This window comes from Cryptomeria japonica, chromosome 5 (genome assembly GCF_030272615.1).
Source record: "Cryptomeria japonica chromosome 5, Sugi_1.0, whole genome shotgun sequence".
Lineage (NCBI taxonomy): Eukaryota > Viridiplantae > Streptophyta > Pinopsida > Cupressales > Cupressaceae > Cryptomeria > Cryptomeria japonica.
Genome location: NC_081409.1, coordinates 735,756,661 through 735,828,749, shown reverse-complemented (window position 1 = coordinate 735,828,749; position 72,089 = coordinate 735,756,661).

Below are 72,089 nucleotides of genomic sequence, written 5' to 3'. Positions count from 1 at the left end.
ATTAGCCTAATCCATCCCCTAATTATTGTCACATTCCTAAGCAAAATAGAGTCACTTCTCAAAGACCCCAAAGTCTTTGATAACCATTAAAGGCTTCCAACTTTCAACCACTAAATGGCTCAAAGTCTTGGATAACCTTTGAAAGCTTCCAACCTTCAACCACTTAATCCCCAAAGTCTTCAAAAACCATTAATGGTTAATTCAACCCTCCCACATGGTTAAAACATTTGTTTTGACTCAACCTCTTTTCTCAACCCAACCCTATGTGGACACTTGTCACCATTTCATTGGTGCAAATTGTGCACATGGATCCCCAACTTTCAAGCTTGACCCTTGATTAAACCTTTCAATTCTGGCCATCCATTGCTCCATTTTTCCTATAAATAGAGCCCATTCCTTCATAATCCAGATCCTGAAAACTTGTATGCATTTAGACTATAGCCATTTTAGAGAGCATTTAGCATAAGCAATCTAACATCTTATCATTTTTGGTTAAAATATATCATTTTAGCATCAATAGCATAGTATTTAGCTTTTCATTTCATATTTGAAGCTTAATATTAAATCTCAATCCTCCATAAGCATCCATAGTGCAAAAAGCTGCTGAGAGCTACACTCATTTGGGACTTGGAGAGGAGAGGAACAAGGGAGAAGAAGCTAAGGCCATGCTAAGAGGCAGTTGGAGATGTCTCATGATCTTTGTTTTACTTATTAGATATATTAGCATGTCTCTTTGTGTCTCTTTTGGAATGCCTTCATATGTTTAGTTTTAGATTGACTAACGCTAATACTTTGTGTGTTTTTGTGTTCTTTGATCTTAGACTAACCTTGTGCCATTTAGTAGCAACAAAAGATTATCCTAAACAGGCATATCAAGAGAGATATTAAGCATGAAATAGAAAGCATATAAACATAGAATGAAATAGCTAATCAAGATGCTCATAGTTGCTCCTCATTTAGGCAATCATCAGAAAATATCAAAAACATTCAAAAATGACTCTCAAAATACCAAAAACATTCAAAATTGTTTCACAAAATCCAAAAAACATCGGAAAACCCATCAAAAATCACACAAAAACATGGCAACACCTTGTACATATTTATCCGATCAGATACAAGATAAACATTGATACAACTACTCACACACTGACCATTTACCAATCAATCGACCACATAATCCACATCCAACAAATCAGAAACTGTCTTTAAAAAACAAGGATGCATCCTTCCTTATCCAAAACAAAGACAAGATGACGTTTTCTTTGACAAGAAAATTATGTTAAGCTATCAAATACTTGGTTGATTTGTGAGTACAATCGTTCGTTTATCTGTATCAGGATCTTTCAGCATGGTTTTGTATCGTTTGCGCATTATTTCCGATGAAGTTCTCGGGCATGTACTAATGGTGTCTACGTGGGAAGTTCACTAAGCTACGTGATCTTATGCAAAATGCAATCATAGATCACTACGGCTTGCTGACTACAGCGTATATCTCGACCATATGAGCATGAACCATTACCAAGGATCCATATTCTTTATTCTTTATGTATATACTGTTTGTTTGCAGGTACAATGCTCTTCCTTTAGGTTCCTCCTACCTCATCCAAACTGGATAAAGGTTTTTATCTCTTAGTACGGTATGCACTTGTCTCAGGATCTGATCAGCCTAAGGTCAAGGAGGACGATCCAAGTCATGCACAAAAGGAGATAATCCTTGTCTGTTCCGCAAGCAATACTCTGGTCGACTTGACCCTTATATCAAGTCGTTTGTATTAACTTGCTATATTAAAATCCATGAAAGGAATACTCTGGTCATCTTGAATCATTATGTCAAGATGCTTGTATTCTCTTCCAACATTTTAAAGCTCAATGATGAAAATAGAGCACTATGGATCGTCATTTCACCTCATCTGTTTATATCTTGCATTCCATTGCATATCACCCATCCACTCATTCATTCATATGTAGGCTTTTACATGCAAAAATGACTAATAAAAACTGGTCTTGGATACAATCACGACCGAGTACTCTGATACATCATCAATGCATCATGCAAAGTCTTAAAAACCTTGCATTCCTCATGATCATATCATCCTTGCATTTAGGTGCATCTTGCATTAAGTCCATTCATGTCATTTTTCAAAAACATTGCATATAGTTCATTATTGACATTACTTTTCATTTAAAAATCATTTTCATCAATCATAAATAATTAGATTCATTCATGGGATCAAATTGTCTTTGGTTGTAATGCATCATTTAATAAGCATTCATTTCATATCAATTATCCATTATCATTTTATTAAACTTTTCATCATTTATTATTTGCATTCATTTCTTTATAGTAAAAAGATGCATTCATTCATTACTACAGTATTTTATAATGCTCATTTTAGGATTCATTTCACATTACATTTATTATCATCACATTAAGGTGCAGTTATTATCCCCATTAGTTATCATATTATCATTTGTCATTACCAACATATTTAAAACGTATTTAGAATCATAAAACACAAATTTGTTTACACAACATTGTTTCATTCTTACGTATCCATTCATTTACAAAACACATCAAACATTTGTACTTTACATTTGTTTATCCATCTGCATTCATTTTAATATCATCATATAAACATTTGTACTTTCCATTTGTTTATCCATCTGCATTCATTTTAATATCATCATATAAACATTTGTACTTTCCATTTGTTTATCCATCAAACATTCATTTTAAAAATCATCATATAAACACTTGTACTTTACATTTGTTTATCTATCTACATTCATTTTAATATCATTTTATAAACATTTGTCCTTTACATTTGTTTATCCATCAACATTCATATCATCATATAAACATTTGCACTTAAACATTTTGTTTATCCATATTACATTTATCTAAAAACACATCTAGATGCATATTTATACATATACATCATTCATTCTAAACCATTGCATTGACATCATCACATAAATCATCTTATCATTGCATCACAATAGGAAACACCATCCAAATCCTGTTCATGCATCAAGCATAAGCATATATCATCATCATGGCATTCCATACATAAAGCATTACATCACAAATCAAATACATCATATATATATAAACCTGCATTCATATGTCAGTATCCAAAGAAACATCTCATCAAATGCATACATGTACACATATACATCTAAGCAATAAATCATCATCATGCATAAACATCCATACATCATCACATGCATAATCATCACAATATGGGATCTCCTCATATATATCATCTCATATATCAGAGTACAATGAAGTCTACAAAATCGGCTACCAAAGAGCCATCCAAGATACAGTCCAAAAAATAGACAATGATACAATACATGTATGCAAAAATGCTCTCTCAAATGCCACTTTGGCCAGATGCTATACCACCACCACCCCTACCTACTCCACCACTGGTACCTGCACCACCTGATGCATCTCTCAGTGGAGGCCTCATCGAACCCCCACTCCCTCCTGCATCCCCTGATCTCTCCTGTCGTAGAGGACCCATCACACCCCCACTGCTTTGCATCCTCTGGGATCGCTCGGATCTGAGCTGCCGCATCTGTGAATAGCTGAGAGCTCGCTGGCTAATCGGTACCACCTGCTCATATAACCCCCGCCAGTACTCTATCTCCGCCTGTGCTTGCCGCATCTCCCTCATAATCTCCCCTGAAGGCCCTTGTGCACCAGTCCGCACTCTCTCCTGCAGCTCCGCCAATCTCTCCACCGCAGTATCTCTCTCCCGCACACCACTGTCAGCTCTGACTCACGTGCAAATAGCTGCACATCTCTAGCTGCTACCTCCGCCTCTAATCTCTCTACCCGGGTCTGCAAATAACCTATCATGTGCTCCCGCAGATCCCCAGTAGCTCCCTCCCCCATGTCCATGGCTGCCGCACCTGTATCACCCCCTCCACTAGGTCCCTCCCCTGCACCACCCTCCCCTGCACCTGTAGCCATCGGGATCTCTCTCTCCATCCCCCTCCCACTTAGCTGCACTCCTCCCTGCATCAAAGGTCCCTGTGATATCTGAAGAGGTAGTCCACCTCTCCCTCTCCGCTGCCTCGGCATCCCCAATCACGTCGGGTTCACCAAATGATGCCCTCCTAAATGGCACAATGGTTATCAAAGACTTTGGGGTCTTTGAGAAGTGACTCCATTTTGCTTAGGAATGTGACAATAATTAGGGGATGGATTAGGCTAATTAGGAAGGGGTTAGAAGAATCTAGAAGGGGATTAGATTTTGCAAGTGGATTTGGTGGGTGAGGGAAAATAAGATTTTATTTAAAATAAAAATTCTTTTATTTCAAAATGTGTGCAAGTTGCATTTGTAGGAAAATGCAAGTGGGGTGGGGATAATGATTTAAATAAATGTTTTATTTAATTTATTTAAAAGAAGAAAAGGGGATTTTAATTAAATAAATAGATTTTATTTATTTAATTGAATGAATTAATTAAAATAAATTGAATAATTTATTTAATTAATAGAAGAATGTTTGGAGATGAATTAATTAAATATTTATTTAATTAACTGATGGCTAGTGGATTTTTAATCAAATAAATACGAAATATTCATTTAATTAAAATGGACAGATTTGTGTGACTACATTTGCCCCTCTTTGAGACGGTGCGGTTTATCGCATCATTTCAAAGAAAGAAAAACTTGTGTGAAGAAATGCCCCATAAAATGTAAATTTAATGGGTGGTATGCCCCCTCGAGAGATGGGTCGAAAAATTTCGAAAAATCGGGCGATCTCTCGAAAAAGAATGAAAAGTGGAGGGGAGGTAGAATAGAATAAATTAGAACTAATGATGAAAGAATGGGAGAAAATGGAGTGAATATGAAGAAACAACAAGCCAGCGAGTACCCTGAGGTCATGCAAGAGATACATAGTAGATGTAGTGTGGGGTTTGGATTGATGCTATACAATTGATCAAAATTGGTTGAACAATCTGGTGCAATCGGTTTAATTGCCCCGGTCAAGTCAAAGCGTGACAGTTGATGCCAGTTGTTTGCTTGGACAAGATAAAGTCTGAGTAAGTGAATCAAAGTGACCTGATGTGACTTAGACAATTGATGTAATTGCCCGATGAAGTCAAGGTATATGAAACAAAAATACTCGTTGAGACGTAGACAATTGATGTAATTGTCCGATGTGATTGTGTTTGATTGGTTGATCAATTGATAGTGTGTGCGTGGGATGGATGGTTGTGGAAAATCATGGCAGCCCCGTTGAGACTAGGTCATTGTGATAAATGCCTGATGTAGTCTAGGATTACCATAATCGATTACCTGTTGAGACCCGAAGATACTTGATCAGAGTATCTGTTGATAGTCTAGGTGTGTGGGAGTCGATGTATCTGTGTAGACAGAGTAACTTGCTTGATTGTGTGGATGAATGAGGATGGGAAACACAATCCCTCCTATTTAGAGATGGATAGTGATGAACGTGGCTTGATTGGGTTGATTGAGAAACGATGTAGGGTATGTGATGCTGATTATCGAGATGGGGAGGGTGAGGGGGGGGGTTCAATGTTAGATAGAAGAAATGGAAAACCTATGACTCATTCCTATGGAAGAAGAGGAAAATAGAGTATGCATTATTATGACTATGTATGCATGATATGCAGCTATTATGAATGTATGGATGGGTGGAATGCAACGAAATGCAATATACACAGATGAGATGAGATGATGATCCATAGTGCTCTATTTTCATCATTGAGCTTTAAAATGTTGGAAGAGAATACAAGCATCTTGACTTAATGATTCAAGATGACCAGAGTATTCCTTTCATGGATTTTATATAGCAAGTTAATACAAGCAACTTGATATAATGGATCAAGTTGACCTAAGTATTGCTTGCGGAATAGACAAGGATTATCTCCGTTCATGCATGACTTGGATCGTCCTCCTTGATCTTAGGCTGATCATATCCTGAGACAAGTGCATACCGTACTAAGAAATAAAAACCTTTATCCAAATTGGATGAGGAGGAACCAAAGGATGAGCATTGTTTCTGCAAACAAACAGTATATATACATAAAGAATAAAGAATAAGGATCCTTGGTAATGGTTCATGCTCATATGGTCGAGGTATACGCTGTAGTCAGCAAGCCGTAATGATCTATGACTGTATTTGGCATAAGATTACGTAGCTTAGTGAACTTCCCACGTAGACACCATTAGTACATGCCCCAGAACTTCATCGGAAATAATGCACAAATGATACAAAACAATGCTGAAAGATCCCGATACAGATAAACAAATGAATTACTCACGAATCAACCAAGCATTTGATAGCTTAACATAATTTCCTTGTCAAAGAAAACATCACTTTGTCTTTGTTTTAGACAAGGAAGGATGCATCCTTGTTTTTTAAAGACAGTTTCTGATTTGTTGGATGTGGATTGTGTGGTCGATTGATTGGTAAATGGTCAGTGTGTGAGTAGTTGTATCAATGTTTATCTTGTATCTGATCGGATAAATATGTACAAGGTGTTGCCATGTTTTTGTGTGATTTTTGATGGGTTTTCCGATGTTTTTTGGATTTTGTGAAACAATTTTGAATGTTTTTGGTATTTTGAGAGTCATTTTTGAATGTTTTTGATATTTTCTGATGATTGCCTAAATGAAGAGCGTAATGATATATAAGACAATGTAGAATCCACTTCCATCACTAGGGTAAGTGTATTGCCCCCAGTTTGTAGACCTGACTATGAAAAGGTGGGATGCTAGACGCATGGAGTACTATCTTAATTGCAGATCAAATAACAAGCCATGGTTGGGATGGATGGATGTATGTGTGCATGAATGTGATCGCAACGAGCCTGAAAGATAATGGAGCCATAGCCTTTACGAGTGGCGCCTGTTTGCCAGGTTTTCACCATCGTACTTACCCAAGGTTCCACCAGAGTGGTTGTTCACCGTTTGGATGCATGATTTTTCTTTACTTTTTTGAATGTTTTTGTATTTTCTTCAGGACATTTTTCTGAATGTTTTTGGTATTTTCTGCTATGCAGGGGAGCCTGATGCTTTGTACAGCTTTATGTGTAAAACCGTTTGAGGTGCATGCTATTGATTGGATCTGCAAGCGGTTCTCCTTCTGATGTAGCCAGCTGATATGCCCCGGACCCGAATACAACAGTGACAACATATGGGCCCAGCCAGTTTGATTCAAACTTGCCTTGATGTTCTCTATTTGGTTGGTTGCGAGGATTTTCTCGAAGAACAAGATCACCTACCTCAAATGTATGAGATCTAACTCGGTGATTGTAACTTCTACTCATGCGCTGCTGATAGGCTTTGAGGTGATTGTATGCAGCTTGTCGCTTCTCATCAAGTAACTCTAAGTCCTGAAGGCGTGAGACTCTGTATGCTTCATCATCGATGAGATTATGCAAGGAAACCCGTAGTGATGGTATCTCGACCTCAATAGGTAAGATAGCTTCTGCACCATAGACCAATGAATAAGGAGTTGCACCTGTAGGGGTTCGAATGCTAGTTCGATATGCCCATAATGCTGGATTCAATTGAACATGCCAATCATGGCCGGCATCATTGACTGTCTTCTTTAGGATCCTCAATATGTTTTTATTAGATGCTTCGGCCTGACCATTGCCTTGTGGGTAATAGGGGGTGGAAAAGCGGTGTTGGATATGAAATTTCTCACAAAGTTCACGGACATCCTGATTTTTGAAAGGAAGACCGTTATCTGTGACGATGGACATGGGTACACCATACCGACAGATGATGTAGTTGAGGATGAATGAGGCGATCTGCTTGCCGGTGACTTGGGTAAGTGGAACAGCTTCGATCCACTTTGTGAAATATTCGGTGGCGGTAATAATGAATTTATGGCCGTTAGATGAAGATGGATGAATTTTACCCACAAGGTCAAGGCCCCATTGACAGAAAGGCCATGGTGTTGTGATTGGTTGCAGTTCTTGAGCTGGTGCATGTATTAGGTTGCCATGAACTTGACATTTCTTGCATTTTCTGACAAAGTAGTAGGAATCCTTTTCCATAGATGGCCAATAGTATCCAGCTCGCATGATCTTCTTGGCTAGTGATGGACCACTTGAGTGAGTCCTGCAAATTACTTCATGTACCTCTTCCAAAGCCTTTGTTATCTCACCTTGTTCCAGACATCGAAGGAGAGTACCATCAAGACTGCGTCGGTATAGGGTTTCGGCAATAATGGTATATCGAGCAGTTTGGTGAATGAAGGTTTTACGTTGGTTATTTGATTGGTTGGGAGGAAGGGTATGATCGCGGAGATAGGTGTAGAACTCACCGTACCATGGGGATTCAGAACCAACAAGGCGACATATCATCTCGGATTCGGGGATATCATAAGCGGGGATCCAAAGCTGTTCTACCAAGAACTCATAGCGTGTTGAATTCTGCGGAAGATCTAAGAGAGATGCGATGGTAGCCATGGCGTCAGCAGCTCGATTCTGATCTCTTGGTATCTGCTCAAAAGTGATAGTAGTAAATGATGTCTTTAGAGTGTCCACCATTTGCTTGTATGGCATGAGTTTATCATCTTTTGTCTGATATTCATCTGTTGCTTGTCGAATGACCAGTTGTGAATCGCCATATACTTGCAGTTTTTGTAATTGCCATTGTACGGCTAGCTTGAGTCCTGTGATCAAGGCCTCATACTCTGCTATGTTGTTTGTGCATGGAAATGTGAGCCTGTAAGACTTCGGGATGCTATCACCTTGAGGTGTGATAAATAGAATGCCTGCCCCCGAGCCATGCCTAGTGTATGAACCATCAAAATATAGTTTCCATGGCTGTGCTTCTGTGATCATGAATATCTCTTCATCTGGAAAATGGGAAATAAGAGGATGATCGCCTATGAGTGGTGCATCGGCCAACTGATCTGCAATAACTTGACCTTTGATAGCATTACGGTCCACATACTCAATGTCAAATTCACTTAGAATCATCACCCATTTGGCCAAGCGGCCTGTCAATGCTACTTTGCTGAGTAAATACTTGAGTGGATCAATTTTTGCGATGAGTTGTACCTTGTGTGTTAACAGATAGTGCCTCAGTTTAGTGGCTGCTAAGATTACTGCTAGGCAAGCTCGCTCAATAGGTGTGTAATTGAGTTCATAGCCAACCAGTGTGCGAGAGATGTAGTATACAACACACTCTTTGCCTTCTGCATTATGTTGTGCCAGTAGTACACCCAGTGCTGTACTTGTTGCTGAGATATAAAGTAACAACGGTCTACTTGGATCTGGTGGCATCAACAATGGTGGATTCATGAGATAGTCTTTAAGTGCCTGAAATGCTTGCTGGCATCTGTCATCCCATTGAAAGCATATGTTCTTGTGTAGCAGGTGTGTGAATGGGTGACACTTATCAGCCAATTGTGCAATGAATCTTCGGATGGATTGAAGCGGCCCTTGTAATGTCCTTAGCTGACTGATATTCTTTGGAGGTGGCATGTCCATTATTGCCTTAACCTTTGCTGGATCAACCTCAATGCCTTTTCTTGAGACAATGTATCCTAGAAGCTTCCCGGAGGTCACTCCAAAGACACATTTCTTTGGGTTGAGTCGAACATGATATTGTTCCAGTCTATCAAAGATTTTATCTAAGATGTGGAGATGTCCTTCTCTGGTGAGTGATTTTGCTAGTAAGTCATCAACATAATCTTCCATCATAGTATGCATCATGTCATGGAAGATGGTGGTCATTGCTCTTTGATAGGTCGCTCCTGCATTCTTTAGACCAAAAGGTATTACATTCCAGCAATATGTGCCCCATGGACATGTGAAGGCTGTCTTATGTTGGTCCTCTGGTGCGATCTTTATTTGATTGTATCCTGAAAAGCCATCCATGAGTGAAAGCATCGCATGTCCTGCTGTTAGATCCACTATGATGTCGATATTTGGTAGGGGGAAGTCATCCTTAGGACATGCCTTATTTAGATCTCTAAAGTCAGTACAAATGCGGATGCCCCCTTTTGGTTTGCCAACTGGCACAATGTTGGAGATCCATTCTGCATAATCAATTGGTCTAATGAAACCAACATCCAGGAGTTTCTTGAGTTCTGTTTTGACTAGCACTGCAATCTGGGGATGCATTTTACGAAGCTTCTGCTTGACAGGTTTGGCTCCTTCTACTACGGTGAGGTGATGCATGACTAAATCAGGATCAAGCCCAGGCATGTCTGCATATGACCATGCAAAGTCGATTTGACGCTTCTGGAAGAACTCTATAAATTTAGGCTGTTCCTCTGGAGTGAGAAGGGATGCCAGATGGATGATATGAGGGTTTTCAGGAGTCCCCACATTGTATTCTTTGGTTTCCTTGATAAGAATTGTTGATCATTCCTGTTGTGTACTAGCAGGGAGGATGTCAAACCCTTCATCCTCAGGCGCCTCAGAGAGGTTTTCACCATTGGATACGCTCTTTCTTTTTACTTTTGTCGGATCAAACAGTGCCACAGTGTGGTTTTCACTGGAAGATCCATGTTTTATTGTTATATTTTTGCAGCTGAAGGGTTTGGCATCCGCCCTGAAGTATGCTGCGCTATTAAGTTCAATGGCGAATCCAGCTTTGTGATCCCCGCTTGGTAGATTATCCCTTAATTCTAAAAAGTCAATGATAGCCTTATCATTTTGGAAGAGGTCAAGACATGGGGGATTTGGTTGGTTCCATTCGATGAGTTCAGGGTGGATAATGGGCATTACTTCATCGATTAGATTAAGTTCGTTAGAGGTATCAGTGAGGGTTAAGACAGTGTGGTGAAGGTCGTTGATGGTACTCTCCCTGTCAAAATCAGGCATAGGATGAGACGTAGGGTCTGTGGAAGATGTTTCCAGCTCAGGTACCCAAGTGGTCTTTATCTGTGCTTCTCCGTAAACAGGGATGTCTTTGCATGGTGGAGGTGGTGATGTGTCTTCCTCATCTGAAGTGTTAAGCTATACAGAATCAAATTCCCACTCATGTGAGTCGGTCTCTGAATCACTTTCCAGCATCTGATTGCTATACCATACTGGGATGTCTTTGGAGTTAAACACGGCAGGTGTGATTGGTTTATGTATCTTTGTAGTGATCGGTGCTGCAGGAACCGTGATGGGGTTTAAAGGATTTGTTACTGGAAGTATTGGTAATGGTGACTCAGTGGTTTCTGCTGGAACTACTGGTGCCATAGATGTTGCTGCGGGTTCTGATACAGTTGCTGCTGCTATTGGTGTTATTGACGGGATTACTGGTTCGTTTGGTGGGATGATTGGCATTGTAGATGGTTGTGGTGGGTTTGTGAGCCTCGATGGGGTAGTGGGGATAGTGTTTGATGGTGCTTTGATTATGAAAGGTGTCCTCTTTGCAGTAGGCGGGCAAAATGGTTTGCTAGGTTTTCCTTTGAATCTGAGTTTAGGAAGGATCTCTTTTTCAAAACCTAGGCCTGTATTACTTTTGGGCTTGAATTCTGGTAGCAGAGGTTCATGTCATCCTTGTTTGCATTATCCCAAAGCACTCTGACCATCATATCCCATTCTTTGCATAATGAGGAGGCCTTTGCCATACTGTTCCGTAGGAAGTGTAACTCGCGGTTTATCAGTGGTGATGGGATCTTTATAGATCCATTCCGCTAGGTCCTCATCTTGTGTCTCTTCCTCTTGACTCTTTCCAAGGATGAAAGGCGTTAAGGCACATGCAGGCGTGATTAGTGGTTGCTGGAGTAACTGCTGTGGTTTACCATGTGTTCTAGGAGAAGTGGGCATTTGTCCCACACAAAAGAGCTGACTCAAGTTGTATTCTCCAGGACCTTCCTCTGCGACTTTCATCTTAAGCTTTTCTTGCTTGGGTATAGGAGTGTTTGAACTGGCAAGAGAGGCAGGACTTACATATGATGTGGAGGAAATGGCTTCCCTATTATTAGGAATAGTAATCTCTGGTTGATGGCTGATATTATGGCAAAAAGCAAAGGGATTTGCATTGCCCAAGATTGTGATCTCTACACCGTTATGTGGGAACTTGATACATTGATGGTAGGTAGATGGAACAGCTTGCATGGCATGTATCCAAGGTCTCCCTAATAATAGATTATATGGCAGAGGAAGGTCCAGAACCTGACAAATTATGTGCTTTACCATAGGACCTACTCGGATTGGTAGTACCACAGCTCCTTTGGATGAACGCTCTGCATCATCATAGGCCTTGATGGTGATCTTCTTGCGAGGATCCACTGATTCTATTGCATATCCCAACTGTGACCAACTGTAGTGTGCAAATGTTTAGGCCTGCTCCATTATCGATCAAGACTCGCTTGATCCTGTGTTGGTTGATAAAGCCTTCAATGTGTAGCGAAGCATTATGAGGTTGTTGGAAAGAAGAGTTGTCACTTTCAGAAAAAGTGAGACAAGGTGATGACTTTAGATTTCCAACCATGGCTTGAAATTGGTCCGTATTCAAGTTTGCAGGGACTGACGCCTCTTGGAGTGCTTGATCCAAGATAGTTTTATGAGATGGTGATAGGCGCAATAGCTCTAAAATGGATATAAGCGCAGGCGTTTTGTCTAATTGTTCCACAAGATTGTACTACTTTGGGATGGAGGTGGTGCCTTGTGGAGCTGCCTTTATGGTGACCTTGCCACGACGTGTAACAACATTGCAATTTGAGATGGGATTTTTGAAGGTTATGGTTGCAATTTGCTCACTGGCATCATACAGGTGATTGACAGTGTAATTATACGCAGCTTGCGTATAATCAGTGGTATCAGGACCTCGTCTGGACGTGGAAGGACCCCTTTGATCTTGCGATGGAAGTGGATTCTTGAACATCTGATGGTCATTATTGGTTGTTTTTGGGTCATGCCCTTCAATTTCAATTTCTCCTCGGTCAATAAGATCCTGAATGAGATCTTTCAATCGGTGACAATTACTTGTCTTGTGTCCTCTTCCTTGATGGAACTCACAATGTTCAGTATCCTTCCACCATGCTGGTTTGACTTGGGGCTCATAATTTGATAACTTAGGTAGAGTGATCAAATTCTGAGAAATGAGTTGTCGCATCACTGTTTCAATGGGTTCCCCTAAGGGAGTGTATGTGCATTTTTGTTTTTGTGGATGGGGTCTTGGTTCATAATGAGATGTGATGCGACCTTGATTAGGAAGAACATTTGTGTTATTTTGAGGTGGAGGATTTTGTCCTGCAAAGCGAACCGTAGGTTGTGCATTTTGGACAGTCCGAGCATCCACAACTCCATCGTTGACGATATTCTTATTCTTGTTCTAGAAGTTCGGTTTATCGCTATTGAAGCGCGGGCGAGGACCATCTTTTAGTTCATTAAAGATTTTGATGAGTCCTTTCTTGATGAGTGCCCATTCACACTTTAAACCCTTGGTGATCATATCATTAAAAGAGTCTGTGTCTTTGACGTCCAAGTGAAATTCCATTTCTTCGTTTAAGTTGGAAATGAATATTTCCACTAGTTCTCGTTCAGGTAACTGAAGAGAACGTCTGCTAGACATTTGGCGCCATCGTTGCAGGAATACTGAGAATAATTCACCTGGTTTTTGTTTGGTGTTGCACAGATCAGCCATGGTGATGTCGCGTTCAATATTATAAGAGTAATGAGATAGGAACTTTTGGATGAGTTCCTCAAATGTTCGTATGCCACCTGGTAGTCGGGAAAACCATGATGTGGTTGTTCCTCCCAAGCTTTGGGGAAAAAGGCGCATTAGGTATGTGTCCTCATAAGCTACTTCAAGACAAGCAGAATGAAATTCTCAGACATGATCACGGGGATCCCCCTTTCCTCTATATTTTTCAAATTTGGGTGTTTCAAACCCGCGTGGAAAGGGTGGCATATAAAGATTCCTATCAAACGGATAGGGACAGATGTCGTTAAGTGAAAATTGATTGGTCTTAACACCACTATGAAGTTGTTGGGCGAGATTCTCGACTTGTTGCCGTAACATTTCCATTTCATTTGGAGGAGGAGGTGGTGGGTTACCTCGAGGAATGTTATATTTGATTTGATTTCTACCCCTTTCCTCCTCATGGCGACTTTGTCTTTCGGATGCTTGTCTTAATTGGGCAAGATCAAAGTCAGAGGGGAGTTTGGCTCCTTCTTGAGCGAGTTTTAAGAAGTGAGCATCCGCATTGCTCCTTAGTATTTCATCAAATAATCTGTTAAAATGAGGGTTATGCTGAACCCTTTCGATTGTTGAAGGAGTGGGACTACTTGGGTTTTCATCATTTACATTTCCTCCAAGGGCTTCTTGAAATTCATTGAGGTTGTCCTCTTCTTCCTCAATTTCTATTTCTCGTTGCCTTGATCGCGATCGGGTTTGAGCCATTTTGTTTGCAAGTTTGTGTTGAAGTTGATTGAAGATGATGATGAGTTGTTCAATGAAAGATGGATGATTAGTGGATTGTAGATCTCTAGCACTCTAAAGGTAAATGTAACCAGAATTCTTTCTTTGAATTGCTTGTTTGTTTTGATGATTTTGGATGTGATAAGGTGTAGAGAAATCTGAGATGTGTTACAGATTTTGACTACCTAGTAATGAGAGGATTCACTCATGAACTAGTTTTACCCTGCGTAGATGTGTCTCTTAGGATGAGCTTATCCTAGATGTAGAAACAATCTAAAAAGTGATGTGATGTGTTTGATTTCAAGCAATATCTAAAAAGAGAATTTGGGACAAGAACCTCTTTAATGCTTTGAGAATTTTTGGGATGGATTGATGATGAAGTGATGATGTATGATTGAGATGATGGATGTTTTTGCTTTCAACTTCAATCTTTCAATAAAAACTTTGTGTCACAAATGGGACAAACTCATCTTCCTCTCTTTCAGGCGTTGGTGGCACTTCTCGAGCTGTGTTGTAGGTGATATAGATGTTGGGGAAAAAGTTGGGATTAATATTTCCTCCTTGATTTTTGTGATAACTCAGAGCTCTATATTGCATAAAAGCTCTGCGGTTCAATGATTCGGAATCAAACTCGTTTGTTTTACCTTGAAGGTATAGACGCATGCGATGTAGAAAGACTCTATGGTCTTCTTTTCAAGGTGATATTCTGATGACACTTCTTCTTTCACAAGATGTGAAGAATGGTCATAAAATTTGACTCTTTGTTGTTTGCACTTTGTTTTTGGTATTTCTGGTTGTGTTGACAGATGTTGGATGAATACTTTGTTTTGGGGATTGATTTTCTGATTTTTCTTTGACAAGAAAACAAAGCAAGCACACAAACACAAGATTGTAGCCTCAAAGGCATAAATGAGTATGGGTCTAGATCAACCCAATCCTTGGACTTGTTTTTGACCCTTCTTTTAGATGTATTTTAAGATGTATTTCCAAAGCCTGAAGTCGGCTCAATTTGCACTAGGTCTGTAAAACGAACACACTTCAAACACTCTTTATCCCTAAGGTCAAATGGCCAGTTGTGATAAATTTAGCCCACATCTTGATATTTCTTCGACTTTGGTACTACATACCTTATGAATCCCGCCGTGGCAGGTAAGGATGTGATATACTAAGTCTTGCATGAGCATAACAAATAGATGATCCCTATGATGGGGGAGTCACCACTTTTATCAAGCCACAAGTGACCTTTCAAAAAGCTATGTTTCTACTCAAGGAAATATGTATGGTGAGTATCTTGGGAGCAAAACCATCTATGCTCTTGCACTAAATTATACCTCAAATATCCTCAATCAATAGAACAGGTGGGCTACTACTTAAAGGTGTTTAGTCATGTTCGATGTTTTTGGACATAAGTTCATTCTGCAGTGACTCACTTAAGAGCCTTGTAACTGGTGGTGGGGCCCATTTGTCCTTTCGGCCAGTTACACTGTAGGAGCAGCTATACCCAAGGCTACAGCTTTCACTCTCACCTGATTTCTATAGCGGCTCGAAGGATTTACCGCTCGAGGTCGTTCCCAAGAGTATCGATCCCTTGGCAGGCCTCTCTTAAAAAGATAAAATGTGAGCATTACTAACACTTTTCTCTTGCACCTAGGACCACGAGAGCCAAGGGAGAGGATAGTGTGTGTTAGAAGTAGGTCCACTCGACTGACTTTTTATGCACAAGCGTGCCAAACACAAAATTCACTTGTTCCTTTTAATCCAACATTTGCAAAGATGATCTAACTATTTGGAGATGTTGCTCCAACAGCCATGGTGTTCTTTTTAACTTCAAAGACAATGTGTTTTGTAATCTAGAATTTTGAAAATCCTGGTCAACTTAATGAAAAACACGTTTTGCTTTGAAGGAAAATTTGTTTGTCAAAAATAAATCAAGACAAGTGGATTGTTCTTTTTACTGCACCAAAAATTGAAGTGTGGATTGTGCTTTTTAAGTCCCAATTGATGCAAATGAAATTAAAGTTGCGTTGTTAATTTTAAGCACCAAAGAAAATGAGGCCTAACTAGAAAACAAGAAAAAAACTGTTTTTTTGTGTTTTTAAGTTCTTTTTAAGCACTTAAATGAAATTTTTTTTATTTTTTTATTTTTTTTTGTGATTTTTGTTGGGTTGTTAACCTGCACAAAGAAAAGAAACAAGTTAATAAAATCAATGCTCAAAGGGGGGGCTTCCACAAGCCTAAATTTTGATTTTTTTGGTTACAAGTCAATTTGGGCGACACTCTGTCGCAATAGCGCTATTCTGTGTTTTTGCAGAAGCGCTGATTCATACAATAGCGCTAGTCTGCGTGAGCAGAAGCGCTAATTTAAACGGTAGCACTGAAATAAGAGAAAAATCCGAGAAGACAAAAGCGCTGGAAGTGTGTCAATAGCGCTGAAATTATGACAATAGCGCTGGAATGTTGTCAATAGCGCTGAAACCTTTTCAATAGCGCTATCTTAGGGTCAATAGCGCTAAAAGAAATTTTGCAATAGCGCTAAAACGCGTTCAATAGCGCCGAAGCGCGACCTGTGTGGCAATTTCAACAAGCAAAATGTTAATTTCAAAAAAAATGATCAGAAGGTTGCGTGTTCGATTCACGTCGGGTTCACCAAATGATGCCCTCCTAAATGGCACAATGTTAGCAAATGATCAAACAACACAAAACACACAAGACGTTAGAGTTAATCAATCAAAAACTAAACACAAATGAAGGCATTCCAAGAGAGATACTAAAAACACATGCTAATGAATCTAACTAAAGAAGTAAGACAATGAGACATCTCCAACTGTCTCTTAGCATGAGATTAGCTCCTTCTCCCTTGTTCCTCTCCTCTCCAAGTTCCAAAATAGTGTAGCTCTCAGCAGCTTTTTGCACTATGGATGCTTATGGAGGATTGAGATTGTAGTATAGCTCCTAAACATGAAATGAAAAGCTAATAGTAATGCTAAAATGAGGTATTTTAACCAAAAAGACAAGATTTAGTTATGCTATGCTAAATGCTCTCTAAAATGGCTATAGTCTAAATGCATACAAGTTTTCAAGATCTGGATTATGAAAGAATGGGCTCTATTTATAGGAAAAAAGGAGCAATGGATGGCCAGGATTGAATGGTTTAATCAAGGGTCAAGCTTGAAAGTTGGGGATCCATGTGCACAATTTGCACCAATGAAATGGTGACAAGTGTCAACATAGGGTTGGGTTGAAAGAAGAGGTTGGAGGCATTAAAGGCCTGAGAAGACCTCATGGTTATCTAAAGGCTAAGGGTCAAGTCTAAATTAGGATTACCCACTGGATTAGGAGTTAATGCAAGGATAAACCTTTGTGCAAATGATTAAGAGATAATCATGGTCAAAGCATTGAAGGCTTGATGAGACCCTTGGGTTGGGTAGAGGTTGAGTCAAAACAAATGTTTTAACCATGTGGGAGGGTTGAATTAACCATTAATGGTTATTGGAGACTTTGGGGGATTAAGTGGTTGAAAGTTGGAAGCCTTTAATGGTTATCAAAGACTTTGAGGAATTAAGTGGTTGAAGGTTGAAAGCCTTTAATGGTTATCAAAGACTTTGAGGCTTTGAGAAGTGACTCCATTTTGCTTAGGAATGTGACAATATTTAGGGGATGGATTAGGCTAATTAGGAAGGGGTTAGAAGAATCTAGAAGGGGATTAGATTTTTGCAAGTGGATTTGGTGGGTGAGGGAAAATAGGATTTTATTAAAATAAAAATTCATTTATTTCAATAAATGTGTGCAAGTTGCATTTGTAGGAAAATGCAAGTGGGGGGGGTTTTAAAATGATTTAAATAAATGTTAATTTATTTAAAAGAGGAAAAGGGGGATTTTAATTAAATAAATTGATTTATTTATTTAATTGATTGGAATTGGATTTAATTAAAATAAATTGAATAATTTATTTAATTAATAGAAGAATGTTTGGGGATGAATTAATTAAATATTAATTTAATTAATTGATGGTTAGTGGATTTTTAATCAAATAAATACGAAATATTCATTTAATTAAAATGGACAGATTTATGTGACTACAGTATCCTATACATTATCAAACTTTTCACTCTCTGTATTAGCTAGTATCTCAACATTTGTCTATACATTTGTATCTACTAGGGGCTTAATTTTCACTATCTTAATGTTTTTCAAAATTGAGGGTGAAGTACCCATAATACCCTTTCGTTTTTCTTCAACTTGGGTGTCTTAAGTGTCTATCTTAGATTTTGGTGAAGTAAAGAAACATCGGTTCTCTCCAAAGAACTTAGCCCATGCCTTGTGGGTCTCCTTTATTATCTCATTTACCCTTCCTAGCATCAGACTGGTTATTCTATGTTTGTTGTTAAAGAATTTTCTATCTGACACCTCAAGTGTCCTATCCATTTCTTCTGGAGTAATAGAAACACAAACAAATAACAACTCTTGAATTTTTATGTGTTTGTCTTCTTGCATTGCTGATAGTCTCCTAGCATCTAACATATCATACAATTATGTTGGTATTTGATCTTAAATTTCTATCAAGGCTTTTTTATAGATATCCAAATATAACAATATTGCTTCCATGATTAAAGATAAGTACCTGTTAATTTTTTCTGATAAAACCCTAACAAACTCTTTCAGTCAATGGTGAAATTGTTCAAGAAGAAATCTGATCACTTTGAATTGCCTTTGATCACTTTGAATCGCTCTGAATGCAAGTTGATCTAAAATGAAGTGAATTCTACCATTTATCCTCTAACAAAAACCCCAATCTTTCATTGACATTAATGAATTATGGTAAGATAACGAATCTTGAACAAAACATTTCCATGTCGAATAAGCATCTCCAATGTCTGGAACATCTTTCAGAACCTCTTCTTGGAGCATATGCAACATCTTCATGAATTTTTCCTACCCCTAAGGCATCTGCCTCAGTTACCAGATGAGCTACCTGCCGGTGTAGAAGCAACCTCCTCTACCAAATAAGTAACTAGTGCATTCCCATCTATAGATTGTTCTTCAGTCTTCCTGACCCATATCTGGGTATGATCTTGTCAAATTTCATTAACCTTCTCTTTCCCTTTCTCATTTGGTCCTCCATTAGCAATAAGTGGATTTCTACTTCTACAAAATTTAGCAATATGTGCGACCTCATTACATGCATAACATCTAACATTGTTCCTTTGATTTATGTTGCAAGTGTTTTAATGGAGCTATTGGTTCTATTGACAATCTTTCTCTTCTTTTTTATTTTATCAGAGTTGCACCTCTCTCCATATCATATCTCAACCTCTTCAAGGTCTTGGAGAAGAGGACTAATGCATTCCATGTCAATCATAATTTCATTTTATTCATTATTTGATATAGCCCCATCTGAATCCACTAAATAACTAGTATTAGTTAGGGCTAATGGTAAGGTATTACTGTTATAAATATCGTTGCTAATAATGATAAGAGTTATATCTTACTCATTCTCCACTTACAGAGGTTCCTTAATTATATTCTTTAGTGCTGCCACTTTAATATTTAGTGTGTTAGTAGTATTAGTTAGGGCTAAGGGTAAGGTATTACTATTATAAATATCCTCACTAATAATGACAGGGGTTTTATCTTACTCATTCTCCACTTGCAGAGGTTCCTTAATTCTATTCTTTAGTGCTACCACTTTAATATTTAGTGTGTTAGTAGTATTGAGAGGGTCTCAAAAAAGAGTTTTTAATTCTCTATTTGACTTTATCTAATTATTTCAACTTGTCAAGATCAAGTTCCTGATCTTTTCTCTTATGAAGAATAGAATGGTTAGAGCTCTTCCCTTTATTCTCATCATATTTTTCCTTTGTTTCAGTATCTTTTATTTCCTTCAATTTTTCTTTCTCAACACTATTCTTATTCTCATCACCCTCAAGAGATGATCCCATGGTGTCCAAGTTTTCCTTACCTGAAACCCTTGTTGGAGAGGGCTTCTTAAAGCTTGTAGGCCTTTCTAAAATGTATGGCATAATAGTAGATTGTCCATGGGCATCATCTTTGGAGGGTTTTGGAGTTTCCATTTTGTTAAAGGTTACATTAGGAAGGTTATTTTTTAGGTTCCTCCTATTATTTAAAATCCTTAGATAGTATTTTATGTGGTGACCATATTTTATACACAAGAAGAATAAGTTGAGGCCCCCCTAGGGCTTCAATCTCATAGCTATGAATTGGTCTTCAATTAAGAATTCTAGGATCTCAAGAAATTTCACTCCATCATTAAAGGAGATCAATATTCTTTCATTCAAGTGAATTGGGGTTGACCAGGTGTTCTCTAGCTTACCTAAGTGAGGAAGAAATTTCTAGACTTGTACCAACACATTTTTATAATTTATTCATCTCGGGTTGGAATAAAACCAAATTTCATTTTGAGAAATATTCGGAGAAAAAGCAATGGATTTAAATAGATATTTATTCACATTCCAATATACCTTCTTAAGGATCCTTTAAAAAGATAGCAATGAAACCTTTTTGTATCATTTAGTAGAATGAAATGTATATACTAGTCTTTTTCACCTTACACAATGTTTAGCCAGTCATCAAAAAACTTACTAGTAGGGAGGGTATTGCTATCACTTGAAAGCCAAAAAGAATAGCCAGATTGTTGAGTCTATTCTCTTCTTTCCTAAGAGAAATAATCATTTCCTCATTAGGATTTACTCTCGATATCCTAGGTATGAAAGGGTCCTCACCTCTTTTGGATTGCAGACTATCATCTCCTCCTTGACTTGCGATGGTCCCTAGATCGTCTCCTTTGAATACCATATTGAACATAGCTTTATCTAATGGTTTTTTTTTATCTTATACTTGTGGGGCTTCTTTGAATGTTTTTTTGGCTTTGAACCCTTCATTATTTCCAATATGTAACGTATCCTTAGGGCCAACTTCCCCCTTCCATTCAACCAAAGGCCTACAATCCATGTTTATTACACTTCTTGCTACACTCCTATGATTTCTACTAAAAACTTGAATAAATATAAAAGAATTTTTAATGGACTTCTTTCAAGCAAGGAAAAGGCTTCCACAAAATGACATGGAAATAATATTACCTTCCTTTTGACTTTGGAGGGCTTGGTCTTAGCAGTATCTATTATGAACGGTCTTTCCTATGTGTTAAATGGATTATTAGAGGACTTGTAGGCTCAAAATATATTATTATTACATTGTTGTTATGTTTGGATTGTGAAAGAAAATAAACTTGAAAATGGCTTGGTTTCATTCTATTCTCTATAAGAAGTTTCTTGTAAAAATTTAGGGCACTCTTGTAGCCAAAAGCATATGGAAATATTTGTAGCATCATAAATTGTTGCCACTTATAATTTCATATTAGGTCTAGCATCCATTATGGTGGTTTTCCTTGATCTTATGTAAATGGGCTTGTCTTGGGTCCAACTTGACAACAATGATCACATCTTACAATATTTGATCATTTGCACTACTAAATATGGTAGAACTCTAACACCTAGCATTGATGTCCATCAAATTTAACCCTAAATTTTAAAGCTAGTGTATCCTTTTGAAAAATCCAATTACAAATATTAAATTTGAATACTTCACAAATTTTAAAACCTTTAAAAAAAATTAAATTCAATAGTAACTCTTATTTTGAAAACGTTTGCTTATAGAAATTTTCTGTAACATAATAATTTAGAATAATAGAATATTGACACCCGAGCAACTAAACCAGACAGCCTTCCATACCCCACCATTTGAGAAAAAACTAGAATGTGAACAGTACACCACGGTGTGAGTATACTTTCTTCATTGTACGACGAACAAGTAACGCGCATTTTAATGTTGTACTGTAGGATGTGTTCGCTCAGAAAGCGTGTCTCAGAGGGTTACTTTTCGCGGCGCAAGGCAATTAACTTCTAGAGGATTACTGTTCACTGGGGAAGACAATAAATTTGAGAGGGTTACATTACTTGATGTAAGAGCAGGGAAAATTCAGAGAAGTTTCACGTACAGAAGTTTCTTTCATAAAATTTTAGATTTGACGAAAAAATGTTGTTTATGACATTAGAGAAACTTCAGACAAATTTCTCATTATGGGAGACATTTCTCTAGTGGAAACTTTAAAGAATCTTCTGAGAAGCTTCTCTGAAATTTCGCAGCTGAAATTTCTCTAATATCATAAATAACGCTCTTACATGTAAGCTTCTCAAATCTTTTTTCCTCAAGGGCGGACGGATGCCATCTGAAATTCATTCCCTTTTCAGTTTCTCTATGCTTTTTTTTTTTCAAAGAGCATCTAATGTCGAGCGAACATTAGCTCTCTATTCCCCTGTAAAGATTTTCGCCTTTCATGGGGAATAGTAACCTTGTAACTTAGGCACGCTTCTGTTTAATTGTGCTCCTTAACAAGCAGAGGAGCACAGTAAACAGACCGCAGAGATGATGCAGGTAACGGAGTTACACTAACAATTTCTCCTACTTTTTCAATATATTCCGTTTTTTGCGCACTGGAAGTTTTTTTAGATTATTTTTCAAAGGACACCATGGAATTGCAACATAAAACTATATATATTGTATTAAGACCAACACACCAAAGTATTATTAAAAGGTCTATATACATAAAGAAATCAACATACCCAAATCCTTCTTCACTCGGAAATCAAGTATCGCACATTTATAACTTTTGGTAATCCATTTTATATGATTGATTTGATCAAAATGGTTATAAATGGATGATAGCACTTTTTTAAAATTCTTTTCATTATAACAAATCAATATTAAAGAGTTTTGTAGATAATATATTCTAACCTTTTCAGATATAAAATTTATTTATAATTTTAATTTTTTATAAAATAATTTAATTTGATGGAGGAGCCGAGCTAACAGAGATTGCGAAAAGACAACAGAGACTTCTAAGAGCCAAGACTGCGAATAGACGGACCAACAAATTTTGTTCCCCGTGTGCATACAAAGATCAATAGCAAAAGTTAAAAAGGAGGACCTAACATTCAGATAGTAGAACGGAGGGAGCGGTTGAGGGAGCCAATATGAAGGAATTTTCAAACTGCTTGATTTAATTGTGTATAATTCATATCTTTTGAAGCTGGCAATTTTTGGGGAAGTTAAGGCTTTTTGATTCAATTTGACACAAACTCCTTCGCCTGTACATTCCACGGCCAGTTTTCCAGCAGCCGCCTCTCTTAGCCTTCCATCAAAAGGGGCGAAAACCTGGCGTGAAGGGCGAAAAATGCAAATTGCTGAAAGCAAATCGTCAAATTTGGATTGAGGCGAGTGAACACTCGGTGGTTTTGGAGGAGGACTCCCTCCTCCATGCGATTTGTGGACAATTCTTCCTTATACTTTTCATTTAATATTCTCCTTTACTCATATATTAATATGCATTTACTTTGATTTAATTTTGTCTGGTATTCGAATGTTCTCGATCTGCATGTCAACCTAACCATTAATCGCACCTCGCTGGTCACTTGTGCGACCCATCTTTGGCCTCCAACGGAACTAGAGTTGGATGGTGGCACCTTTAATTCCCCTAGCCCTGTCGATCAGGTCCATTCCAACTGAAAAAAAACCTTTGCCAAGACTGTTGCTCCGTCTACTCATGGAGTCCACCCTAGTGCGAGATTTCTTAAGACTCCTAGAGGCGAACAGCCTAGTGAGGAAGGTAAGAGCCCTACCATGCCCTCGAATTCTTTCTCCATTTCACCAAACGATGAGATGTTGAAAGAAATTGTTTCCAAAAAAACAAGGTTAAGCGATACTGCCATTTTCTTTCCTTGTGTTAATATTGAGAAATTGTTTCCAAAAAATCTAGGTTAAGCGATACTATGAAATTATCTCCAAAAAATCTCTCTCTCTCACTCCCCATTGTTTCTCTCTTAAGTCTCTCTCTCTCTGCCTCTATCTCTCTATCTCACTCTTCTCTGTCAAGTGTATCTCTTTCCCACTCTCTCCCTACCTCCCCCCTCCCTTTCTCTTTTTCACTTAAGTCTCTCTCTCTCTCTCTCTCTCTCTCTCTCTCTCTCTCTCTCTCTCTCACTCACTCACATCCTCTATCTCTCTATCTCACTCTCCCCTTCTCTCAGGTGTGTCTCTCTCTCATTCTCTCCCTCTCTCCTCCTCCTCTCTCTCTCCCTTTCTCATTACCTCTCTTTCTCACTCTCTCCCTCTCTCCATCTCTTTGCACCTCTCTCTCTCTAGTCTCTTGTACTCTCCTTCCATCCCTTCCTCCCTCTTACTCGGACTCTCTCTATCTCTCACCCTCTCTTTCTCTCTCTCACCTTCCCTCCCTCCACCTCTTAGGTCGCTCTTTCTCTCCCAATCCCTCTATCCACCTCTAAGATCTCTCTATATCTCCCCCACTCCCTATCTCTCTCTCTCTCTCCTCCTCTCTTAGGTATCTCTATCTAATTATCTCTCTCCGTCTCTCTCTCTATTTCCCTCTATTTCCCTCTCTCTCATTTGTCTCTTGTCTCTCCCTCTCTATCTCACTCTCCTCCTCTCTTATGTGTATCTCTCTCCCTTTCCCTCCCTCTCCTCCCCTCTCTCCCTCTCTAGGGTCATACAGTATTCTTAGGGTCATATGGTATCCTAGGGATCCATGCATGTGTCCTAAGGGGTCAAAGGACACCATATGACCCATAACGACACATAACGGGTCACATAGAGTCCTAAGGGGTCATAGGACAACATATGACTTATAACGACACATAGGAGGTTATATGGAGTCCTAAGGGGTCATAGGAAACCATATGACCCCTTAGAACACCGTGCAACCTATAATGATACCAAATGGTGTTCTAAGGGGTCATAGAACACTATATGACCTCTTAGGACACCAAACGACCCATAACCATACAATATGGAGTCTTAAGGGGTTAAATGGTGTCCTAAGGGGTTGCAGGAGACCATATGACCCCTTAGGACACCATATGGCCCCTAACGACAACATATGGTGTCCTAAGGGGTCATAGGGTCTCCTAGGGATCATAGGACACCATATGGCCCCTTAAGACACCATACAACCTATAAGGACACCATATAATGACACCAAATGGTGTCCTAAGGGGTCATAGAACATCATATGACCCTTTAGGACACCATAGGACCCCTAACAGCACCACATGGTGTCCTAAGGAGTCATATGGTGTCCTAAGGGGTCATAGGACACTATATGAACCCTTAGAACACCATATGATACATAACAAAACCATTTGGTGTCCTAAGGGGTCATAGGACCCCATCTGACCCCTTAGGACACAATATGACCCCTAACAACACTTAAGGGGTTATATGGTGTATTAAGAGATCATAGAATACCATATGACCCCTTAGGACACAATACAACCAATAATGACATCATATAGTGTCCTAAGGAGTCATATGGTATCCTCAGTGGTCGTAAAACACCATATGACCCCTTAGGATACCATATGGTCTCTATCTCTTTCCCTATAACTCTTTTTACCTCTCTCCCTCCCAACCCCCTTCTCCCTCTCACCCTCTATCTATCTCTCTCACTCCCCCTCCCTTAGGTGTCTCTCTCTTTCTCTCATTATCTCCCTCTTTGTCTCTCTCTATCTCTCTCTCCATCTCTCCCTACCCCTCCCTTTCCCTTTCTCTATCTCTCTCTCCCTCTCTCTTAGGTGTCTCTCTCCCATTCTTTCCATTCTCTCCATTCTTTCCCTCTTTCCCTCCCTCCCCATTCGTCTCTCTCTCCCCTATCTCCCTTCCTTTCCTCTCTCACTCTCACTCCTCTCTCTCTCTCTTAGGTGTCTCTCTCCCATTATTTCCTCTCTCTCTCTCTCTTAGATGTCTGTCTCATCCATTCTCTCCCTGCCCTTCTCTCTCTATTTTCTCAGCTATCTCTCTCTTTCCCTCTCTCCCTCCAACTTACTTTCTCTTTCTCTCTATCTCTCTCTCTCCCCCTTTTTCCCTCTTTCCCTCTCTCCCTCCTCCATCCTCCATCCTCTATCTCCCCTCTCCCTCTCTTCCTCCCATTCTTTCACTCTCTACCCTTCTCTCCCTCTCTCTCTCTCCCTCTATCACTCTACCAGTTATCTCTCCCCTCCCTCTCCCTTAGGTGTCTCTCTTTCCTATTCAATTTCAACTTTCCCTCTCTCCCTCCCCATCCTCTCTCTTCCCTCTCACTCTATCCTTCCCATTATTTCCCTCCCTGTCTCTCAAGTGTCTCTTTCTCATATTATTTCCCTCTCTCCCTTTCTCCCTTTCTCTTTCTGTCTCAAGTCTCTCTCTTTCCCTCTAACACTCTTTCTTTCTCTCCTATTCCCTTTCTCTTTCTCTATCAAGTATCTCTCCCTCTCACCCTCTCTTTCCCTCTCTTCCTCCATCCTCTCTCTTCTCTCTCCCTCTCTCCCTACTAAGCCTAAACTAAGAGAGAGAGACCTAAGAGAGATAGATAGATACTAAGTGAGAGGGAGGAAGGGATAGAAAATGAGTATGAGACTAGAGAAAGATCCCAGGTGAGAGAGGGGTGGAGGAAGGGAAGGGTTGAGAGAGAGAGAGAGGTTGATGGAAAGAGAAGAATAGACTAGAGATAGAGAGATTCAATGTGAGATAAATGTAGGGAGGAAGGGAGGGGTTCAGAGAGAGTTGAAGTGAGAGAGATGGAGGAAAGAAGGGGTTGAGCGGAGAGGGGGAGAGAAAGAGGGAGGGAGTAAAATATGTCTCTCTACTTTTGTCTTTCTCACTTCGTCCCTCCTTCCTTCCCTATCTATTTTTCTTTATCTCACACTCTTAAAAAACCCTCTCCTTTCTACCTACCACTCTTTTCATCCCTCACTACTTTTAACTCCCCTAACTCTCTACACCCTTCTCTCTCTCTCTCTCTCTCTCTCTCCCTCTCTCTGTATATATATATATATAGGTATTCAGATAAATATTTTAAGGGGGGAGTGTTAAAAGGTAGGTAGATTATGTAGATAATAAGAGATTAGTGATTATTAAAATTTGATTATGTTTGAGAAATTATAATATCTAAATCTTGGGGAGAGAGGAGAGAGTGAGATAGAGAGAGGTGAAGAGAGGATGAGAGAGATAGGAAAATAGATAGTTCTAAATCTTAGGGGAGACAAATAGCGTGAAATTGAGAGACAACTAGTGAATGATGATACGAGCCTATTGATTACTAAAATTTGACGAAGTCTGAAAAATTATAGGATCTCCTAAAATCTAGAATCTGCATTATGACTCTTAGAGATGTGAAACCACTCTCAAACATCTTGATAATATATACATAAAATATAACTTAAAGTATAAGTGGCATTTCTCTTTTTCTATATGTTATATTTTATGTATATATCCTACTGAAAAACCTAATAAAATGCTAAATGAATTGCATACAAGTTCATATTACTAATCTAATTTTATTAATTTGAACCTCGTATGCGGTTTGTCTTCTTAAAACCCCGTACATGGTTTTGTTTATTAAAACCCCATACACAATTCATATTCAAAATACCCTGTACACAATTTTGTTTATTCGAACTGCATATGTGCTTCATATTCTAGTAAATACCCCATACGCGCTTTAGTTTATTTAAGCTCGTGAATAGGTTTGGATGACAAAATTGTGGGTTGGAAGTTTGATTTCCCTCCATTTCCCTCATTTTTGACATGTTTTGTTTTATCAACTTGGTTTCTCGACTTTGTCATCATCAGGTTTACACTTCATCAGGAGGATATTTCTAAAATTGCCACCATATTTTCACCCATCTTCTAAGCTTTCTAACCATAATTTTTTTTTTAAATTTAAAAAACAATAACATATTATTATTGAATTTGTTTTACTAGTGTCTTCATAGTTCTCACAAACATTCGTATACCTTTTTTTTAATAACTTTTGATCTACTTATCCAAATTTAAAAAAATTTATATATTATTGTAGTTCACTTGATTCTTTACAATTTTAAAATAAAAAATTTATATTTTCGATTATTTTAGTGCAAGTTATGCTTCATGCACGAACAAGTACCTAATTTTCAGGATGTACTCAATTGAAAAAATCATTAAAAAAAAAAAAAAAACTCAACAAAAACTACAAAAAAATACACAACTTCTAGTGCTCACTTTTAACTATCTTTCTACCAAAGTATTTGTCAAAATACTAAATCTAACTATGACTTTTGTTATGCGTACGTCAAACACTATGTTATGTTTTTCAGAAAAAGGGTCTTTTTTTTGTGCACGAAAGATTTGACCCCCTTAATCTTATCCAATTTTTATAATGTTTAGTATTTTTGAAACTAGATCCATAATACTACAATATTGTTCTTTTATTATCTTCATATGTTGAGTGAATGACTTTCAAATTTTGCCTCCAAGTTCAAGTTCACCTAATTTAAGAAAAAATGTGTCCACTTATATCCTTTTTGACCACCATCTTTGTGCACTTACCCATATATTCCTGTTATATTCTTTATATATATATATATATATCATTATCTCCACCTCTAATTCACTCCATCTCTCTTATACAACATCTCTCGCTTTGCTTTTGCAACAGTGACAGCAGTTCCTTAACAGCTCGCTTTGCTTTTGCAACAGTGACAACGCACAAGGAATAGCCCTCATTCTTCCCCTCGTCTTCCATTTCTTGCATTGCCACCTTTCAAAAACATCATTCTCTTCTAAATTTTCCAAAGAACGCCTCCTTCATGCATCACCACCCCAACAGACGCAATACCAAAAGAGATTGCCCTTCAATCTGGCCGTCTCTTCCTCTTTTTTCAAAAGCATTTTCTTCCTATTCCAAAAAGATTCAGTTACTTGCTCCCTCATTTCTCATACAGTAGTATGACTCCAAAAACGCCTTCGTTAATGACCTTATTTACTAGCTTTGTCTTTTAGCCTCTCACCTTACGCGGTTCATGTCTTTGCCAGCCTCTCTAAATTTACCTCTATTTAATTATCAAATCTTTAATAAGACTCCCTTTCTAGTATTGATTTTCAAATGATTACAGTGGAGTCTTGCACAAGAGAATACTTGAACTGTGGCATAATATGAAACATAAAGCCTTGGAATGCACCCATTTGTGACTCCTCAAGTTGAGTCCTTGAATCTCTCCTTCCGTTTTCTCAAGCTTTCCACTGCAATAAGACCTTCCCCGAGCCCCCGGTCGTATGGACAGAAATTTTATCCAGGGCCCTTTGCCGGCTATAGCGAGACGGAGCAGAAGTGTTTCTCAAAGGTTTCAGCATTATCTTGATGAATTGACTTCTCATTACAAAGGCAGATGGCTGGCGCTACTATGTTGTGAGGGTGTGTTATTTGCAGAGATTTTACGTCGTCAGCTTTTACCTTGCGGTTTATGCCTTGTATTTATTTATAGATTTTCTAAGGCCGGTGGTCCTGCTCTTCCAACCAAGGCATTTGATGAGTTCAAGCCCTTCATTTGTGCCTCTCCGAGTTTAAATTTTGGTATGTTCAGAAGATTTTGCAATTCATACTAATTTTTCCAAATTATTTTCAGGTTTGGAAAATGCATGGACAAGAGAATGTGCATATAGTAAAATTGCAAACAGATTTATTTTTATTTTTATTTTTTTATTAAAATAAATATATTATGATAAAGATTATCATCTCTAAGCATGGGATATTATGCTTCAGACCTGTGGATCGGAGAGCTAGAAAATTATACATGGTTGCAATATTCATGACTGCATAGACACCCTTAAAAAACACCATAAGGGTCTTAAAAAAACACCAGAAGAGTCAAGCCCTTATTTACACGACAGCGTAAGCTCTTGTTTTTGGCATGAATACTTATATGCAAATGTATGCTAACCTATGTAAATGCATTATACTTATCCTAGCTTGTTAATTTTCATGATCTGGAGTTAACTTTTTTTTTGAGGTTTGTCTTGCAAATGTCTATCTGCGGTCTGAACTACAAGAGTCAGAAGAATATGCAATCTTACAATCTGTTTAAATTTTGAGAGAATCTGCCTGTGTGCAAGCAATTTTTGCGTTTAAAAAACTCTTGAAAGATTACTTGTCATTGCCTTGTGATTCAAATTCCTTGATGATTGAAGATCAAGACTATTGACTACAGGTGGCTGAGTAATTGTAGGCAGCATAATTTGTTATTTTGGTGTTTTTGTTAAATTCATATTATACAAGGGTGGTGCTATTTTCATTGGACCAGATTAGGAATAGCAAATACTTATGTATTTGTGGTAAATTTTTGAAGATTATGCATTTCACTTTGGGTGTTTATAGCATGAAAAATGGCCTTGGGGATGTTTTAGACAAATTTCAAGTTCTAAAAGTTAATTCATTGTGTTATCAAATTTGCAAACTGGGTAGCAAATGCCACCAATGCTGTTATCTGAGGGTTCCAAGGAGTAACGGTGAACATGGAAGCAAGAATCTGTATTTATGGATTTATTTTTTTATTACTAGGAGAATAAAGAAAATATGTTTCAGTGTTGAATATTTTTGCATATTGTCAATATTTTATCAAGTAGGACAATGGCTACTAAGGCTAATAGTTTTGGTGAGATGCTTGAGCCATAGAAGTTCGGACTTACACTTTTCTCAAGGGAATTATGCAAAAATTATTGTCTATAGAAAACTGGGTTCTGGAAAATACTGAAATGCATTGATGCGTTTCCCTGGAGTACTTTCTAAGTCAGTATAAATCCCTCATTCCATGGTGTTTCTGTGATGGGGATGGGAAGCCCATTTTTCTTGGAATGACAATCTAAAAAGTAGAAGAAAATTAAAATTTTCATTTACTGTAAGGAATTAATCATATTCATTATAGAAACACATTACATAGCATTAAAGTTGAATTGACAATTCACATCAGAGTTGAGACAATGCAACAAAATTTCATTATAGTATTATTCATTGTCAATGTGCCCATATATAATAAGTACAATAGAAGGCCCAAAACCTACAATCACAATATGACAAAAATGTTAAAAAAATGGCAACTAGACATATTACTGCACCTAATCTTCATCTAGAGATTCTGCATTAAAATCAGAGTCGAAGTTTGGAATGTTTATATAAGGTCCAGGTTAATTTTTTAATTACACAATATTTTGAGACTCGGTGTCAAAGCATAGTGTGTGGTTTAGGCTGAATCTTGAGTTGGATGTATATCTTTATGATCATTCAATATGTTCCAGATTCAGCAGTATACTGTAAATTTTAATATATTATATCTTGCATTATGTATATAATTTTTTGGTGCTTGCTAGATTGATTAGCAAATTTGCAAATCTAAATAAATTAAGAATTCAATGTCTGCAAACTTGAATTTGGACGAGTCTTGATTTTGTCTATTAAAATTTTATACGGGGTCAAGTGAGAATAGTATGTTAATGGAGGGAAATGCAAGGAAATGTTTTTAATAGATAAAAGGGGTTAAACTAGGCCCCCTACCCTTACAAAGCCCGACAGGAGCAGAGACAAATATAGCTTCCTCCCAAAACAGGGGTTACAACTACAACCAGGCTGCGAGAACAAACAAAAGTATGCAGAGACTTCGCCTATACAATTCCAGACCCAACCCCATATAATTTCACATCCTTTAGTATAACATTGTAGATACTTTACAAATTTCATGATGAAGCACATGTTTCTATTTTTTATGTGTTTAAACTTGTTTTGCATTGAAGTCGTTGCTGTAAATTCTGAAGTGTTAATGGTTCACCTCTTTGTGTTGGCATATGCACATTCCAATGAGACAATGAAGGTGATTGAAGGTTTTGTCATTGATGGCAACCTTACAATCCTATGGCACCGGCAAGGTGTTACACTGGCATCAGCAGATCACACTCTACATCGGCACTCAGACCACTGGCACCGGCACACAGAAAGGCACACCGGCACAGAGAAAGGCACACCGGCACAGAGGCCAACAGGATTTTGATATATTATATTTTGTTTATTATTGTAAAAACTTTGTAAGCCGACTTGGTATCATTGTAAAATGACTCTTATATATAAAAGGTCATTATAGGACATTTGATAAGTAAGATATATGGATAGGAAAAATTATTAGGCAGACCTATTATGTGAAATATAGGTTAAAGAGTTTATGTACAGAATAGAGCAGAAACCGGTACTGAATTTGGCATTATAGATGCTATTGTAAAGCAGTACAAGACATTGGATTTGTATAATCCACATTGTAAGTCAGTGAGACTTCCCATTGAGTAGGCCTTCCTGCATGTGCAGGCCCCTCTTGTAAGTAATATTCTCTTATTGGTCAGTAAGTGGATATTGTGGGTCACAAATCCCACCGAGGTTTTTCCCACACCGGGTTTCCCCGTTAAATCATTGTGTTATGGTGTGATTTTCATGTGGTTGTTTTCATTTCTGTTTATTGCATTATTTCTTGCATATCTGTATGCTGTTATAGTATTCTCTACATGTTTTAAGTTAAGAAATTCTGATTACCATTTAGATACTGATTCACCCCCCCCCCCCCCCCCCCTTCTAAGTATCTGTGGGAATCCTAACAATTGGTATCAGAGCCTGGACCTCTATTTTCAGAAGCCTAACAGCTTGAGGAAGATCTTGACACCGGTAAAGATGGAAAATCTAATGAAGCAACTAGAAGCAGCTCTCTCAGACTATGATGCAAAGAAATTGAAAAATATCAAACTTGAAGATGATCTAAAGGCAGCTCAGGATATCATTCAGGCACTTCAAGAGAATTTTACCATTGCAAGAAACAAGAGAAGAGAATTATGTGAAAAGATGCAAAATGAGAATGATGAAGAGGAATCACTTAATGATCAGATAAACAAGCTAAAAGAAGAGAACATGACACAGAAGAATGAGATGCAAGATATGATCATGAGATTCTGTAAAGAAATTGAAGATAGAAAGAAGAATGAAGAAGAATTGACCAGAAGACTAAGTGATGTAGCAAATGAGAACACAAGACTTAGCTATAAAAATGACCTATTGAAGACAGATCTGATGCATACACAAAATGACTCCAATGAACTGATGAGACAGAAAGAGATCTTACAAAGAGAACTAGTTATTGCAAATAAACACAAAGATAAATTCAAGAAAAGCTCAGAAGAACTTGGTGACTTGTTGAAGATTCATAAACCTAATGGTGATACTTGTGGAATTGGCTTTGAAGTAGGAGAAAGCTCCGGTACTGCAAACACTCAGGATCACAACAAACCGGTAAGGCAACCTAATGCTTATAAATTCAATGGAAAATTCTTTAACTATAATAAGTAAGGTCATAGAGAAAATCAATGTAGATCTAGAAGTTATCAGAACATCAACACACCCACCGGTCAATGTTCAAAATGCAACAAAGTTGGTCACAACTCTAAAAATTGTAGAATGAATGTAAGATGTTATGTTTGTGGAAGATTTGGACACTTATCTAATCAATGTAGAACACAAACCGGCATAGGTTATGGCAAAGCTATTCAGAAGAATAATGTGACTTGCTATGCATGTAACAAGATTAGGCATACTGCAAAATTCTGTAGAAGCAAAGGATCACCGGAAAACAACATAAGTTCTAGCTTGAAAGGGAACGAAAAGGTTGAAGAGGTAAAGCAATAATTCTCAAAACAATGGATTAGAAAAGCAGATTTAAATGTTGGGAATACTCCTCCACCGGTAGAACCAATCAACACTCCACCAGCAGAACAAAGTATTGCTCCACTGGCAAGACAGAGTAGTGCTCCACTGACAGGAAGTTCTTCATCAAATTGAAGAAAGTTACTTTGAGGGTTTGGCAATCTAATGACACATGTGCTATTATTCCCTCAGTTAAAGATGAGAAGTTGAAAAATACTTATATATCAGCAGATAATGTTAAGTGACGACTTAACCGACATGCATTAAATGTGGTAGATGGCAAATAGACCTTATAAATTTGTGATTTTGGCTCCATTTCACTTCGTCGAGATTTCAAACATTTGAAGAGCGTGAAATTTGTAGAGCTAAGGCATTTCAAGCAAAGAGACAAGAACACTTCAAGCAATCAATCCACCCTAAGGCAGAAAAAGGTATTTATCATCATGGGATCCACCTCTACACTTGAATATATAGAAAACCCTACTGTAGTCGAGGTTATAAAATGCCCTAGGCCCGTGTTTCAATTAGTTCTCGAGGTAGAAAAGAAAGATGACACTATAGGTGCTTTTTCTCAAATTCCAAAAGGAGTTGTTTATGCTGAAGACCCCAGAATTTACATCCATTGCAACATAGAGGAATTAGGAGATGAAGAGATCAAAACAATGTATAAATCTGTCATATGTGATGAATCCGAAAATGTAAAAAGTGAACATAAAATTGTTGAAACCCTAGGATTTACTGAAATCCTTAGCATTCTTGAATTCCCGAAGGATGTGATTAGGATAGTCTTAAGCAGGGTACATGGTGAATTTTTCTGGTTAGATGCAATTCACAAAATTACCAAGGAAGCTGTCAAAGCAGTGACAGGGTTACCCTCAACCGATAAAAGGCCAGACAAGACTAAAAAGGTCTCAAATGACCTAGTAACTAAGCTAACTAGTGCAACATCTGACAAAAGGTCCTTAAGAGTCAATTATGTAACCGACACTAATGTGAGATTTATCAGCATGATTTTAGGGTATAAAGAAACTCATGCAAATAGACTCAACTCAGTTTCAAGTTTATGCATTAAGAGTGCTTATGACATGATTATAGACAATGTGAAAATTGACATATGTGAATGGTTAAAAGATGAGTTAATTGACAACTTAGGCAAGATAAAGAAAGATAAGAAAGGAACTTTTAAGTTTGCAAATCTACTTGTATGCTTGATGCTACAGATAACCAAACAGGTTCCTGGTATAGGCTACAAAGAACTTGGATTTGATATACCGGTAGGTAAACAGTTATCAAAACTATTCAATAGCATGGGTGAAGACAAGGAAAATAATATCCATGACTATTTTCAAGCACTAAAGGCTAGGATGAAGAAGAGAATCAGATTATCATAGAAAATTGTTGACAAGTATAAGGATAACATATGTTTTGTAATAAGAAAGGATGAGATTTGGATGGAAGCAGTCATCCCAAGGACAATTTGGGTAATGAAGATGGGTTATGAGACTAATGACCTTATCATTGAAACATATGCTAAAGCACTTCTGGAAGCACCCAAAGAACTAAAAGAAGAAGTATTTGGTAGTGCTGAGACCTTAGAAAGTCAAATACAATCTCAAAAAAGAGTGAAAAAGGTTGAAGTAGTTGTGAGAAGAGGTTCTAGACAGGAAAAGGCTATAAAAGAAGATGTACTGAAGCAAACCGGTATCACTGAGGATGAGTTAGCAGCCCCATAGCCTGAAACTCACCTATCACCGGTAGGCACTTCTTTGAAGAATGACATTTCTACAACTTTCAAGAGAGTTATAAGGAAAAGAGATCCTTCAGCGACAACCACACCTTCACCTAGGAGAACAAGACAAAAACAACAAGCAGTCAGATCTCCGGTTAGAACGACTACACCAAAGAAGAAATTGACACCCAAGAAGAAGAAGAGGACTAAACAAAACATGGCCCCTCTTGACATATTGCTAAATGAAATTACAGAGGAAAGGAAACTAAAGAATATAGAGAAATTATATGACACTCTGACAGTAGATGAAAAAGAACAAGTTGAGAACAATGTTATTTTACACATGGACATGTATAAGAAATTTTTGATGGAAGTGGTAGATGAACTACCTGAAGAATTGTTTAAAAGACTGGAAGCAAGAAGACAAGCTATTGTAGAGCTTGACAAGAAGATCAAGATAGAAAAGCTACTTGTTGTTTACCTAGTGAACTCACCTCAAGAAATAGATGATTTAATTGTAGAAGCCAACCGGTCAGTATTCTCTACTGCACACTGGCACATTGCATTAATGGTTGGAAAAGTTAATGAGGTAACTGAAGAAACAAAAAATGCATGGGATATATTCCTAGTTGAAAAAGAAAAACAAGAAGAGTACATGAGCCACAAACCTATAAAGGTATATCAGAAGGACAAGGACAAGGGTAAAGGAAAGGTTGGTGGACCTCCTAGTATCAAAGTAAAAGACAACTTAACCCCACCTCCTTTGATCACTCCATCGGTAACAAAAACAACTATAGAAGATCAACCAGCAGTTGAAAGTATGGATGTAGAGGATGTCAATCCTAATCTTGAAGTCTTATACACAGTGGATGTTGATACACAAAAGATTAACATTGTGGTAGATAAAGATACAATTGGTAAGACAGACATGGCTAGTGAGCCACCGGTAATTGAGCAAACTAATCAAACACAAGAGAAACAGACAGATGATAACATAGAGCAACAGGTAGAGACTCAGACTAAGACTGAGATAGAGAAACAAACAGAGAGACAAACAGAGCAACATGCCCCGAAAGAGGTACAAGAATAGATTCATGTGGAAACAGTACAACCAGCAACAAGAGAAGTACAAAAACCATTGCTTAAGGAAATGCAAACACAAACAGACCTACCAGAGGTCACAACAAGCTTGGTCACTTCCTCCACTGGCGGTATTCAGAATGTTGGTTCCTCATCAGCAGACTATAAATCAACTAATGTAACAGAAGTACTTTTAGATTCAATCAAAAGGATAATAGATTGTAGTTCACAAGCTTATAAAGCTATAGATGACACAATCCCAATTTTGAAGAAGGTAGCTCCTAACTACAATATAGACAATAAAGATTCATTAAGTCAAATTGACATTTCGTCCAAGTACATCACTGAGAACACAATGACAATTGAGAAAATAAAGGAAGAAGCATTGAAGGATAAGATGGAAATAGAAAAGCAAAAATTCTTTGAAAATTAGATAAAGAAGTGTACAAGGGAATTTGACACACTTCTATCGAAACTATGAAACTTACTAAAAGAGTTCAAAACTTTGTATAAAGACATATGCAAGACAAACTTACTAATAGCTGATATAAATAAGCAAATGAGCAAGGTATAGGATGAAATCAATAAAATTGCAGACAGTTTTGTTAACTCACTGGATACACTATCAGTTTTTGAATAGTAGATAACAAATTTTGAGGATGAGTTACTTAAGTTAGGAAGAGAAAAGGAGAGAATAGTGGATAAGGAAAAAAGTTTGAGACTAAGACTGAGTCCAAGATTGGACTATCTAGCATTCATGCAGAATGAAATATCTAAGGCACCTATACAGGGATAGAGAACACCGACAGAGCATATGCAACACCTCACCAGTACAGTTCAAAGAACAAAAACAACAGTAAGAGACAGTAATAAATTTATGAAGAGTATAAACTTAATTTTGGTGGATATATTTCAAATTGTGACCACATAGGTACAAGGTTGAGACTACAACTCTATTGACATCTTGACAACCTTTGTCATTGATGCCAAACAGGGAGTAGTGGTAAGAGAAAATCCAATATCACAGGAATCATATGCTCAGGGGGAGCACACATTTTTGGTAACTTTTTTGGACCACATTTTTGGATACACTTTTGAATTTTCTCATGAGTGTTGCCATCAATGCCAAAGGGGGAGATTGTTGGCATATGCAAACTCCAATGAGACATTAAAGGTGATTGAAGGTTTTGCCATTGATTCCAACCTTACAATCCTATGGCACCAGCAACGTGTTACACTGGCATTAGCAGATCACACTCTACACCGGCACTCAGACCATCGACACCGACACAGAGAAAGGAAGCATACTGGCACAAAGGCCGACATGATTTTTAATATATTATATTTTGTTTATTATTATAAAAACTTTGTAAGCCGACTTGGTATCATTGTAAAATGACTCTTATATATAAAAGGTCATTGTAGGACATTTGATAAGTAAGATATATGGATAGGATAAATTATTAGACAGACCTATTATGCGAAATATAGGTTAAAGGATTTATGTAAAGAACAGAGCAGAAACCGGTACTGAATCTAACATTATAGATGCTATTGTAAAGTAGTACAAGACATTGGATTTGTATAATCTACATTGTAAGTCAGTGAGACTTCCCATTGAGTAGTGAGCTTTAGGCAATTGGCCTTCCTGCATGTGGAGGCCCCTCTTGTAAGTAATATTCTCTTATTGGCTAGTAAGTGGATATTGTGGGTCACAAATCCCACCAAGGTTTTTCCCACACCGAGTTTCCTTGTTAAATCATTGTGTTATGGTGTGATTTTCATGTGGTTGTTTTCATTTCTGTTTATTGCATTATTTCTTGCATATCGGTACACTGTTATAATATGCTCTACATGTTTTAAGTTAAGAAATTCTAATTACCAGTTAGATACTAATTCACCCCCCCCCCCCCACCCCCCTCTCAGTATCTGTTGGAATCATAACACTTTGTACTAGTGTAGTTGGTAATTTTCATTTTTATATTGCATGTTTGTCCTTAGTTCTTGAACTGATGCTCATTTGCATTTTTATGTTCCATGTTTGTCCTTAGTTCTTAAACTGCTGCTCATTATTCTTACGTTGGCATTAAATCTGACTCATGGGCTAGTCTACCCATTGTGCTGCTTGTGCAATCTCAAATTAACTATCGTGGTACTGCCTATGGATTCTAAAGCTTCCAAAATATATTTCTATCCTAAGCATAGTTCTTGGAACCATAAAATGCTTGATTATTACTAATCTAAACTAGTAGATTGACCAATCTTCCTAGCTTTTTAGAGTTTTCTATACCATCCAGCTTTTTGCTATTGATGCTGATACATACTTAGATCAACTAAGATGCCTTTAAATTCTAATTCGATCCTGATATTCTAGCATTTATAAAAGGTTCCCGAACCCACTTTCAAATATCTTAACATTGGGAGATGTACTAATTATAGCCTCCCCAAATTTGACAGGAATACCAAATTATATGAGATCAATGGAAAGATATAGTGAATTTGTTAAGGTTATGTTTGTCAATTCTATGTAATCTATGTTAAAATCTAGTCATTAATAATATAGGGTTCTATTTATGTGTTAAGGCGTGGGGGATAATTGAAATCACATAATCTCTAAAGTAATATGTTGGCATTGAGAGCTGTGTAACAATTGCCTCCTTAAATTTTAAAGAAATGCCATATTCTAGAAGTGCAAAAGAGTTAGGGAATTAATTGGTTAAGCTTGTAACTCTATAGGGTCATTGTTGCACTAAAATTAATGATTTAGGGTTTGGTTTTGATGAAATTTTTATTTTCAATTATTAAAATTTCAAGTAACAGAATTGGCTTTTAAAGAAATAAGTGACAATTTTGGATCTTGGAGTTGTCACTTGTGCCTACCAAGGAATTCGGTGCAACTTTCTAGGGATTACTTAAGGATAGAGAATTACAATCATAGTTCCTCACTATCAAATACAAAATCCTCTTTTGCATTACACATCATTTCAATGGTAGATGTGTTTTAGGTATATGATGATATTTATTATATTGCAAGTATCCATTATCAACTCAAATTTCTGAAAGGAATGAATCTAAGCTCTGAATGCATAGAATTCCTTTCCCTCTTCCCAAACTAATAACTAACTACTTATTATTCCCATCCACCATTCCCCTCCATGTAAGGACCCACCCATACATAAAGTGGCTTCTTCTAACTCCATCCAAATAGAAGAGTACCGATCGTTTTCCCAACAACAATTGCATAAAACCAAAACTTTTCCTCGAAACCCCACATAATATTTAACCCTATTGTCACTCGGATGGGGTTACTCTTCCTATTATCCTAGACCATTGCATTTACATCTATAAACAACTTGTGACCCTGTTTTACAACTTAAACTAAAAACAAAATTGTCATTCACGTGATGTTTTCACATGAGCATATGGTAGAAGTAACACCTAGAAGCAACGCTAGAGAATTAATAGACTCTAAAATGTAGGTATTTCTAAGGCTTGATCTATCTCTATCACTCTATCCCATTATCTATATCTCTCTACCTATCGAAGTCTTCCTCTATTTCTCTCTATATCTCCATCTGTATCCCCTATCTTTCTATCTTTATCTCTACTTCGATCTCTTTCTATCTATTTTTCCCTCTTTCTCTCTTAATATTTCTTCGTCTCTATCTCTATATTCCTCTCTCCCTCTCTATCTCTAAACATGTGTTACTCAATCCATCTATCCCTCTCCACTCTCTCTGTCCCTGTTGCTCTTTTTAGCCTTGTATATCTATATCTCCATTTTTCTTATATTTCTACCTCTCTCTCTCTCTCTCTCTCTCTCTCTCTCTCTCTCTCTCTCTCTCTCTCTCTCTCTCTCTCTCTCTCTCTCTCTCTCTCTCTCTCTCTCTCTCTCTCTCTCTCTCTCTCTCTCTCTCTCTCTCTCTCTCTCCCAGTATCCACTTTCTCCATCTCCATCTCTATTTATATCCCTATCTTCTTCAAAATATACATCTCTTTATTGCCCCCCCCCTCTCTCTCTCTATCTTCCTCATTTTGTGTCTCCCTATTTTTTATCTCTATCTCTACCTCTCTGTACCTCTCTCTCCCTCTCACACTAGTGCAAACATAACATGAGCATGTTAGTAGTGGAACTTGATCATCTCCCTATTTCAGATGTTTTATTTTAGCTTAATGCACTACACAAATTTATGCTAAAAATAGACGAAATTTCTCTTTAATTGATCTGTCACACCTCTCAACATACGCATTCATACCAAGATGCAATTGCTAGTAATAAGTTATTATAGACTAGAATACAATAGAATAAAACTTTTAATAATTTTTTTAACTATTAATGAAGACAACTATAAACATTTATGTATTTACAATGTTAAAAAATATAAATAATATTTAAACTTTTATTATTTCAATCCACAAAGAAAATGATTAACGTTATGGTACCTACACCACCGAAATAGAGGACAATCCACTTATGGCTAGGGAGCACCACCACATATACTGAAGCATGGAATGTTAAATGAAGCATAGTGTTGTTGCCCATAGAATGATGCAAATGAAATAGTTCATTTTTTGGAGATATATGCGACACACTGGCCAAGTTCATACAGACTGCCAAAGAAGCAATAAAAGTTAGTTGTCTATGACCAAGAATAGGTTGAAAGCAATGATGTGACCCATAACATCCCTCCATAACAACATCAAAACAATTTTGTGTCAAGGAAATTTTTTCAACAAAAAAATTATGGACACAAGTAACTAGAGAGAAGAAATGAGAAATATTGAAAACAACAAAAGTTACAAACATCTAATCAAGTGGTGAAATAATGAAAAAGTCAAAGCATGTTTACATAGTCAAATTTGGCAGAAGAAAAATTGAATATTAAGAGGACATATGTATCTAGTTCTATAGGCAAAATAGCCCTCTGTTTCTCGTTTGGCATTTAAGTGGTCAAATAATAAAAAAGTCAAAGCAAGTTTACAAAGTCAAATTTGATAGAACAAAAATTGAAGATTAAGAGAACACATGTATTTAGTTCTATAGGCAAAATAGTCCTTCATTTCTCATTTGACTTTCAAGTGGTCAAATAATAAAAAAAGTCAAAGCAAGTTTACAAAGTCAAAATTGACAGAAGAAAAATTGAAGATTAAGAGAACATATGTACTTAGTTCTATAGGCAAAATAGCCCTCCATTTCTCGTCTGACCTTTAAATGGTCAAATAATGAAAAAGTCAAAGCACATTTATATAGTCAAATTTGGTAGAAGAAAATTTGAAGATTAAGAGAACATATGTATCTAGTTCTATAGGCAAAATAGCCCTTTGTTTCTCGTTTGACCTTTAAATGGTCAAATAATGAAAAAGTCAAAGTAAGTTTATAAAGTCAAATTTGGCAGAAGAAAAATTGGAGATTAAGAGAACATATGTACTTAGTTGTATAGGAAAAGTAGCCCTCCATTCCTCATCCAACCTTTAAATTGTCAATTAATGAAAAATTCAAAACAGGTTTACAGACTCAAATTTAGTAGAAGAAAAACTAAAGATTAAGAGAACATATTTACCTAGTTCTATAGGCAAAATAGCCTTCCTTCCCTCATTCGACATCATAATAGTAAGTGTCTTAAATTCTAAGTGAAAAGTAATAAACAAATTGAATAATTATCAACAAATGTTTTAGAACATAGAATTTATTATTGTTGTTGTTGTTGTTGTTGTTTTGTGTGTTATGGATTATGGTAAATTAATTTTCAAAAGTAATATGTGAAACAAATTTGTCTTAACAAGTTTATTATTGTAGATTATAGAGCCCATTTTAGTGAAATAAGAAATTTTGCATTTTGCTCTTTATTCATGACTCACTTTAATCTATATATAATGTAATCATATTACTAATGTATTTTAGGCGGAGATAAAATGAAATAAATATATTCCTAGTTTTTTGTAATTATTAATAGACACAATTACCAACATTTGAAAAAATACAATAAAACAATCAAAGAATCATTGATGAATAATATTTATACATTTATCATTTCAATCCAAATGAAATGATGAAACATGAAATATGAAATATGAAATAATCTGAATTCTATTTAAATGAATAAACAAATTTAACAACAAAAAAATTAGAATACAAAATATTCAAACACCCAAAAAATATTAGAAATGATTAAAATATATAATCTCCAAACTCTTTTAAATTTACTTGCTTTTATTAAAATATTAATTTTTTTCTGCATAAACACATATACACTATACCCATTTATAACATTTTAATTATCATATATATTACATATACTGATCATTACAAAATATAAATGCGAAACGATAAAATTTAAATATGTCGTTTCACACGAATATAAATATATCTAACTCTAATATTATATAATTATGCCGTTTAATTATAATAAATGGCTTAAATGAATATTTAGAATTCGCTTATGTTTATATCTTTAAAGTTTCCTCCCAAAAACACCAACGCGGCTGTCACCTGAGTAACATACATATTACTTCTCACTGCAGATTGCTCTAGTGCTGTCAATTGATTAACCGACTCAGCAGTATCTGGATCTTCCTCGTCAGACGCCGTAGCTTGCCCCTCAAAAGACCAACATCAAAAAGATTCTTCTTAGGTGGACCGAAGTAGTGGTTAAAGGAATTTATTTCTCAGCGATTTTTTTAATTTTTTATTATTGTTATTTTCAGGGTATCTCCGCACCTCAGTCCAGCGTTCAAATTGGGAATTTTATTTTGGTCATTAACAATCAAGTTGGGTTCAAGAGAGAGGCGAGAAGAGACAAGACTAATCTTTGGATCTGCACGATCATCAGCACTCCCTCCAAATGGCGCAACAGAATAATTCATAAATTCTCAGCAAAAATTTAAAGAAACAAATAACTCAAAAGAAAAAAAATGGAAAACATTGAAACCAGCAAAAATTACAAACGTGTGACCTTTTTGTTGGTCAAATAAGAAAAATATCGAAACTGGTTCACATGGTCAAATTTTGGAAAAGGAAAATATAAAATTAGGAGAACATATGTAGCTTGACCTGAATGATAACAAGTTCAGTAGGCTCAACAGCCCCCAGTTCCTTGTCTCCATTTCTCCGCACAGGCAACATGATGATAATTAAGTCTTACTTGTGACTTGAGATTGCTCTAGTCAGTCTCTAGCGAAGGATAGAAATGCCATGGATAAGGTTAACCAGAGATCGATACTATAAGGAAACGTGATACTGCTTCCGCTATCCATGGATATTTATACTAAGCAACATATTAAGTTTAGAGAATGTTAGTCAATTTTTGAATGTTTAACATTTTTAAGTCTAAAAGTCAAAGCTTAGTGTGTGTGATTTAAGCTGTTAAACTCAGAGTTGACTAGCATTTTCTACGCTTAATATGTTGATTAAGGTGTTTGATCAACTAATATTTTCTAGACTTAATATGTTGCTTAGTGTGTTTGATTTAAGGCTGGCCGACATTTAATACTTTTTCACTTTATGAAAATGATTAAAATGATTGAATCTTATTTGTGCATTGTCAGTCTGTAATTGGCAAATGATCAACCACAACAGAAACATCATCAATGATGTTTGCCAGAGATTGATACTACACTGAAATGTGATACTACTTCTGTTATTCATGGACATATACTACTTTCACTCTATAGCGAAAGACTTCCTCTTTCATTGGACCTGTTGCTTTTGAAAATGGATGATTTGATGATTGCTTTAGTTTGGAGGTTTTGTGGAGAAGTATTCCCATCCTACACCATATTATGTCCATGAAAGAGAACACTTCTTCACTCGCAGTCACATCCTACTTCCCACATGTGACCGATATTGTTGTGCTAGCCTCTAAAACTAAAATGGGTAGCATATTGCGCATTTCACAAACACGTCAAAACTAAAAAGCATGGCTTAATATGTGAATAAAGTTCTCTTAAGTCAGCTGTGGTTAAATTGGTTACAAAAAGTCATAATTTTCACCTAACATCAAGGTTAGTCAAAAATTTCAGATCTTGATCATGCTCGACAGAACTAGCCGTGTCTTTCATTTTTTGGAAAAGTGTATAACACGAAAGTTAATGAACCATTTTGGAATAGATTAGCCACGTCCACGTATTTCAGAAACAAGTCAATACTAAAATGCATGGCAATATGCTTTACTCACCCAGAAATCAGCAAACCACATTGTCATTTTTTCTTGTTTAGATATCTAGGTGTGAATATTCCATTATTTCTATGAATATATTTCAAAAAATTATTAAGTGAAAATTATATCAACAAAGTTACTAGAAATAGTTAAGGTTTTATGCTTTTCAGGTATTAAAAAATCTTCATTATTAATGTATGTTAAATTTGGGTTAATTATTTCAGCATTAAAATGTTTAAAGAAATCATGTATTTAAATTTAAATATATTAGTCTATGGATATAATTCAAGAGGTGCTTAAGCATTTTCAAATGATTCATAAAGAGGCAATGATGGTTGACATACTTAAATGAGTTAGTTGAGATTTAATGTGGAAACCCTAGTAACAAAGCAATATGAACAAGAATTAGTTTCAAAATGGTTAACCAAATTATATGAAATCTTCGTTATCATATAGTGGCCATACATTGTATACCTCATATGTTATTGAGATTTTGAACCATAGACAAATGTGGAGAGAATCATTAACTCCTCTTACAAACATTTACTCCTTTTACAAGCAAGGAGTATTCATATACAATTTCCAATTTTCTAGCTAAGGTTTTGAGAAACTCAACCAACGGTACTATATATTTTCCTTGAGCTTATATGAGGTAAGACATATGAAACCAACGTTATGTATCTTGCTTCTCTCCTATAGCTCCAACTTCACCAATCCTTATCAAAATTTTATAGCACCTATAGAAACGTTTCATAAGTTTTTTCAATCTACTTGACTTCAAAGGATATTATTTGCATGGTTAAAATATCATAAAAAACTATGTCTTTTACCTCAAATTTTTACTCAATCCTATAAAAATATTCATATGCCTCTTATTAATTTTGAGTCTACTAGAGAGTATTCTTGAGTGAGTTTATAATTATTATCTCTATTTGATTAGATCAATTACTCTTGGAACCCTATTGTCTATTAGAATGAGATCAATGAATATTTGGGTTTTGTACCCCATAAAGAGTAATGAATGGTACCATCTTAATTGGCATGTGGTAAGTTGTGTTGTAACAATTATTTCCTAGATGTATCCATTTAATCCAAGTCTTCTATTGATAAAAATAATAATTTATCAAATAACCTTCCACTTATTTATTGACAATCTTGTTCTAGCAATCTATTTGTGGGTGGTAGCTAGTGTTGGGTGTGAGCTTTTTTCTTACCAAAATGAAGATTATTCAAAAAATCTCATGAAATAACTATGTTTGTCACTTATAATTTTCATGGGTGGTCCATGTAGACTCAACACTTCCCTAAAAAGTATATACCAACAACTTGTGTCACCTTAAAGTACAACAGTATGTAGCAAATAAATATGCATTTATGTCTATGCATGATAATGTATAAATAGTCCTTATCTTTGAATTTAGGAAGTCTAATTTGATGACTTAATTATAGCACTCTCCCACTTTGACTCCAAAATAGTTAAGGGTTACAAAAGACTTACTAGGAATGTTCACTCTATTTTATCTTTCTAACAAGTTTAATTTGCATTATTTGAAACAACTAAATATGTAATCCTTGAGACCCTTTTAAATGAATCTTTCTCTAATCTTCTTGTAGGTCTTTAAATACCCAAGGTGGCCTAGAAAGTGACTATCATGAACTTCATTTAAAATATTTTCTTTTATCATTGATTAGGGAGCCAATTAGACTTTTCCCTTGTAGAGAATAAGTTTACATTATTATAGTTATTCCATTCTCTGTAAGAATATTTTTGTACAAATATAGGGTACTCTTGTGACGAAAAGTATATGAAAATATTTGTACCAACATAAATTGTTTCTGCTTACAATTTCACACTAAGTCTAGCACCCATTTTAGTGCTTGTGCTTGTTGTTGTGTAAATAGTCTTGTTTTAGATCCAAATTGGAAATCTTGGTCAGATCCTATAGTTCTTGGCCCTTTGAATTGCCAAAGAGGATAGGTCTATAGTGCCTAGTGCTAGTGTCTTCCCAATTTGGCCCCAAATTTCAAAGCTCAAGTGTCATGTTTGAGCCCTTAATGATTATGATCTTATTGTTGACCTTTCTCAAATAATTATTTACAAAAAGGTGGAAGACACATATAAATGTGACTTTCATAATCATTTAAAAGCCTAACCTAATCTCTAATGATCAATTTTCAATTATAAATATTCCTAACAAGCAATCAAAATCTATCAAGATGAGAAGTCTAAGAACACTATCAAGCACATTGTAATTTCCAATCAAGTAATTTTGTTTCCTATTTATTGTTATTATTTTGAGTCGTACTAATACTTGTAGTACTTTGTCAACACCTTATGCAGAACTCAGGATAGGGTTTCATATCTAAATTATCATTGCCATTTGAAAACTTATGTTACTTGTTTGTCTCTATCCTTTAGTTTGACTAAGGCAAGCTCCTATAAAACACAACATTTCCCCTTGTTTTATATGTGCATACCTAGATCCAAAGGATTCAAACTATGACAATGAAACAAAGATAGACCAAATTGAAATGATCATTTATAGACATCAAACAATAGAAAACCCTAAGACATTAGTGCTCAATAGTCCTACACACATACTCAATATATTTGAATTTGGATAGACGATACAATTTTAAATTTGAATACTTTACCAATTTAAAAAAGTTCAGAAAAAAATTAAATTGAACATAAACACATTTTGAATTATGTTGAATAAATTTTTTCTGTAATATACTAATTTAAAGTAATAGAATATTGACAACCGAGTATCTAAACCAGAGAAAGCCTTTAATACCCCAGCATGCGAGAAAAATAAAGAATGTGAACTACACCACGCTGTGGGTATACTTTCTTCATTGTACGTAGGACAAGTAAAGCGCATAATAATGTTGTACCGTGGAATGTGTTCGCCCAGAAAGCGTGTTGTAGGAAAACGTGAAAAACGATAAATTTCAGAGGGTTACTTTTCGCGCTGATCGGCAATTGACTTTTAGAGGATCACTGTTCACCCAGGAAGACGATGAACTCAAGAGGGTCACATTATTTGATGTAAAAACAGAGAAATTTCAGAGACGTTTCAGAGAAGTTTCTTTCATGATATTTTAGATTTGTTAAGACATAAGAGAAACTTCAGAGAAGTTTCACAAAAGTTTCTCAGAAGTTTCAGAAGTTTAAATTTCTTTGGTGGAGATATTAATGAAACTTCAGAGAAGTTTCTTTAGCGAGACTTCTCATGTAGTGGGGGCTTTAAAGAAGCTTCTCTGAAACTTCAATAATATCATAAATAACGCTTTTATATCAATCATGTAATCCTCTTAAATCTATCTTGTTCAAGGGAGAACAGATGCCCTCTGAAATTTATCGCCTTTTCAGTTTGTCTATAATTATATTACCCAGAGACGCTTTTGTGTGTAAGAGCATCTAATGTCGAGTGAACACTAACCCTCTATTCCCCTGTAAAGGTTCTCGCCTTTCATGGGCAATGTAACCTTGTAAAGTTTATCGGTTTTCTGGTTTTCCTGCAAGTATATTACCTAGGCACGCTTCTGTTTAATTATGCTCCTTAACAAGCAGAGGAGCACAGTAAACAGATCAGCCAGTGGACTTGAAGGAGAGATGATGCAGGTAACAGAGTTACACTAGCATTTTCTCCTAGTTTTTCAATATTTTCCCTTTTTGACGCGCTGGGTGTTCTTTCTTTTTGTGGACAGAATATGGTGTCGGATGAGGATACTGCTCCGCAAGAACATGGTCAATTGTCGACTGCAGATCTCCAAGTAGAGCAATCTGCAGTATATAGAGCTGAGGACGATGGAAGGAGGGCTGTTGAGCGCATTCAACTTGGTAATATTCAGGTGAGACTATACATAATATCGTAATCTACAAATACCTTTTTGCCAAATTTGACCACATAAACCAGGCTCGAGATTTTTCTTATTTAATCACTTATGTTAGTGGCCTGAAACAAAATGCACCAGCCGATTGTAATTTTTACTGTTATCAAGTAGAAATGTTTATCATTTCCCTCTCCAGTTACTTGTAAAAAAGTAGCTTTCGATACTAATTAATCTGTCAATCTCTTAAAGATCAATTTGACGGTGTTGTTTTGAGGCAGATTATGGTGTCAGATGAGGAAGATCCAGATTCTAATGGGGCTGACCAATCGACGGCAACAGATATCCGACTAGAGCAATATGCAGTCAGAAACAATAGTAAATATGTTATTCAGGTGACAGTGGCATTGGTGTTGGTTGGAGGAAGCTTCACAGTCATGTTGGCAGTGCCGGGAGGTGTGAACGAGGCAGGAAGAGCTGTTATGGGCCACACCATTGCTTTCAACATATTCCTGGTCGCAAACATGCTAGTTTTTCATGCATCGTTGGCGGTTAGTATGATTGTGGCCACCGTCTCCCATATATCTGCAGATACTGATTACTTCGTCCGCATTAGTCTGTGGGCAGCAGCAGTTTTCTTCGATTTGAGTTTCCATGCAGCAGCATATGTGGTGGTGCTCTCCTACCAGAAGTGGATTGTGCTGTGTTTGGGTGGCGAGGCTATCATAGCCTTGGCACTGCTGTTATTATATCGCCTGTTCTACCAAGTTTGTGGAACGATTCGGAACAACTTTTTAAGATTATTTTTCAAAGGAGACCAGGGGATTGCAGCTTAAAACAATATATATTGTACTACGACCAACAGCCAAAAGCATTATTCAATGATCTATAAACATAAAAAAATCTATAGATGTATTCCCTAGTAAATCAAGTATCACATATTTATAACTTTGAAAAGTCAATTTATATGATTTATAATGATATAACTATTCTAAATTCTCTCTATTACAACAAATATGCATTTCACATTTTTTTTTAAAATAATTATATTTTTTAATAAAATTATTTAATTTTGTATAAAATTCTAATAAGAAAGTGGTTTATCAAAAGATAAATGATAAGTTTTGATAGAGATTCAATTTAGAGGATCGCTTGTCTTCATTTCTATCATTCTTATGATGCTTCATGTTGCTCGTCATTTTCTAAATCCACATTATATATCTATGTTGACCACCCCTTCAACTACAAACAAATTGTTATTTTATTTCTTCATTCTCTATTCCATTTAACATTAAACTCATAAGAATAATCTATTGTATGAATAATTCCTTGCATATCATGCTATTTTGCTAGCATTTCTTCTAATTACATTCTAGAAGTTATAAAGTCAGTTTGTATAAAATATAAGTAAGATAATTAAAAATTAAATTTTCATGAACAAATTAATATTTTGACATGACAACTATTTTTTACCTTTTACAAACTAAAAATAAACATTTTATATTGTGTTTTCTCAAAAGTGAGAAGACCTCTAGAAGTAATTTTAGATACTTAGGCAACAAAGTATATGAAAATTGAACACTTGTCAATACTAATATTTTATCTCTAAAATTGTGATTGTGGTGTCAACCTCTTGTGTTTAATTGTAATACAAATTTAAGCTCCAAAAGTTTGAAAATGATTTTAAAAAAAGGTTAAAAAATGGAGGACAAGCCATCCTTTCTTGTGTTATCTATCATCTCACTCTTCCAATACAATCTACAGCTTGTCACACAATAAACTACAAACCTAAATTATTAAAATTCAAGAAAAAACATAATAGAGTAATGAAAAATTTGAATTGTTCATTCACATTCTATAACATGTGTCATTCACCAATATTTACAAGGAAAATTATACTTTTAGGGCTTTTAATTGGTCTCATGATGTTGTTCATGATGAAATTCTTACCTTGTCTTGCCCTAGATGGATCATTGTTAAAAGCCTACCTCCAGTTTTGTGGAATTTCATTATGAAATTTCTTGAACATATTAGGAGAGTGATTAGGGTTGATAATTCTCAATCTCTCATTCCTCATTTGGATTCTTGGGTACTAATCTTGATCAATCCAAGCCGAGATATTCCCAGATTTATCGAAATTAATATAGATAATTGTCCTACTTCTTGTCTGATTGAAGCCCTTAATAGGATCAATGCGTGTTTCCTTTGTAGATGTGAAGGGCATATTAGAAATAATTGCCCTATTTTAACCTCCCACAAACCTCTTGTTTCTCCTAATAAATTTCAAAAGGCTTCACTACATGGTGAATGATGGAGATAATATGATTTCTCCCTCTATGAATGGCCTTAATACTCAATCCTCATTGATCGAGAATATTAACTCTCTGAATAGGCCTATCAAAGAAGCAGTTTCAAGACCAGTTGTTGAACTCTCAGTGCTTAATTCCTCTACCAACTTTGGGGTGTTTACTATTGGGTAAGTGCACAAAGATGGTGGTCAAAAAGGGGGGTATAAGTGGACACTTTTTTTCTAAAATCAGGTGAACCTGAACTTAGAGGCAAAATTTGAAAGTCATCCACTCAAGATATGAAGATAATCAGAGAACAAATATTGTAGTACTCTGAATCTAGTTTCCAAACTACTAAACTTTTTCAAAATTGGATAAGATTAAGGGGGTCAAATCCTTCGCGCACGAAAAACTGACCCTATTTTTTTTTCTGAAAAACATAACATAGTGTCTGACGTGCACATCAAAAAAATCATAGTTAGATTTAGTATTTTGATGAATCCTTTGGCAGAAAGATAGTTAAGAGTGAGCAATAGAAGATGTGTATTTTTTTGTAATTTTTTGTTGAGTATTTTTTTTTATGATTTTTCCAATCGAGCACATCCTAAAAATTTGGTACCTGTTTGTGCGCGAAGCATAAGTTGCACTAAACAAATTGAAAATATAATTCTTTTTTTTAAATTGTAAATAATCAGGTGCACTACAATAATATATAAAGCTTTTTAAATTTAGATACATATATCAAAAGCTATTCAAAAAATGGTGCACCTATGTCTGTGAGAACTATGGAGACAATAGTAAAGGAAATTCAATAATAATATGTTATTGTTGTTCAAATTGAAAACAAATTATATGGTTAGAAAGCTCAGAAGATGGGTGAAAATATGGTGGCAATTTTAGAAATACCCACTTTATGATGTGTAAACCTGATGATGACAAAGTCAATAAACCAAGTTGATAAAATAAAACACGTGAAAAATGAGAGAAATGGAGGGAAATCAAACTTCCAATCAATAGCTTTGTCATCTAGGCCTATTTCCAAGTCTAAACAGTCAAAAGCACGTATGGGGTACTTATGGTTTAAAAAGCGCGTACGGGGTATGTATAGTGTAAGCAACATGTACGAGCTTGTTTCCTTTTAAACAATGCGTACATGCTATCTTTACTATAAACAGCGCGTACGCGCTATTGATTAATATGATATTCTATGTATAATATGTGTATATACATATAATATGTGTATATACATATAATATATGTAATATATAATATGTGTATATACATATAATATATGTAATATATAATATGTGTATAATATGACATTGTATATATAATATATTAAACATATATATACACATGTAAGTGTATCGTCTCTCCCTCTCAAATGCATACAAGGTCTCTCTCTCTCTCTCTCTCTCTCTCTCTCTCTCTCTCTCTCTCTCTCTCTCTCTCTCTCTCTCTCTCTCTCTCTCCATACCCCATCGCTCTTTCTCTTCTTCTCTCCCTCCATACCCCACTGCAACTGTGTCTGCACTTCTATAGAAGTAAGTGAATTTATTTCTTTAGCAACTTCCACTTTGATTTTTATCATGTATCCTCTCCTAAAAAAATTGACTGATGGTTTTTTGTGTGTATATTGAATAGGAGGAATAGGGTTTGAAATTGAACCACAGGTGTATTACTATGACAAACAAGGAAACTTGTAGAAATATTCTTCTCGAATGTGTTTTTAATGAGCAGAGCAGATGTGGAAAATAGTATCAACAAAACAACATATGAGTCAGAGTACCTGCAATATGTTTTTCAAAAGAAAACAATAGGTAGGAAGAGAAAGAGGGAGAGTAACATAGATGATGTCCTATAGAATGATAGTGGTGGGTATGCGAGAGAGTTCCCATGTTGTTACACAACACCTGTCACCTAAAGAAATTAAAGTTTGTTTTATGCATGGCAGTCGTAGTATATGATGATCATCTCTTATCAAATAGCTTGGAATGGTACATACCCATGAAAGAAATCAAGTCTGTAAGTCCTATAGTCACAATCGAGATCAGTCTTATAACCTTGCAAATTTAATAGCATCATATGTTCTAGAACTTAGGCAGTACTCTTAGGGTTAGGTCAAGCTCTTACACTTGCTTTTTAGTGAAGCCTCATTGTTTGTTCGCTTGGAGTCTCATTGTATAATGTTCTATTCATAACTTTAAATTTAATATATCATTTTATTAGCCCTCCTTCCCTCTCCCTCCTTCCCTCTCTCCCTCTCCCCTCTCCTCTCCCTCTCTCTCCCTCTCCCCTCTCCTCTCCCTCTCTCCCTCTCCTTTCCCCTCTCCTATCCCTCTCTATCCCTCTCCCACCCCCCCTCTCTCTCTCTCTCTCCTCCCCTCTCCCCTCCCCTCTCCCTCTCCCTCCCTCTCCCCTCTCCTCTCCCTCTCTCCCTCTCTCTCCTTTCCCTCCCCCATCTTCTCTCCCTCTCTCCCTCCCTCTACCTCTCCCTTCCCCCCATGTTCTCTACCTCTCTCCCTCTATCTCCCTCTCCACTCTCCTCTCCCTCTCTCTCTCCCTCTCCCCTCTCCCCTCTCCTCTCCCTCCCTCTCCCTCTCCCCTCTCCTCTCCCTCTCTCTCCCTGTCCCACCCCCCTCTTCTCTCTCTCTCTCTCCCTCTCCTCTCCTCTCCTCTCCTCTCTCTCTCCTTCCCTCTCTCTCTCTTTCTCTTTCTCTCCCTCTACCTCCTCTCTCCCCTCTCTCTCTCTCCCTCTCCCTCTCCCTCTCCCTCTCTCTCTCTCTCTCTCTCTCTCTCTCTCTCTCTCTCTCTCTCTCTCTCTCTCTCTCTCCCCTCTCCCCCCCCCTCTCTCTCTCTCTCCCTCCCTCTTTCTCTCCCTCTCCCTCCTTCCCTCTCCCCTCTCCTCTCTCTCTCTCTCCCTCTCTCTCCCTTCCCTCCCCCCTCTTCTCTCCCTCTCTCCCTCCCTCTACCTCTCCCTTCTCCCCATGTTCTCTCCCTCTCTCTCCCTCTCCCCTCTCCTCTCCCTCTCTCCCTCTCCCCTCTCCTCTCCCTCTCTCCCTCTCTCTCTCCCTTCCCCCCCTCTTCTCTCCCTCTCTCCCTGTCCCTTCCTCCATACCCCTTCTTCTCTCCCACCCCCCCTCTTCTCTCTCTCTCTCTCTCTCTATCTCTCTCCCTCCCTCTACCTCTCTCAAGAGCACGTATGAGGTACTAAAACGATTAGTTCCCTACCCTGCCATAACTTTTTTAAGCCTTAGTAGTGCGTACGTGGTACTTATTACTCATAAGCACGTACAAGGTACTAATCCCATTACTCGATACAGTGGGATAACATTTTTAGGCTTAGTAGTGCGTACACACTACTTATCAGCCCAGAATGGGAAAAAAGAATACCATTGGGCTTGTCAACATTTTATGGTCTAACAACGTGTATGCGGTTAGCAATGTAGTGCGTACGTGGTTTATAGACATATTTTTAGTTGCCCAAGAGCCTCAGTGGCCTCAAAATAAGTTTTTGAGGTCGTTGAAGGCCCCACTAGAACTATGTCTGCACTTCTATCACTATTGTATACATAAAAGTAAGTGAATTTTTTGTTTTTGCATGATTTCAAATGATTGAATTATTGTTTTTAGTAGTTTTCTATTTTTGCATGGTTTCAAATGATTGAATTGTGGTTGTTTAATAGTTTGATTCCAAAAAATAGTGATAAGATGCATATTTATGGTTATTTGTTTATTTATGAACTTTTCTTTACATATATATGTAATATGATTCTATTTAGGTCAACCGATCTCAACCATGGGAAAGAACAAGCGAGGAATGATGGAGCAATGAGAGGCTTAAAAGGAAAGATAAAGGTAGCATATGAAAAAATTGCATAACATAAGAACAATGGGAGAAGAAGGTATGTCAACCTCAACATCTCAATTTGATTTACCAAATGAATATAATGCACCTAATTCAATTATAGAAGAAACATTTGATAATTTACCGTTTGAACCTAATACAATTGAAGAAGAAACATTTAATAATTTACCATTTAAACCTAATGCAATTGAAGAAGAAACATTTGATAATTTACCATTTGAACCTAATGCAATTGAAGAAGATACCGCATTGAATAATCAATTAAATGATGAACATATTACACCTTCTCTACTTGATGAAATGAATGTACATAATGCACCGATGTTAACACCTCCTATAATCATTCGTAGGAACCCAAAGTATCTAATTGACATTGATGAGAATATATTGAAGTCAATGCCCAGTAAAATGAATGAATGAACTTGTAGGAGAATGGTTAAAAGAGTATGGCAAAACTATTTTAAAAACTTAAATCAAACCGCAAGATGTCAATTAACTGTTCAAATGATTAAAAATTTGAATTTTAGAGAGACAATGAAAATTCTAAGCCTAAGATCATCTGAAAGTAATAGTGAAAGAACTATTGTCAGAAATCTATTTAATGCATATCAATCTATTGGTTCAAAATCATGTAGTAAAGATTCTAATGCTACTCAACGTGTCATTACATCAACCATAATGAGCAAGAAAATAAAAAAAGATCGTTTGATAAGCAAAAAAAGTATGTCATTAAATGTTAGTAGAACAACATTAAGTAAAGCATTAAAGAGGCGACAACAAATAGAGGAACCTAACAATAATTCTCTATGGGCATTTTCGGGTAGATTACCACACAAAGACAAGGTTGTTGTAGATGCACTAAAAATATTAATTGAAAATTTTTGGCATGACAACACAAGAGTATCACCCAACCAAAGAGATGTTGTTAGAAGGTGAATTGGGTCTAAAAATCATGAGCCAATGCGAAACACTATTTGGATATGACTCAAACTAAATTTTATGAAAGATTCCTTCAAAAGTTTCCTCAAATAAAAATTTCTCAAAGATTTTTTGAAATGGAAAAACCTTTTTATATTAAGATTAATCATGTACACACCATGTGTTTTCATAGGATGCATATTGAATTTTCCATGCATTATGATATTTTTCATCATATTTGTTCTACTTTGCACACTAACAATGTTTTGTAGGAATGTAATATACAAGCACCTCCGAAGTCAGCAAGAGAATTTATTTCAAGTGTATTATATAATAGATATGGTTTCATTTATTATAAGATGCCTTGTTTGGAAGGTTCTTGTGCTATATGTGGTGGTTTGCAACATTTATCAAGATGCATACATTTGGAGAGTACAAATGAAATTGGTACGAAACTAGTTTCTTTCAGAAAATACAAGAGAGTCACATATGGAGTTAATGATGGAAAAATTATAATATATTAATATTATAATTATTATATTAATAATTTTATAATTAAATTATTTATAATATAAATTATTATAAATTATGAGTACATAATGCATACACATAGAGCTCGATGGTTAGATGAGCAATTCAAGTTGTGTAAGGACACATTTCCTCTTGGCACCATTGTCTCTATCATTGATTTCACTAAAAATTATACACTACAACCTCAAAATGAAGTGCAATCCATGTATTATCACTCTACACAAGTTTCTATTTTTGTACACATAGCATTCATGCATGCAGATGATAGCGCAAATGAGGATAGAAAGGTTGTAAGAGAGTATCACTTCTACATAAGTGATGATCGTACTCATTCATCGGAGTTTGTACAAGGATGCTTTAAATTTTTCTATGATAGTTTAAGGGAAAGGAACATACGATATGAACGACACTTAATATGGTCAGATAATTGCACCGCACAATTCAAGAATGCAAGGATGTTTTATTGGCTGACAAGGATGCATGTGACAAGCGATGTACAACATTTTTGGAATTTCACTGAGGCTAGACATGGTAAGGGAGAGCACGATGGTGTAGGAGCATGTGTGAAAAGAGCCCTAGCCAGAGAAGAATTGAAGTATGAAGGTGGTGCTGAGTTGGTAGATGCAGAAACAATTGTGCGATGGTGTAAGTCTACGATGGGTCCAGGTAATCCAGGTATGTCATTGGTTCATAGATATTTTTGGTTGATTACTAAATCTAACATTGAAAACTATCTAGATTGTTGTACAGTTGCAGGATCGAGTGACATGCACTCATTTATGAGTTCAAATTCAAGTTCAATGGTAATTTATATGAGGCAGATGGTATGTTTTTGCTCTTCATGCATGTATTGTTTGTGGGAAGAATGTGAATCACAAGAGTGGGTTGACAAATGGTCTTGTAGATTGTTGGTTCCCATTGATTCATATAAAATTCACAAAGCACTACAATTGAGCCAGATGGAGACATCAATGGATTTTGACCATGTATCTGACCTAGTAGATTCAGGTGATTTTTTGAGTTAATTTTTTTGCAAGTATTCTTTTTGGCTCATTTTGTTGTACATCATACTTTATTTTTGGTATTCATTAACACTTTATAAAATGTAGGTCATGTGTATGCAGTTGTTGCAGAAGAGAACAATGAAGAAGGAACAAATTACTCTTTGTGGCGTTGTGTTGAGCCTAAAAGAAAATTGACAACCACAATCATTGATGAAGAGGGTATTGAGTACCCAATAGGGTCTGTTGTCATGACAGGAACATGGCTTCAGAGATACCCTATCAAGAATTATGATATTTGGTTGTTCGAGTACTTTGAAACACACAGAAATATTCTTCATTTCTCTAACCTTGTTGTTGCAACAAATATTCATTTGATGAAGTATCGTGGTAGACCTCATAACAAGATTTTATGGAAAGTTCATGAATCTGACCACGAGGCAATACTTGACACAATATGGGTTAGAGCTGATCCTGAAGGCTCACTTGATTGATTCTATGGTTCAGAGTAGAATGATTTTGAGAATTTTGTATAAATCATCGACGAATTGTTCTATATTCATTTTTTGTATATATAAATGCCCATGATTTGATTTTTACATGATTAGGGTCATAATTTTGTATATTTAAGTGGCAATGAGCTAATTTGTAAATATGTACATGCCAAATTTTGTATATTAAAATGGTGATGAGCTGAATCGCACATATTGTAATGCCAAATTTTGTAAAAAAGCCCCTGAGATGATTTCTATATTAAAATGGTGATGAGCTGAATCACATTTATTGTAATGCCTAATTTTGTATAAAAGCCTATGAGATTATTTGTAAGACAATTTTTTATATAATCAAATAGCCAAGAGCTGATTTGACCATATTTAGAGGCAAATTTTTGAATAATATGTGACAATATTTTGTGACTATTTTGTGTGTCAATGTTTTGTGACTATGTTTTGAGTATATGTGATGTGTCCCTGGTCAATCATGAGCATTCTTGATTCTTTTATAATCATGGATGATTATTTGAGTCATTATCAGGTCATAGGGGTCATAGATTGAGACTAGATACAATTTGAGCAAAAATTGTCATTGTTGTCAAAAAAATTGTCAAAAAAGTTGTCAAGCAACTTCTACATTGCATCGGAAGGGTATGACTCTCAACATTCTGGTGCTTTGGGATGCACAATAGGGCCATGCATAGCGTAAACCTTCCCACCTAGACACGTTCGTGATGTCGGTTTGTGCACACGAGTAACATAATCAATTCTAGCCAATCTTGAAAGTTTTCCTTGCAAGCAACTGACGGTTTTTTGAGCAGGCAAGAAAATGCTACTCGAGTCATCAAAAAATGAGATAGGCCATTGTAGAGGAGCCTCATGTGACCCCACGGGATCAAAAATATCGACCGTATGTGTGGTGGATTGGAAGAAATAGTCCATCAAATTTTGACAAATTTTTGGACTCAGGGCACTTGAGAGATCTCACTGCTAGGGTATGACTCTCGATGTTCTGGTACTTTGGGATGCACAATAGGGCCATTCCTAGCATAAATATGCCCACTTGGGTAGACTCGCGATGTCAGCTTGTGCACATGAGGAACAAAATCAATTCTAGCCAATCTTGCAATTTTTCCTTGCAAGCAACTGACGATTTTTTTAGCAGGCAAAAAAATGCTACTAATTGAAAATGGCTCCAAGTCATCAAAAACTGAGATAGGCCTTTTTAGTGGATCCTCACGCGACCCCATGGGATCAAACAGATCGACCATATGTGTCGTGGATTGGAAGAAATAGTTCATCAAATTTTGAAAAAAATTTGGACTTAGGGCACTTGAGAGATCTCACCGGTAGGGTATGACCCTCGATGTTCTAGTGCTTTGGGATGCATGAAAGGGCCATTCCTATCATAAAAATTCCCACCCAGATGCGCTTGCGACGTCAATTTGTACACACGGGGAACAGAATCAATTCTAGCCAATCTTGCAACTTTTCCTTGCAAGCAATTGACAGTATTTTGAGTAGGCGAAAAAATGCTACTGATTGAAAATGGCTCCGAGTCGTCAAAAACTGAGATAGGCCATTGTAGAGGAGCCTCACACTACCCCATGAGATCAAATAGATCGACCACATGTCTCATGGATTGGAAGAAATAGTTCATCAAATTTTGAGATTTTTTTGGACTCAGGGCACTTGAGAGATCTCAACAGTAGGGCATGACTCTTGACATTCTGGTGCTTTGGGATGCACAACAGGGCCATGCCTAGCGTAAAAATGCCCACCCAGATGCGCTTATGATGTTGGTTTGTGCACACAAGGAACAAAATCAATTCTAGCCAATCTTGCAACTTTTCCTTGCAAGCAACTGATGGTTTTTTGAGCAGGCGAAAAAATGCTACTAATTGAAAATGGCTCTGAGTCATCAAAAATCAAGATAGGCCATTGTAGAGGAGCCTCACACAACCCCACAAGATCAAAAATATTGACCGTATGTGTCGTGGATTGGAAGAAAAAATTCATCAAATTTTGACTATTTTTTGGACTCAGGGCACTTGAGAGATCTCACCAGTAGGGTATGAATCTTGATGTTCTAGTGCTTTGGGATGCATGAAAGAGCCATGCCTAGTGTAAACATGCCCACTTGGACACACTCGTGACGTCGGTTTGTGCACACAAGGAACAAAATCAATTCTAGCCAATCTTGCAACTTTTCCTTGCAAGCAACTAACAGTTTTTTTAGCAGGCAAAAAAATGCTACTAATTGAAAATGGCTTCGACTCGTCAAAAACCGAGATATTCCATTGTAGAGGAGCCTCACACGAGCCCTTGAGATCAAACAAATTGTCCATATGTATCGTGGATTGGAAGAAACAGTCTGTCAAATTTTGACAATTTTTTGGACTCAGGGCACTTGAGAGATCACACCGGTAGGGTATGACTCTCGATGTTTTGGTGCTTTGGGATGCATGACAGGGCCATACCTAGCATAAACCTGCCCACTCAGACATGCTCATGACATCGGTTTGTGCACACGAGGAACAAAATTTGACCATTGTGAGCGTGAGGGTTCTCTCACAACAAACACATTGTTGTTTATATTCATATTGTCGATTTTTGTTGCTTATATTCATATTGTTAATTACATATGCAAATATTCATTTAAATTTATAAAAGGGCAGCCACCAAATACAACGAATACACAATAATGAACTGAATACAAGGAGTTTTGTAGGGTTAATTCAACATTTTAGAAATTTTATCAAATCATATTCCACGATTGCAATGCTTTATATCATATATTTTTGTTGTTTATATTCATATTGTTGATTACATATGCAAATATTCATTTAAATTTATAAAAGGACAACCACAAAATACAATGAATACATAATAATGAACTCATTACACATTTATTGGATGGAATATCGATATTTATATATATAAAAAAAGGCATGTCTGCCAAGTTAATACAAGTATTACAAAAATGTGGCATATGCCATGTCCAAATTGATATACAATAAAAATGTAGAATATATCTACATGTATTGGTCATTCTATGACCAAAACTAACACTGTATGATCCTAAACTTGTGGTGGATCATCAAAATCAAGCCTCTTCAATGTAGTATGTGGCTCTATAGATGCCTGCAAAACCACAATTCAAAAGCCAAGTTAGAATTCTTTTGTAGAAAATAGTTCACAATTAACATCATAACTATGCATTTAACTTTAATTCTTTTGCAATTGAAATTTAGATGACCTCATTGGCTGATCTAGGAGCTAATGTCTTCACTCTCCTCTCCTTGTCACTCTTAGGAGTTTTCTTGAAGACATACTTAAATTGATCCACATTATGGTCGTACCACGAATGAGTCTATTGTAGATTAAATGTACAATTAATATAATGTACTAACATAAATATATAAAAACACTTAAAAGATATAATATAGAGAACAATGACATACCTATGCCTGAGATGCTTCTCCAATGGACTGAGGATGGCTCACCATAGATGTGGAAACTGATGCTATTACCTAAACAAAAAATGTACAAAGATTAAATAAAATTAATATAATGATAAGTATTAAAGGTTGAAAACAAATAATTTTACATATCAAACAAAAGTGTACTGGATCCTGAGATGCTTCTCTAGTGCAAGAAGGAGGGTTCACCATTGACGAAATAGGTATGGATATTTCCTATATGAAAAAATTATAAGATTATAATATATCACAAGTTCACATTTACGCGTGCATATAATCATGAAATCAAGAAAATAAAGTAGAGATACGTACCTCCACCCTCTCTTGATCCACAGGCGAATTAGGTGCATTCAACATATCCACAAAGCTCAATGGCCATTGTACATGTAAAATAGACAAAAAACACTAATCAATCTACAAACTTCAACTAATACTTGATTTCAACATTTTCAAACAATTGTACAACTAAAAATGTGTTCAATTACCTTCTTCACATGTTTTGGCATCTTCGAGGAATTCTTTTTCTTAGGACGAGCCCTAGACACGGAGGGGGTACCCTAAAAACACAAAATTAACATGAGATATTAGTACAGATAATAAATTAAACATAATTTTAAAAGTCTAAAATGAAATGACTTGCATATTCCATCAAAACAATACATAAAAAGAGTTGTACAAAATATGATACCGTATAGCCTTGTAGGCCAAAATCGATAGTTGAGAGAGTGATGTCATCAATCTAGGATATTTCATCCCCTATCAACACCTACAAACCAGAGTTTGGACCAAGCATTAAAGATAGTTAGTATATCTTGTATTTTTTTTAATTCAAAGTGTACTATTCTATTTTAACATGTTACAAAATTTATACCTCAGGCATCGAAGTTGCAGCTATGGTAACTAGGGGAGGTGTAGGATACCGTTGTTGCATCTTGAAATGCATATTATTTGTCTCAATTTAAATCGATGTATAAATGAAAATTTATTTATGTAATTACAAAATTAAAGTGACTGATAGATAAAATATTATGAATTCAAATCAACACACTTATGTCTGTAGCTCATGGGCAAACACCATGTCCATCAACTCATCTATCAGCATGACATCCTCAATCGTGTGAGCCTGACATCTACAACCACAAATCTTGCATTAATGATATGAGTATCCATTTGCACCGGCTGCATCATTTATCCCCGAGAATATCCGCGAGCAACTGACACACATATGCTCGATGGGCTCTCTGTCATGCTCTAATGGCTCATCATCCAATACAATAGGGTGTGCTAATGATGTCCCATGCTGGATGATGGCACCAGTCAATGATGTGGCTACCTGAAGAGTCTGTAGCTCCATCAACTCTTTTAGCTCTAATGGGACAGCTTGATGCACCTTGGGTTTGGGTGCTAGGGGGTGGTGACTCTCCACGGCTAATTGCCTACGAGCTCTAGGTCTATCTTGGGCAGAGCCACCACCTCTACCATGAAAATCTCTCATATCAAAATAAATTGGGTGCACATTGAGAACAAACTCACAATATATTTTTCTCAAAAAATATAATGGCACCTCATAATTATTACAAGGTGGATCATCAAAGACCATCCACCACCTCTACCAAAAAAGATTCTTCATCTACACATTGGTACAACAATGTATGGGAAACCTCTTTGCATTAAGAGGTAATGACTGACCAGTTTTGGGGTCAACAAAAAGGGAACATATTTTTTGTTTAGAAATATTTTTGTTTTTTACTCCATCGTATGATAGCCTATTGGCATAGAATTGACGACACCTATCCCTAAACCTTCCCCATTTGGTAATTTCTGTGGAAACAGCTATGGCACCACTAGCTATTGTTTCTAGGCTAATGGCAAGGGATTGATGATGGTCAAGTTCAGAAGTTTTCAATTTTTCAATCAGTCTATTGATTTTAGATGTATTTTCTCCTAATTGATTAATTAATTCTTCCCGTGTTTCGGCTATGCAGTCAATAGGAGGAATTGGGGGTTGTTCTTGTGTGTTTTCAGGAGGTGCATTTGGTTGTTCTTGTGGGTTTTCAGGAGGTGCATTTGGTTGTTCTTGTTCTGGATTAGAAGAATTTGGTTTTTGAAACAAAAAATGAAAAAACCTAATCAAAATTAATGAAATTAAATTCAAAATGTAAAACAAATTGCGTAAACTAGAAAGAAAGACAAAAATAAACAAAAACTAACCTTGATCCATAGCCTGGAGGACAAATTTAGCACCCCGTTTGAAGTTTAGGTTAGAAAATGGGAAAAAAACAAAGTAAAAAATGCGCTTTACGGGTAAATGAGACCTAGTTTTTTTTAAAAACTTTTTTCACCAGGCACCACGTACGTGATTTTATTTGGATTATTAGCGCGTACGCACTCATTTTTCTATAAGCAGTGCGTACACTCTAATTTTTTGAGGCAAAGCACGTACGCACTCATTTTCCTAAAAGCAGTACATACGCGCTACCTTTTCTAGGCTCGGGAAGAACACACCTAAGCGCATACGCAGGAATTTAAAATTTTAAAACCACGTACGCGCTGCCTGTTTTTCCAAGTTTTTTTTTGGGTGGTGTCCACTTTTTCTGACCACCATCTTTGTGCACATGCCCTATTGATGTCCCTCCACACTCAGTTATTGATGAGGTTCTTGCCCAAATAGGAGATTCTCAGACTAGTGACTCTGAGAATTTTTTGATTCCCATGTCACATAAAACTAGGTGGAAGAATGCGCAACAATTGGATATGGACAAGGTTAAATTTTTTATTTCCTCTAGAAAGAATATGAGCATTACCCTTCAAGAGCCCCCTATTAGTTTTCCTAATTTTGTTCCTATGTATGATGACTCTTGTGCCAGCCTGCTTGAAACTATGTTGCTTAATGTTGATATAAATTCATTGGTCAAGTCTATTGTTAAGGGTTTTAAGGAAAAAGAGAATGCTAACAATAACATGGTTGGGTTAGGTGGAATTATTTCCTCCTTGGAGATCACAGACTCCCTAAAGCTATATAACAAATTTGATATTCTCCTAGAATCTCACTTTGAGAACTCTAAGATTGATACGACCCTCAAGGATCTACCTATCCAAGAGATGTATCATTCCTATCTAACCCCATAGGCTATTGCTAGCCTCCCTCCTGAAATTTCAACTCCCCATGGTTTACCTAATAGAGATAATGGATTCTTTGACATTATTACTGCTAACCCTTCTAGTAAAGTCTCAGAACCTAATAGAGCTCTCAGCCTTTCCATGGTTCCTTATGATTCCGAAATGATGAGTATCAATGAGGATTTCATTGAGGATCCAAATTTTGAGTCAGATATGGAGGCAGGATCAATTTCTTGTAACTCAGTCACTAAAGGGGAGCTGGATATTGAGCAAGATAATCATGTGGATACTAATTAAGATAGAGTTGGAATTCTTGTGCCCACTAGTAAGGGTAAGTGTTGTCTTCAATTTCACGCTAGACTGAATCGTGAGTAAACCCCTATGAAACTTGTTTATTTCATATCTCAAGTACTCCGAGATTGGTTGACTTGCCTTGTAAGTCATGCCTCTTTTGCATCTTAGTTGAGTATATTTTACTTTTTAAGAGTTATCTTTTTGTTTTCTCTTTTTATGCATGTCGGGTTTTAAAACTCGACTTTCATGTTTTAGCTTTCAAAGTCGCACATCGTATTTTAAAACTCAATGTGCAATTTTGCTTTGTTTTATGGCAAGTTGTGTTTTAAAACCCAACCTGCAAGACTTTCTTCGCCAAATTGCAGTTTGGGTTTTAAAACTTGACCTATAGGTGATTTCGAGTGTAGGTCAGGTTTTAAAAGTTGACCTACATGACATGCTAAGTGCATTAAATGCACTTAAATTAGTCTTTTAAATACTTTTAACCTTCATTTTTGCCATTTGTTATCGTTAATTCATCCTTTCAAGCTCTGCAAAACATGGGTTTTCTTTAGGGAAGTGCGTGGGGTTGCTTTGTTTTAGATTCTCCTTGGTTTTCATCATTTCTGCTAGATCTAAGGTATGTTGGATGCTTTTGTCTGCATTTTTCTCCTTTCATGCTTTTCTTTTGTAGCCAATGTTTTTGCTTTTGTTTGTTGGTTTTTTCCTTTTGTTTTCTTCTATTAAGATTTTTGAGTGTCAGGTTTTAAAACCCGACACTTCATTTTTTCTACCTCAAATGTGGATTAGAATTTGAAGTCTAACTTGTGCAAATCTTATCTTGAGGTTGTAGGTTAGACTTCAAATTCTGACCTACGTATTAACCTTGGAACTTCACATGTTAGGAAATAAATTCTGACATGCAGAGTACACTCTACTCCATGGTAGGTTGGCAAATATATCCTAACCTACCATTTGATCTTTTGCTTAAGTAGGCCAGGATTTATTTTCTGACCTGCCAATTTTTTTTGCCAAGAGTTATGTCGGGTTTTAAAACCCGACATGCCATATGACCTACCTCAAGGTGCATGCCAAGTTTTAAAACCCGACATGTCAATTCATTTGTTTTTTCCTACAAGTCAGGTTTTAAAACCCGATATGCAAGGATGACCTTCCTTAGTGCAGGTCAAGTTTTAAAACCCAACCTGCAAGTTTTTGTTGTTTTCTCTTTCTAAGGCATTTTTGCCTTTCAATTCTGTTTCTGATCAATGAAGACATAATTCTAATGATGTTAATTCTCTGAAAACTAATCTTTGGTGTTGAAATGGAGCTTTTAGCAAATGTCCGAGACCTCTCCTAGAAAGTCAACGGGAAGGAAAATGAAGTACAAGTACAACAAGTACTTGAACATGTTCCCGAAAATCTCTCTTAAGTCAAATATGGACCAAATTCAGGATACCAAAATAGGGCATGTGGATATGGAGGAATTTCTGGAAAGATTTCGGGAACCCCCTGAGAGGATGACTCATCTTATAGCTAGTGAGCTCCACAAATACACATATTTTCCAGTGGTAGCTCATGATACTAACTTTCTACTAGCAACAACCAAGTGCTTTGATCCTACTACTAGACAAATCAAAGGTGTAGATGGAAATGTAGTCATCTGTTTGGATAGTGAATACTTTAATAGTATTTTTAAAGGATCTTACACAGAGGAAGTTGTGGATATTACTCCAGTAAGTGCACAAAAATGGTACAAGGAAAATGAAGATAAGTGTAAGAAAATGATAAATAATGTTTTCTTACAAATTGCTAGAAACTCCACAACATCCAATTGTCAAAAATTCTTTCACAGGATTGACTTCATTGACGAGTATAATGATATTGTCACCTTGTTGTCATGGATAAGAGGACTTTCAGATTCTCACATTTTTCAAACATGGATGTGTTGGTATATGAATATCATCAAGAAAGGGAATGATAAAATAGACTAGGGTGAGAAAATTAGTGATGAAATTTGTGAACAATTGAAGGAAGTCAGAACCACTCTGAAATTTAATATGACTTCCTTATTGGCATTTGTGCAGAGTATGTGGACATGATGATATTGTGTTGTCATTGATGTCAATATGCTAAAGAGTGAACCAATATACTGATATGCTAAAAGAGTGAACCGGTAATATGCTAAAGAGTGAACTGGTATACTTATAGGCTAAAAGAGTAAATTGGTAATATGCAAAAGGGTAAACTGGTATACTATTGTGAACCGGTGTATGTGAAACAGTGAAGCAGTATGTTTGTTTAAGATGAACCAGCATATGGAATGTTTTTATCAAGGCTTAATATGGTATGACTACCGGTTGGAAGTCTCAGCTTTAGGGTTTCCGATTGAAGTGTTTCAAGTCTGTTTTATTTAACCGATGTAATTGTGTGATGAGTTAGCATTGTATTCGACATCTAATGGAGACTAGATTGTGTTGCCACACCAGCCTTGTGCACGTGAAGAATATTGCATGAAAGAGATTGATCCTATCTACCTCAGGAATGTGCTAAGTCTTTGCAAATGGTGGAGAAAGTGTGATGGGTTATCGCCTCCATGAAGCAGTGAAGAATGAATGATGAAGAATGTCTTGAGATCTGTTCAAGACCATTGTATTCAAATTCATAGTTTTCAATGGTCAGGATTGAACCGATAGAATTGCTCAACCTAAAGGTTTAGGGTTTAGGGTTTATGTTGCTGACCTATCTGTTTCCTATAATGTAGATGTTGTGTTTCATGTTGAGGTTGTTGGCAAATGTTGTGTGTGTATCTAAGAGTAGAGCTACGTGATTCTTACCAAACTAGATAGGAGAAGTGATACCTTCATAGTGTGTGTGTAGAAGGAAGGAATCAAAGCGGATCTGCATTGACATTGAGTGCTACTACTAGATCATTGTAATACCTATTGATCTCTAATCACTTCAACAGTCTAAAAATCCGTTAACAGGGTAGCCTTAATCAACTTACTATAAATCCTTTAAAAAGGTGACTCAAAGCCATTGAGTTCATGAAATCCTCTGACAAGGTAACCTTTAACAAGGTTTAACCCTTAACTGGGTGATCCCTAACAAGATCGGTTCGTAACAGAACCTGTTGTAATAGTCTTTAACCGGACAAGGCTCCTAACAGAGCGGACTTCTAAAGAGTTAAAAATAGCTTGTGGGTATTCATTCCCACCGTGGTTTTTCCCAATTGGGTTTCCACGTGAAAAATATGTGTCACATGTGATGTCCTTTTCATGTGATGCTTTGTTGTTTTCTATCAAATTGTGAATCATGTTGATCTAGCAAGTTATTATATCTCCGATGATAGATTATATATTTATGCATAAGGACAAATTGGAAATAGGGGAGTAGGTTGTATGTAAAAGATAAGAAGATTGACTGGTTCATGTTTTTCATAGTTGCACTGTGTTTAACCAGTAGTAGTCTGAGTTGAACTGGTGTTCGAGATTGCCAGTAGTTTACTATCTGTAATCAAACTGGATGAGAAAAAGTTTTGTGCCTGTACTGATTCACCCCCCCTCTTAGTACTAGTTTGGTACTCACTATTCATCATTGACATTATCAATTGGTATCAAAGCATCCTCCAGGTCCTTTGTGTTGTAAGCTTAACTGCTTGAGGGAAAGCTCCTATTGTAATCATGAAGAGGGAAGGTCCAAAATTCAATAAAGATAATTTCAAAATATGAAAGGACATAATGATGATATACATCATAAGCATGGGTGGTCAACATTGGAGCTATGTTGAGAATGCTTATGTTATTCCCACTGGTACTCTCACTGATGACCAAAAGAGAGGGATTCAGGAGAATGGGCAAGTCATGGAAGCCCTAATCAGTAGTTTATCTGACATTGAGTTTATTGATGTCTAGGATAAAGAAAATCCCAAAGAAGTATGGGATACTATTGAGAATATCTATGGCAGTGATGAGCATGTAAAACAAGCTAAGGAAGAAAGCCTTAGAGGGAAGTTTGAAGACATGCGGATGGTTGAAGGTGAAACCATTCAACAATATTGAATAAGAATCAAAATTGTTGTTGGAGATATCAAGAGTGCAGGTGGTAAAATGGAAGATTCCACTCTTGTTAGCAAAGTTTTAAGATCCTTATTACCAGTCTATGCAATAAGGGTTGCTGCTATTCAGGAGTTGATGTCAATAGACAAGACTAAGGTATCCCTAGACTCCATCATTGCAATATTAACAATCTATGAGCTAAATAGTTTTGATGGCAGTGTTCTGAAGACTGAATCAACTTTTAGAGCATCTGTTGCACCATCTAGAAAAGGAAAAGAAGCAAGAACCAACAGTGACCCAAGACAGAACAAAGAAATGGATGATGAGGAGACTTTGATGGAATTTGAAGCTCTTCTTGCTAAGAGACTTCGTAAGGGAACTGGGAAATACAAAGGTAAGCTTCCTTTGAAATGCTTCTCTTGTAACTGGATAGGATGCATCACTATAAACTGTCCTAATGGTGACAACAAGGACAAACCGAAAAGTTTCAACAAATTCAAAGGAGGAAACCAGAGAAACTATTTTGTAGAAGTTGATGAAGGTGTCATAGATGAGGAATCAGAAGATGAAGAAAAAGAAGATATTGTGTTTGTTGTAGTAAAGGAAGATGTGTCAGACAAGAAGGCTCTTGTGTCCCACTTTGATAATTCAAATGAGTAGATTATTGACAGTGGTTGTTCTCACCATATGACTAGTGACTAGAGCAAGTTTATATCTAATGAAGAGTATGATGGTGGGGTGGTTCATTTTGGTAATGATGCACCATGTATGGTCAAAGGCAGAGCATCCATCTGTCTAAATGGAAAGAGTAGTACTAACAATGTGTATTTTGTGGAAGGCCTCAGACACAATCTATTGAGTGTTGTCTAGCTGAATGACAGCGGAATCACACTAGAATTCAAAAATGGAGTTTGCAAAATAAAAGGAAAGAGTTGTGAACTGATGGCCACTGGGTTGTAGACCAAAGGTAACTTATTTCAGCTGAATGCAAATATAAGTACATGCCTTATGGCTAAATTTGATGATAGATGGACATGGCATAGGAGACTCTACCATATAAACTTTGATAACATAGTAAAGGCTAGTAAGATCAAGGCAGTTAGAGGACTGTCGATGCTGAGTAAACCAGAAAATCCTTTGTGTAGAGAATGTCAAATGAGGAAAATGTCTTCCTCAACCTCCAAAGGTAAATCTTTCACTGTTGACAACTTACTTGGTTTTATGCATAATGATTTGTGTGGTCCTATGAAAACTAGGAGTGTACAAGGAGATAGGTATTTTATGATTCTAACAGATGATTGCTCAAAAATGATGTGGGTCACATTCTTGAAGGACAAGTCTAAAGCCTTTGAAAAGTTCAAAGCTTTCAGAGCACTGGTAGAAAAGGAAAGTGGTAGAAGAATCAAATTCCTTAGAACTGATCAAGGAGGGGAATTCACTTCTGCTGAATTCAACAAATATTGTGAAGAGAATTGCATCAAGAGGCAACTGTCTGCCCCCATGACTCCACAAAAGAATGGCCTAGCATAGAGAAACAACTGGACTATGGCTGAAGTGGCTAGAACTATGTCGATCAAAGGAAAGGTCACTCACACCTTTTGGAGAGAAGCGATGAGCACTGTAGTCTACACAATGAACCAGGTACTCATCAAGAAAGGAAAGGATAAGAATCCTTATGAGTACTAGATGGGTAAGACACCAGTGGTAAGCTACTTCAAAGTGTTTGGTAGTAAATGTTATATCACAAAGTGTGAACATAAGAGCAAGTTTGATGCTAAAAGTGATGAGGGGATATTCCTAGGGTATTCCACTAAGAGCAAAGCTCTCAAATGTTTCAACAATAGGACTTAGAGAATTGTTGAAAGAATCAATGTTAGTGTTGATGAAAACTGACAGATCAAAGGAAACAGGCAGAGAGCATGTAGGAGATGAACTGGTAGTAACCTTCTAGGAACCGGTTGCAAAACAGCCTAGTACCAGCAATTGTGCTCCTACACCGGTAGATGCTGATGAAGAAAAGAAAGAGGAAGCTGTTATGAACATACTGAGGTATGTCAAACTTAATCATGATCCAAAGCAGATCATAGGAGACAAAGATGCAGGAATTCATACAAGAAGAAAGGTTAGAGAAATCTCATGTATGATCTCTAAATTTGAGCCTAAATCATTCAAAGAGGCACATAAAGATGAAGACTGGATCAAGACAATGGAGGAGGAACTTGACTAGATAGAAAAGAATAGTACATGGTCTTTGGTACCCAGACAAAAGCATAAAAATGTCATTGGAACCAAATAGGTTTTTAGAAACAAGCTAAATGAGGATGACATAGTGGTAATGAATGAAGCCAGACTAGTATGTAAAGGATATGCCCAAGAATAAGGAGAAGACTATGGAGAAACCTTTGCTATAGTAGTGAGATTTGAAGGAGTTTGTATGCTTCTTGCATATGCAGCTTTTAAAAGATTCACGGTATACCAAAAGGATGTAAAATCTACATTTCTAAATGGAATGCTTGAAGAAGAAGTGTATATAGAGCAACTAGATGGGTTTTCCCTATCTGAAGATAGTGACATGGTGTGTAGGCTACATAAGTAGGCACCTAGAGCATGGTATGAACACTTGCACTCCCATCTTTTGAAGATTGGATTTTAAAGAACAAGTGAAGATAGCAATATCTACTTGAAATCTAAAGGAGAACAAATTCTAATTTGTGAGGTATTTATTGATGACATAATCTTTGGTGGAGATGATAAGATGAGTCATAACTTTGCAGATGAGATGAAAAAGGAGTTTGAGATGTCACTCATAGGGGAGATTATATTCTTCATTGGACTGCAGATTCAACAAATGAAAGTTGGAATCTTTATTACTTAGTCCAAGTATGTCAAAGAGGTGTTGAAGACCTTTGCAATGGAAGATAGCAAACTGGTTGGTACTCCAATGCTGACTGATTGTAAGCTATCAAAAGAGGATGACTTGGCATTGGTAAATGAGAAGGATTACCGATCAATGATTGGTAAGTTGCATTATGTAGTGCATAGAAGGCCGGAAATTGCACATGTAGTAGGGATTACCGCTCAGTTCCAGAAGAGCCCAAGAGAATCCCACTTGGTAGCAGTCAAGCGGATTCTTAGGTATCTAAAGGGAACTATTGACTATGGATTATGGTATCCATACAATGATAATTTCAACTTAAGAGTGTTCACTGATGCTGATTGGGCCGGTAATGTGGATGACTAGAAGAGCACAACCGGTGTTGCATTCTTTCTCAG